At 66.6% G+C, this 67365-nt stretch overlaps 3 protein-coding genes across 4 annotated transcripts; 2 read left to right on the forward strand and 1 right to left on the reverse strand.

Annotated features, from left to right (window-relative positions):
* The first annotated feature begins 12367 nt into the window (after positions 1-12367).
* Positions 12368-16434, forward strand: ASB6 (ankyrin repeat and SOCS box containing 6). The gene is made up of 6 exons (XM_062207392.1): positions 12368-12542; positions 13514-13695; positions 14188-14294; positions 14385-14493; positions 14891-14977; positions 15063-16434. The coding sequence occupies exons 1-6, from the start codon at positions 12430-12432 to the stop codon at positions 15800-15802; spliced, it is 1338 nt and encodes a 445-aa protein (XP_062063376.1). The 5' UTR covers positions 12368-12429; the 3' UTR covers positions 15803-16434.
* Positions 16435-16722: 288 nt separating this feature from the next.
* On the reverse strand, positions 16723-22552 carry NTMT1 (N-terminal Xaa-Pro-Lys N-methyltransferase 1). Of its 2 annotated transcripts, none has more exons than XM_062207394.1 (5): positions 22436-22552; positions 19499-19632; positions 18701-18886; positions 17940-18192; positions 16723-17032 (listed from the first exon to the last, which is right to left on the reverse strand). In XM_062207394.1, the coding sequence occupies exons 3-5, from the start codon at positions 18860-18862 to the stop codon at positions 16776-16778; spliced, it is 672 nt and encodes a 223-aa protein (XP_062063378.1). In that variant the 5' UTR covers positions 18863-18886; positions 19499-19632; positions 22436-22552; the 3' UTR covers positions 16723-16775. The 2 variants fall into 2 exon arrangements, with proteins under 2 accessions (XP_062063378.1, XP_062063379.1); XM_062207395.1 differs by lacking the exon at positions 22436-22552 and adding an exon at positions 20159-20329.
* Positions 22553-25834: 3282 nt separating this feature from the next.
* On the forward strand, positions 25835-33177 carry C12H9orf50 (chromosome 12 C9orf50 homolog). Its single transcript, XM_062208456.1, has 7 exons — positions 25835-26324; positions 26450-26627; positions 26738-26845; positions 30619-30779; positions 32512-32674; positions 32764-32938; positions 33070-33177. Exons 1-7 carry the CDS (start codon positions 25835-25837, stop codon positions 33175-33177), a joined length of 1383 nt encoding a protein of 460 aa, XP_062064440.1.
* The last annotated feature ends 34188 nt before the right edge of the window (positions 33178-67365 follow it).

Here is a 67365-nt window from a genome sequence, read left to right on the forward strand (position 1 = left end):
TCTGTTTCTCCGGGAAAGAGGCAGAGCTGGGACGTCCAGATGCCACAGGTGGCTGCTGAGTGACACCCCCGCACCCCCCTCCTGTCCCTCTGTGCCCGGCTGTCACCAGGAGGCAGGAAGGCCCTTCAGCAAAAGGCCTCTGAAGCAGCCTTCCTGGGCTCGTGGCCGCGGGACAGCCTGGGCTGCATGCAAAGCCTGGACGCCCCCTGCAAGCCGGGGGTCGTGCGCAGGCCCGCCTGGGTGGGGGGTGGAGCGTTGGGAGATAACGGCCGTAGTCCTTGGAGATCTGCCCCCGAGAAGCGTCCCACGAGAAAGTCCCACGTGGAGGGGACCGGCGGAAGCCCGGCCTGGGCCTTGGGGGTCCCCAGTGCTGCTGGGGTGTGTGCGGCTGGACGCCACGCTGAGCAGGGTGGGGCTGCTCCCCGGCTCTGCACCCCGTCTGGAGGCCCCGTGCCCAGCCCCCCCCCCACTCCCCAGGGGCAGCCAGGCCACGGGTGGGGGTCTCACCCAGGCAAAGCGCGGCCCAGAGGCAGCATGGAGAGCAGGTCGTGCCGTGCCTGCTGTGCAGCCGTCCGCTCCGAGCCAGGCTCCTCCCTTGTCCTGGGCGCAGTGAGGGTTCTATTCCAGAAGCCGCTCTGGGTCTGCGACACGGGAGCTGGCAGGGGCCGCAGCGATCACCCGGGTCCCTGGGCACTCCTTGGAAAGCTGGAAGAATGGCCCAGATGGTGTGGTCCAAGCCCTCTGGTGTTACAGTGTCGCAGTGGGACTGGTGGTCACGGCGTGGGACACTTGGTGCCCGGTGAGCGCACACTAAGTGTTTACAGTATTCTCTAAATTTATTTGAGAGACAGACACAGAGAGAAAGACAGACACACAGAGCTCCCATTGGCTCATTCACTTTCCAGGTGCCGGCCAGGGTCAGGGCTGGGCTGGGCTGAAGCCAGGACCCAGGTCTCCTGTGTGGGTGGCAGGACCCAAGCACTTGAGCAGGAAGCGGGTGTCAGGGGCCGGAGCCGCGACTTGAACTGGAGTACCAGGGTATCTCAACTTGGCTGCGTCTCACCACTAAGCCAAATGGCTGCTTGCTCCCCACTAGTATTGCTTTTAAACCTCTCTTCCAGGAAGCAGGCCAGCGTGGTGAGGAGACGCCGGCCTCTGCAGCTGGGGCCGCTTGGGTTTGGATGTGTCCGCTGCCGTTTGCCGGCCGTGTGGCCTGGCTGCGTCCCTGGATCACCCGCTCTAAGGACAGTGAAGGAAGCAGTCCGCACGCTCGGGCATTTCCCGCCCTCGCTCCTGTTGCCGTGTGGTTATAACTGCTCTGCGCATGCCTGGGGGTGAGGGCCAGGCGATGGAGGAGGTCGCCATTCCAAAGCTGAGTCCCCAGCCAGCCTGGACTCCTCCCCGGGAAACTCCAGGAACCCAGGGAGCGGGGGACTCACCAACCCAAAGGGCTGGGGCTGGAAATGCGACGGTTCCCATGGTGACTCAGTCGCTCTGAGCCGCTAACCCAGGGCGGGGCCAGACGGCTGGGTTCAAGCAGTGGCTGTTGGCCTGGGCTCTGTGCTGGCCTCAGGGCGGGGAGAGACAGCAGGGACGGGCAGAGGGTCCCCGTTCCCAGGGAGGGGTCTGTGGGCAGGAGCCTGCTTCCAACAGATGCTCTCAGAGCTGCGTGCGAAAATGCGCATTTGCAGCAGGCTCAGAAGCTCCTGGCCCCCCAGAAGTTAACTTTCCTTATTACCGAAGTGACGCGCTCATCGCCGAGGCTTTAGGAAGCGTAAAGAAAGTTGGGGGGGGGGGGGGGCGGCCCCACGGCCATTCTGGGAGTGAACCAGTGGATAAAAGACTTCTCTCTCTCTCTCTCTCTCTCTCTCTCTCTCTCTCTCTCTCTGTCTCGCCCTCTCTCTGTAACTATGCCTCTTAAATAAATAAATAAAATGAAGTCTTTTAAAAAATTAGGAAAGCCGGCGCCGCGGCTCACTAGGCTAATCCTCCGCCTTGCGGCGCCGGCACACCGGGTTCTAGTCCCGGTCGGGGCGCCGGATTCTATCCCGGTTGACCCTCTTCCAGGCCAGCTCTCTGCTGTGGCCCGGGAAGGCAGTGGAGGATGGCCCAAGTGCTTGGGCCCTGCACCCCATGGGAGACCAGGAGGAGGCACCTGGCTCCTGCCATCAGATCAGTGCGGTGCGCCGGCAGCAGCGTGCCTACTGCGGCGGCCATTGGAGGGTGAACCAACGGCGAAAGGAAGACCTTTCTCTCTGTCTCTCTCACTGTCCACTGTGCCTGTCAAAAATAAAAAATAAATAAATAAATAAAATGAAGTCTTTTTAAAAATTAGGAAAATAGGGACCGGCGCCGTGGCGCAGTAGGTTAATCCTCCGCCTGTGGCGCCGGCATCCTATATGGGCACCGGTTCTAGTCCCGGCTGCTGCACTTCCAATCCAGCTCTCTGCTGTGGCCTGGGATAGCAGTAGAAGATAGCCCAAGTCCTTGGGCCCCTGCACCCATGTGGGAGACCCAGAAGAAGCTCCTGGCTCCTGGCTTCGGATCGGCGCAATGTGCCGGCCGTAGCAGCCATTTGGAGAGTGAACCAACGGAAGAAAGACCTTTCTCTGTGTCTCTCTCACCATCTGTAACTCTACCTCTCAAATAAATAAATAAAATCTTTTTAAAAATTAGGAAAATAAAGGTTCCCCATAACCTGCCCCTAAGGAGCCTTGGCACACAGTGGGCATTCAACAGATTACAAAAAAAGAGTTGGGGTATTGAAAGGGGTTGGAGATAATCGCCCTGTTTGTTCAATCTTGAAGGCCTTGAAGAAGCAATAAGACAAGAACAAGAAATGGCTAAAAGGAACGTCGGAGGCTACCTCTGCAGCTTCCAGGTGACGGCGACGTGGAGCCGCTGACCGCCGTTCCGCAGCCCGGCTCTGTGAGGTCAGCTCGGCCAGCGCCGTCTTTAACAGGAGCCGGGCGATTCCTGTTCCCTCTGCATCCACAGCGATTCCCTCGACAACCAGGAGTGGAAGGCGGCTCCCTGAGGGCGGTGGGCAGGCGTGCGGTCAACACGGATGGCAGGCAGCAGAGAGGGAGGGGCTCTGGGTCCTTCAGCTGGGCCCAGGGAGACCAGAGGCCCTTGGAGGGAGCTTGAGCGCGAGAGGCAGCGTCAGGTGACAGACCGGCCCCTGCGCCCTTGGGAGGGGGGAGAAGGCAGCTCCTGGGGGGTGTAGCTGGGAAGCAAGGGAAAGGACCCCGGCCAGAGCCACCGGAGAGACGCAGCCCAGCAGCACCTCGGCTCCGGCCGGGACTTTTGGGGAACTGTGGGATCTCAGGGGGCTGTCGTTTGAAAACACAGCCCCGGGACGAGTCGTGATGGCAACAGGTGGGAAACGCCCACACGGGGTCAAAGGTTCCGCAGAAATGCAAGACTCTGACAGCATCGCCCTGTGGCCTCCAGAAAGGTCATGGTAATCCCTCCCCCTCCTTTTTTTTTTTAATTTAATTTTATTTGAAAGTTAGAGAGAGGGAGAGACAGAGAGAGGTCTTCTATCTGCTGGCTCACTTCTCAGATGGACGAAACGGCCAGAGCTGGGCCAGGCCAAAGCCAGGAGCTTCCTCCTGGTCTCCTACGCAGGTACAGGGGCCCCAGGACTTGGGCCATCTTCCACTGCTTTCCCAGGCCACAGCTGAGAGCTGGATTGGAAATGGAGCAGCCAGGACTTGAACCTGCGCCCATATGGGATGCCAGCACTGCAGGTGGTGACTTAACTCACTGTGCCACAGCATGGCCCCAAGTCATTCATTTCTACTCCTAGAATTTTCTCTGTATCCTTGTGAGCACGCACTATGATAATAATTCATCTTAAACTTCCGAAGGGATCGCCTTTTTGTACGTGAACACAGTTTCAGGTACTGCAGAAGGTGAGTGGCTTCGACACGGAACGGTCCCTCGCACTGCTGGTCTGTAAGGTGTGTCTATCCTCGTGTCCCCGCTCTCTGCTGGAAGGGGTCTCCAGCTCCTGCCGCGCTGTCTTCAGCCAGCACAACCTTCTCGAAACACGGAGCACACCCATTTCACAGGTGGGGAGACTGAGGCCGAGGATGCCAAGCCAGGAGCACTTTCTGAAGGAGACAGTGCAGCAGGGGAGTGGTAAATGCCGCAGGCCGACGTGACCAAGCGTGACCAGGAGTGACCAGGCGTGACTGTGACAGACTCCAGTACTCTGCAGATACTGCGTTGGCCGCCATCCCAGCAGGACTCCCTGGTCGCCCCAGGCCCTGTCCACACCGTGGGAAGCAGAGCTGAGGGTCCCTGGCTTGCCCATGCCTCAGTTTCCTTGTGGAGGCTCTGCTGGCTGGGCTGCCGGGACCGAGGGAGCTCGGGCCATGTGACCGTCGGCAGAGCCGTGGGCTCCTGGTCTGCAAGTTCAAGCCGCAGCGGGCTGGAAATATTCGAAAGCAATCAGGGCATCTGCATGGAAGAGGTGCAGACTTTGTCTTGTCACAGTTCCCCGACCCCGCGGTGTGACAGCAGCCTACAGAGCTGCACACTGTGTCAGGTTCACAAGTGTCACAGGGGTCGTGGCGAGGGTCCAGGAGGCGGCGCACAGCTCGCAGCCAGGGTCGTGGGCATCCACAGCGGGTCCTGGCTCCAGCCTGGGCAGCGGTACCAAGGGGCCACCGTGTGCCTTTGGAAAACGTCTCCTGGGGCCGGTGCTGTGGCATAGTGGGTAAAGCCGCTGCCTGCAGTGCCAGCATTCCATGTGGGCACCAGTTCTAGTCCCGGCTGCTTCACTTCTGATCCAGCTCTCTGCTATGGCCTGGGAAAGCAGTAGAAGATGGCCCAAGTGCTTGGGCCCCTGCACCCGCGTGGGAGACACAGAAGAAGCACCTGGCTCCTGGTTTCGGATTGGCTCAGCTCCTGCCGTTGCAGCCATCTGTGGAGTGAACCAGCAGATGGAAGACCTCTCTCTCTCTCTCTCTCTCTCTCTCTGTAGCTCTGCCTCTCAAATAAATAAATAAAAATCTTTTAAAAATTATCCTTAAAAAATCAAAGAACCTAGGACAACCCCTAGCATTTCTGTTTGCCTTGGTCACCGGGAGCCCAGAGCTGATGCGGAGCCATAAGCAGGCCAGTCCCCTCCGTCCACGTCCATCAGCTGCGCTTCTCTGCTCTCCTCCCTCTGCCCGGCTTCCCGGCTTGGATCCGGTCACTTCTCTGGGTCCGGCTTCCTCGTCTGGAACCTACAGGCTGACGATGACCCATGCCTGCCCCACCGCCCCCGGCCGGGCCTGTTGCAGGCGTCAAATGAAATGATGTGTGCGAACCCAAAGCCGGGCCCGGGAGCAGCAGGAAGAAAGAACTCAGCACACATCGCCCGCTGACCGGGAGGAGGCTCTGCCGAGGCCGGGCTGCAGAGCCAGGGTGGGGAAGCCGGCTGCAGGCTGGCCGTGCCTGGCCGCGCTGTGTGGCCCTGGGCCTCGCGCCCCCCTGAGCTCTCGGCTTTTCTCATCTGAGACTTTGTCCATCCTGCTGCCCCCAGAGCCTTACGCAGGAGGCTCGGAGGACACCCTGCAAACCGCCAACCTGGCCTTGCCCCAGAGCCGCTGGCAAACAGCCGCCACCCTGCCTGCCCTCCCTCTCCCAGGACTCAGGGGAAGGGGGCTTTGGGCGGGGGGCACAGGCTGAGGCCTTGACAATGGCCCTGCCCTGATCCTGCCATGCATGGGGGCAGCCGGCTCTGCGCTCCGAGCAAGTGAGGGGTCTGCACCGCGCTGGGCACAGAGGGGCCGGGCCGCCGGGCCGAGGGGGTGATGGGGACCAGGCTTAATTGGGGATCTAATAGCTATTATTTATAACTCGCCCTTGGACTCTTGCCAGGAGGGTGTGTCCACAGCCCGCGCGCTCGGGCAGGCGCTAAGTAGCTAAACCGAGGGGCTAATCGGCGGGAAGCCCCCCGGGGCGCCCACTTCCTTACTTCGCTGATGGCTGATATTTCGGGGTGAAATATGACCAGGTTTACGATCAAAGAGCTCAGAGCTCCCAGGGAAAGAAACGGAAAAACGAGGGGGGGCAGGGCGGGGGCTCTTCCCGTTTTTCTTCCCTTGCCTGGGGGTCTTGGGGGGTTGGCTGGACCCGAGGATTTACGCCCCTTTCTGCGGGAACCGCCCCGCGGCCCCTGGGAAGCAGAATGGCTAATGGCTTTTTTTGAAGTCGAGGTCAAGGTTTTTTAAATAAAACAAGCCGTATACATGTGATCTCCTTTTTAGTGGACGCAAGCGGGGGCTTCCCCCCCACCCCTTTTTTTTTTTTTTTGGAAGCAGGAGGCGGGGCGGGGAAGGGCACCGTGTTGCTCCCACCAGACACCACCTCCCTAATGAGATACATTTATTTAGAAACCCGTCCATCAACACCCGGGCAGGGCCTGCACGCGGGCCCTGGGCGTCTCCCTCTTCATTGTTTCCGCGGGGACGGTTGCAGTCTGGCTGCCTGTCCTGGCCACCAGTCTTCCCCCTGTGCCCGGAGACCCCAGGACAGCCTTGGGAGCCCGCACCCCACGCGCCCACCGCTCGCTGCCCGTCCCAACACCTGCATCTCAGCACTGCTCCCTTGCCTGGGGTCCTCCACCCTCCTACCCCACCCCACCTGCCCCCCGCCCCCAGATCCCTGGAGGCCACCCGCCTTGTCCCTGGAGGAGGCCCGGCTCAGTGGCTGTGTGGGTGACTCCGCCTACACAGGCCTGAGTTCGAGTCTTGCTTGGCCATGGTGAGTATGGACTGGCTGCTGAGCTGCCCCAAAACTTCCTTTCCGAGGCCCGCTGCGCACGCCTCGCATCGGCCCGGGATTCCCCCCGACTCAGCCGTGGCCGCCCTCACCAGCCCCCCCAGGACCTGGGCCGGAGCTCCAGGGCAGCACGGCTCACGGGCAGGCCGCTCCTACACGCAGGGGCTCTTGCCCAGGGTGGGGACCAGGCCAGGACCCTGCAGAGAGAGGGGTGACGAGATGGCCCAGACCTACAGAGATGCCACGGAGCCAGCATCGCCAGAGAGGGAGGCGTCCCGGAGGGCTTCCCCGAGGAAGCGGCCTCAAGCCCACCCTTGCAGGATGAGCAGTGCTGAGCAAGTGTTAGGGCCAGGCGGGGAGCCGAGCGCGTGCCAAGGTGTCTGCAGAGCCCCCAGCCCTCCTGTTCCCAGGGGAGCAGCTTTGTAGACAATCATTGATTTGAGAGGCAGAGAGGCAAAGACACACACACACAGACAGAGAATACTTCCATCTGCTGGTTCACTCCCCAGATGCCTGCAACCGCTCGGGAGCCCAAGCTGGGAGCCAGGAGCTCCGTCCAGGCCTCCCACGTCGGTGGCAGGGACCTGCTCACTTGGGCCATCGCTGCTGGCCCCCGCCCCGGGCTCTGCGTGAGCCTGGATGCACAGATGTGGCTCGTGGCGTCTTCAGCGCCAGGCCACCGCCTGCTCCCCGGCTTGCTTTGTTTCCTGCAAGCTCCACGGTGCCTCACTTTCCGCTGTGTGCAGGGAGCCCGGGTTACCCACTTGTAAGCTGCTCCGTGTGCACCAAGGCCACGGACACCATGCCACAGATGTGCACCGACCTCCTTGGCAGTCCGCTCGGGGCTGAGCCTGGGCCACAGTGGGGACCGCGTGGAGCCGGGCCCCGCCATCGGGGAGCACAGCACAGAGAGGCAGAGCGAAGCCCCCACCCCAGAGCGGTGGAGGAGAAGGAAAGGAAGGGGCTGGTGCAGGGCTGGACTTGGGCCACTCCGGCGGGGTGTGGGTCCCGGAAGGGGCCCCCCAGGTCACCCTGGGATGAGGGGGTCTCTGCCGCAGCCCACAGCCCAAAGAACAGGTGGCAGCGGCTGGAGCAGGGCGTCGGGGCTGGTGCTGCCTGCACAGACCTAAGGCCACACATTTCCCGCAGCCCCGGCTGCCACAGGAGCTTGGTGGCCTTGTTTAGGCCTTAGGCTATGTGCCTGGGGGCACTGGTGGCCACAGAGACCGTGAGCAGGGTCGGGCCACGCAGGGAACGGCTGGGAGAGGTGGCTCCGCCTGGAGACAGGCGAGCTCACCCCTGGGCTTTCCCAGCTCCGTAAAAGTGGGTCAGAGCCATGTCTACCCCGCCAGGGGCGTCCAGAGGAGTCACCCCGGGGGAGGCGTGGATCCTAAACACTGGCTGCCCAAGGGACTCCTGCTCGGGGGCGTTGGTTTCTAGAATCTTCCGGCACTCGCTCACCCAGGCCATAACACGCAGGACCTTACCCTCCCGTCCTGGCTGAGGCCTCCACACCCACAGAGCCCAGGCTGGCCGCCCCCCGCGCCCTCTGCTGCCCGGCTCCGCCTGTCCCGGCCTCCGTTCCCGGCGTCTTGGCCGCGGTTTCGGGTCTTTGCCGGCTGGGCTCGCTCCTTCCCGGTCTGCCAGGAATTCAGTCCCAGAGGACCCACAGCTCCGGGCTCCACTCGGTGGGAAGCAGCAGAGAAGGAAAACGCTCCAGGCTCACATATTGGTTCCAGATGTGGCCCTGCAGCAGGCCTCTCCAGCAATTTAATTAAATTCCCCCAGACAGCCCGCCAGGAGGGGGCTTCACGATCAATTTCCCGGCCCCCCCCCCAGCTGCCCGCCCTGGCCCACTCCGTCTCCCTGACGGATGCCGACGGGTGCTTCCTGCCTGCGCTCTGCCAGGCGGGGCCGGGGGTGGGCTGGGGTGGGGGCTTCCTGGGGAGCGAGAGTGCCATGCCCCACCCCCAGGGCCCCTGCCTGCCCTCCTTCTCCAAGGGGCCAAGCCCTCCTGAACCTGCCCCAGGTTCAGAACCTGACCGGGCCAGGCTGCTGTGGCTGGGGGCACCTGGGGGTCCCCTCCCGAGTTCTGTCCTGGAAGCTGGCCAGCTGGGGTCCCTGGGCTGGGGGCGCCTCTCTGGGCCCTGCAGGAATGCCGGCCCACTGGGCAGCCAGAGATGGGGCAGGCGCGGGCCTCCCGGGCCCCATCCCCGACCCGCTAGGCTCAGGGAGCCGCAGCATCCCGTCCTGCTGGATGAGCAGCGCCGAGAGCGGGGGAGGTTTCCGGGGGGTTTCCCGCCGTGTGAGGTGGACCGTCCCCTGGGCTCCGAGCGGGACGGACTCCAGGTGAGGTGGGAGCCCACCCTTCTCGTCCAGATGGACAGATGACGAGGTGGAGCCTGGCCAGGCCCAAGCCAGGCCCCCGACGCTCTCCCATGTCGGGGTGCGGAGGGACCGAGGGGCTCCACGCCCTTCTCGCCCTGGTCTCCTGGATCCTGGGGGCTCTGCGGACTCGGCTCACCTGGGAGAGGCTGGGTTAGGCACGGCCTTCCGTGTGGGCACACGGGGGGCAGAGGGACAGGGCTCCCACAGCGTGCCCTCTGAGGCGCTGAGCTGCTCCCCAGGGGCGGCTCCGGGGCCTGGGCCGGCCCGTGAGCGGCTCATGCAGCCGCTGCATAAGCAGGTGCCGGGAGCCACGCCCCTGTGTTACCACGGGGGGGGGGGGGGCGCTCTGGGTGCGCGTGAATGGGGGTCCTGATCCTCCAGTACAAGTACAGGGTCAGGGTGTGGGGCAAAGGAGAAGAGGGCTGGGCCAGGAGCAGGCCAGGGAGCTGCAGGGGTGAGGCCCGAGGATGAGTGTCCTGTGCAGGGGTGAGGCCTCAGGATGTGTGTCCTGTGCAGGGGTGAGGCCTGAGGACGTGTGTCCTGTGCAGGGGTGAGGCCTCAGGATGTGTGTCCTGTGCAGGGGTGAGGCCTGAGGACGTGTGTCCTGTGCAGGGGTGAGGCCTCAGGATGTGTGTCCTGTGCAGGGGTGAGGCCTGAGGACGTGTGTCCTGTGCAGGGGTGAGGCCTCAGGACGTGTGTCCTGTGCAGGGGTGAGGTCCGAGGACGAGTGTCCTGTGCAGGGGTGAGGCCGGGGGGAGCCCTGGCGGGGAGCGGGCAGTGGGCTGCTTGCAGGGGAGCAGGTTGCTTGACAGAGCTGGGAGGAAGACGGAGGCTGTGGACGGAATGCCTCCCGCTGTTCACGGCCTGACTCAACCCCACCGGGGCTCTGCCGCCGGCTCGGGTGGGCTCAGGTGAGACGCGCCCGGCTCAGGTGGGCTCAGGTGAGACGCGCCCGGCTCGGGTGGGCTCGGGTGAGATGTGCCCGGCTCAGATGGGCTCGGGTGAGACGCGCCCGGCTTGGGTGGGCTCAGGTGAGACGCGCCGGCTCGGGTGAGATGTGCCCGGCTCGGGTGGGCTCTGGTGAGACGTGCCCAGCTCAGATGGGCTCAGGTGAGACGCGCCCGGCTCGGGTGGGCTCTGGTGAGACGCGCCCGGCTCGGGTGGGCTCAGGTGGGCTTGGGTGAGATGTGCCCGGCTCAGGTGGGCTCAGGTGGGCTCAGGTGAGACGCGCCCGGCTCGGGTGGGCTCGGGTGAGACGCGCCCGGCTCGGGTGGGCTTGGGTGGGCTCGGGTGAGATGTGCCCGGCTCGGGTGGGCTCGGGTGGGCTCGGGTGAGATGTGCCCGGCTCGGGTGGGCTCGGGTGAGACGCGCTGGCTCGGGTGGGCTCAGGTGAGACGCACTCGTGGGAGGGAGGGCAGAAAGGGCCCAGAGGCACAAAGATCAAAGCTCCCAGCCCCAGTGCCCAGGGACAGCTCTGTGTGGGGCCTCCCAAGAGGTTCCCTGGCCACGCACGCTCACACACGCACACATACGTGTGCTCACACGGTACCCACTCTGCTGTGCTGCTATGGGGCGGGGTCTCCAACACGCACCTGCTGCCAGTGGTTAAGGCACAGGCCAGACTTCCCCTCGTGTGGCTTTTCCGCGTGCCTTGGCCCGTCTTCCTGCTGGTGTTTTCTGCTTGCTTGTTGATTCCCGATGGTTCTTTATATATCGAGGTACTGTCCCGGGTGCATTGGGTAGTCACGGTGAGCCCCAAACTCCCCCGGGAGCGGCAGGCAGGCACTGACCCAGCCAGGAGCCTGTCCCCAAGGCCCCTCCCCACCTCTACGGGGCAAGTCTGGAGTTGGGTGGCAGGAAGGGGCCTGGCCGCCAGGCAGGGAGAGCGAAAGAGAGCAGTGTGAGAGCTGAGGCCAGGGCCCCGGCGATGGAGCCGTAATGGGAGGCAGATGGAGGAAGCAGGACAGCCGGCGGAGGTCAGGGGCCACGGAGCCCGCTACAGACCGGAGCCGGGCGGCCGGCGGTGGCCATGGGCTGCGACAGGCGGGGGCCGGCTCCTCCCTCCTGCCCAGAGCCCCAGGAGCTGCGAGGACCCTGGGGCCCCGGGTGCCGAGCGGAGAGACAGGGTGCCCGGCTGGGCTGTGCACCCCCGACCCAGCCTCAGTTTCCCTGCCTGTCAAGGGTGGGGCCCGGGGTCGGCCGGCCCTGCGAGCGTCCCCTCTCCCGCTGCACCCGAGGCCGCCAGAGCCGCCCGGCCCCCAGCTACAGGTGAGGAGACCAGGGCGCCGGCCCGGCCCCGCACAGCGCGGTTAATCCCACCTGGGACGCGGCCTCCTGGGAGGGAGATGAGGCCATGCAGGCTAGGGCGGGCAGGGGGCGGCCGGTGCGGGCAGAGGAGGGCGGAGCCGGGGGCTCCAGGAGCTGGCAGGGGCTGCCAAGGGCCCTGCCCCTGGGAGCACGCGTGGCTACCCGCGCACGGCTTTGTCCTGGGGAGCTCAGCACCCCCCAATTCCCCATCCTAGGGGCCCTGTGCCCTCACGTGCTCCGGGGTCCCCGGCAGACACTCGGGGCTCAGACTGGGGGGCCCCCGGCTCTGCCCTGTGTGCCGGAGCCTGGCCCTGCCCCAGGTGCCCGTGGGGGGGCGGCACCAGCCAGGGTCTTGTTGCGGGGAGGAGGCTGGACCCTCCCTCAAAGCGGGGGCAGGGCACACGTTTCCGACCCCCAACACAATGCCGGGGGCGAAGGTTTTTCCCTCCCGACGTCTGCACCGCCCGCACTAGCAGAGCGCCGGCCCCGGGGCCTCAGGAGGCTGCCCTATCCCCATTTCCCAGATGAGGAAAGTCAAGTCCGCAGCGTCCCCCGCGGCAGGAAGGAGCAGGCGGCCGCGGACGGAGGGTGAGGACTCGGCCGGACGCCCCTGACCGGTCCACTCGGAGGCCGGGCAGGGCTGGGGGTGCGCGGGGGCGGGCCCGCCTCGGGCTCGGGTCCGCGCCGGGACTCACTGGGCGGGGCCCTCCGCGGGGTGGTGCGCGCGCGCGCTTCGGTCCTCCGCCCGGCAGGGGGCGCTCCCGCCGCGCGAGCACGGGGCCCTGCGCGGCGCGGGCCGGAAGTGGGAGGCTCACTTCCGGCGCGGGGCCGCTGCTGGGGCGGCGGACGGGGCCGGAGCGAGGGCTGCAGCCGCCGGGCCCGCCGCGGGACCTGTAGCCGCCGCAGCGCGCCCGGGCTCCGTGTCGGCCTCGGCGGGGAGGCGCGGCCGCCGCCATGCCGTTCCTGCACGGCTTCCGCAGGATCATCTTCGAGTACCAGCCGCTGGTGGAGGCGATCCTCGGCGCCCTGGGCATCCAGGACCCCGAGCGGCAGGAGCCCCCGGGCGGGTAACTCGGCCCTGCGGGCTGCGTCGCGCGTGGTCGCTCGCCGCTTGGCGAGGCCGGGGCGGCCGTGTGCCGCGCTGTGCGCGCGCAGAGGCCGCCCTTTGCGGGGCGCTCCCGGTCCGCGCTGGCCGCGGCTGGGGAGGGCCGGACAGTGCGGCCCGGGCCCGGGCCCCGCCCTGCGGTCTCCCCCGGGAGCAGCCCGTGGTCGCCGAGTTTGCGACTTGTCGTGCGCGCAGGGCGGGCCCCAGCCTGCCGGTGCCGATGCCAGGGGGAGAGGCTGCGTAGGGGTCGCGGTGCGGGTGCGGGGGGTCGCCCGCGGGGCTCCGCCACGGTGGTCCTCGGGTGGACGCTGCAGCCCTGGCTGCGGGGCTCCGCAGCGCGGTGCGGGATGCCCGTGGAGGGAGAGGGCAGGGCGGGCCCAGCCGCCGTGCGCGCGCTGTTCCAGATGGGCGCTCAGGGCAGGGCGGGTGCGGGAGGATAAGCGGGAGCCCGCGGGGGAGGGGAGCAGCCCTGGAGAGGGGGCGTCGTCAGAGCCGAGCTTCGCGGGCAGTGCCGGGGCCTGCAGGCTCCGCGTGTGCTCGTGCGCCTGCCCCAGGGCGAGCCGGCGCCCAGGCCCGAGTCCCGCACTTGAGATGGACGTGGGCCTCGCGGGGAGCCGCCCTGGGCAGGTCGCTGTGGCCGGGGTGGGGCCCAGGCGCTGCCCGCTGTGTCCGCCCTCCATCCCTGGTCACTGCTCTCACGGGGGGCGCTGCCCAGCCCTGGCTCGCACCTCCCAGGCTGTGAGCCGAGGGCGTCGTTCCTGGTCCCCTCAGGTGCTTGGTGGCAACGCAGAGGGGACAGGTGCACGGGGACCCTGTGCTCGGGGCTGACGGCAGCTCTGGCCCCTAGGGTTCCCTGCAGTGCTGGGAGCCGCCCCTGCCTGGGCGCCGCCGCGGCTGCTGCCTCACAGGCCTCCCCCTCTCCGCCTGCCCCAGGCCCGGCTATGTGGCCAGCGAGGAGGGCCGGCTGCGCGTCCTCACCGAGCTGCTGGAGCGGAAGACCCACTCCCCGTTCTACCAGGAGGGCGTGAGCAACGCGCTGCTCAAGATGGCCGAGCTGGGGCTGACGCGGGCGGCCGACGTCCTCCTGCGGCACGGGGCCAACCTCAACTTCGAAGGTCAGCCGGGGCCCCCTGGGGGCGGCGGGCGGCCATTCCCTGGGGAGCTCGCTGGTGGCCCTGACCGCGGGCAGAGCGGGCCGGCTGCTGACTCGGCAGAGCGGCCGGCCCTCAGCGCCCACGCGCGTGCAGACGCGGCAGCTGGCCTTGTGCCCGGAGCCGGCAGCTCCTCCGAGCCGCGGTGCAGGGGCGGCGGGGGCAGGGCGGGCAGGCAGAGGGGTTCTGATGCCCCAGGTTTCAGCCCAGCCCGTCTCCCTCCCCCTCTGAGCCCCTGGCCCCGAGGCTTGGGGGCCAGGTAGTGCTGCCCCCAGAGGTCTCTAGGGGAGAGGCCCCACCTGGCCCTATTTTAGCAGGAGCTAAAGCCCAAGGGGGTCAGATGCTGTGTCCTGACCTCCGTGGGGACGGGCAGGGCAGCCCTGGCCCTTGGCTCCTGCCTGGAGCAGACAGGAGAGCCGGGCCTGGGTGCTGAGCTGCCCCGGGCTGTGCCTGCAGACCCGGTGACCTACTACACGGCCCTGCACATCGCCGTGCTGCGGAACCAGCCCGACATGGTGGAGCTGCTGGTGCGCCACGGGGCCAACATCAATCGCAGGGACCGGGTACGCGCCGGGACCAGCCTGCTTCCCGGGGTGAGGGGCTGGGGGCCCCGGCAGGCCTCCAGGCCAACCTGCCCCATGCTGTCGGTCCAGATCCATGAGAGCAGCCCCCTGGACCTGGCCAGCGAGGAGCCCGAGCGCCTGCCCTGCCTGCAGCGGCTCCTGGACCTTGGCGCAGACGTCAACGCAGCCGACAAGCACGGTGGGTGCCTCCCGCGTGATGGCGGGCGGCCTGGGCCCAGGACCACCAGTGGCAGGGTGCCCCGGCCCCGACCCCGACTGGTCACTGCACGGTGGGTGCGCAGGTGGACTTTGCCAACCTCTGGTAGTCGAGGGGCTTTAGACAGGCCACGTGGTCGCTGTGCCCGTGCCAGCCCCACAGGTGCCACCAGGGCGAGCCGTGGCTTCCTGTCGGGCAGACCCAGCCCAGGCCTCAGGGAGCACCTTGGGGCCAGAGGACCCCTTCCTCTCCCACTGTGGGGGCAGGAAAGCCGGGAGCCACCCCTCAGTCCCTAGTGCTCTCGGGGACCTGCACCTGTGGGGTGGCCCTGACCTGGCTCCCTGGCCGCCCGCTCCCCTCTACCCCGCACCCCTTCCAGGGAAGACGGCTCTGCTCCATGCGCTGGCCAGCAGTGACGGCGTGCAGATCCACAACACGGAGAACATCCGGCTCTTACTGGAAGGAGGTGAGGCCCCCCCCGCCCCCCCCCCCCCCCCCCGCTCCTCGTCCCCGCCTCCGGGCCACGCCCCCACCCTCTGTTGTCCGTCCAGGGGCGGACGTGACGGCCACCACCAAGGACGGGGACACGGTGTTCACTTGCATCATCTTCCTGCTGGAGGAGACCGTGTGCGGGGACGTCGAGGAGTCGCCCATGATCCGCCGCTTCTGCTTCCAAGTCACGCAGCTGCTGCTGGCCCACGGCGCCGACCCCAGCCGCTGCCCCGCCCACGAGTCCCTCACCTACGTCTGCCTCAAGAGCTTCAAGCTGCACTTCCCCCTGCTGCGCTTCCTGCTGGAGTCGGGGGCCGCCTACAACTGCTCCCTGCACGGCGCCTCCTGCTGGTCCGGCTTCCACATCGTCTTCGAGCGGCTCTGCTCGCACCCAGACTGCCCCGAGGACAAGAGCCACGCGGACCTCCTGCGCAAGGCCGAGACCGTCCTGGACCTCATGGTGACCAACTCCCGCAAGCTCCAGCTGCCCGAGAACTTCGACATCCACCCGGAGGGCAGCCTGGCGGGCAAGGTGCAGGCCCTGCACGGCTCCCTGCGGCAGCTGGAGCGCTGCCCCCCGCCCCTCAGGCACCTGTGCCGCGTGTGCATCCGGCTGCACCTGCAGCCGTGGCCCGTGGACGCCAAGGTGCAGGCCCTGCCCCTGCCGGACCGGCTGAAGTGGTACCTCCTCAGCGAGCACGGCGGCGCCGTCGAAGAGGACGTCTCGGCGTCCCCGGCTGCGGAGCGGGGCCCCGGCGGCTTCGGGCCACTTGGGACAGCCATGGGGCGGGCACTCTGACCTGGTCCTTGCCCGCGGGGAGAGGCCGTGCCTTCCCTCTCCCCCGGCAGCAGCCACAGTAGAGAAAGGGTGGAGTGTCCACACCAGGGCACGGCGGGGGCAGGGGCGCCCCCAGCACCACGGGGACACAGTGACCTGCCCTGCGGGAAGGGCTCCGCCCTGCTCTCGCAGACCCCATCTCTCAAGGCAGCGCGCTCCGTGAGCTGGGGAAAGGCGCCCTGGCCACTGTAGTCTCCGGCTGGTGCTGGGAGCTGGGCCAACCTTCGTGGCCTCATCTCTGGGCCAAGGTACCCGGCTGTGCTCCCGCAGCAGCTCCACTGGTGCCAGACCTGGTTGGGGACCACGCCCTCTGCTAAGAAGTGCCCACAGGGAGAGGCTCCCCAAGGGGGCCTAATGGAGCAGGTGGGTCCATGAGTGGACGGCCCCGTCCCGAGCCAGGCTCCTGGAGGCCGCTTCTGAATCACGTGGGCCACTGAATTGTGTGAATCCTTCGGGAGTGCTTTATTTATATCATAAGATTAAACCAAGTCTCGGCCTCGAGGGTTCCTGGGTAGCATTTCTGGCTCTCCCCATGCAAGTTCAAGGTGAAAAATCCCACAGCAGCCAGTGTGGAGCGAGGGGGTGCTGTGCGTCCCTAGAACACCGGTCTACACCAGGGCCTCCCAGTGCCGCCACGGCAGAGCCCCATCACGGCCAGGAGGGAGGCCACACGCAGGCTGCTGGGACACGTTTGCCCCCATGGCACCATCTGACGGGGCCACCCAGCCTGGCGCCCCGCCCTTGGGGTGACCTTGGCAACCAAGTGCCGGTCTTTCCCCTCTGCCCAAGGCTTTGGGAGGATCACCGACTCCACGTGGGAGCACTGGCCCACAGGCCGCGCTGCCCGACCCCCAGCGCCTGTTGAAGAAGAGCCGGCACCGTGCGGACGCACACGCGTGTATTTAGCAGCCACGAAGCCCCCGCCCCGGCGCCCTCATCTCAGGGCCAGGCTGTAGACGTGGTAGATCTCGTCGGGCAGGTTCTCCTGCCGCTCCTCGGCCAGGAGGCTGAGGCCCGCGCTGCGGATCAGCGCACGCACCACGGCCAGCGCGCGGCACACGCTGCTGTCCACGTCGTCCAGGATCACGCCCTCCTGGGCCATGTTGTCCTTGATGACGATGATGCCGTTGGGACGCAGGCCCCGCTTACAGCGCCGCAAGAACTCGGCCAGGTGCTCGTCCGTCAGGTGTCCTGTGGGGCGGGAGGGCACGGTGAGCCCGGCGCCCCGGCGCCCCCCCCGGGCCACTCGGCCCTCAGAACCACCCGGGGTTGTCCCATCCGGGCCCCCTTCGTGCAGGAGGAACCCGGCACAGAAGCCAGCTGGCCGGAAGCAGATCCTGGCCGCGGTCCCGCCAGCCGTGTCCACCAGCCCCAGGCAGCACTCCGGGTCTGAGTGTCGGATCCTCCCTCCCACACCATGTCCACGAGGCTTCCTGTGACCAGGGGCCACGGCCCCAGGGTGGCTGGCTGCTGCCACAGGTGCCTGCCGTGGGGTCGGCAGCCGGGGCACGGCCCAGCGTGCTGGGTGAGCTGCGGGGGGCGGCACAGCCAAGCGCTGGGACCGCTCAGTCACAGTCTAGCCTTTTCATCTCAGTTTCAAAAACCCTTAGAAAACTCACGTTTCCATCTCAATAGTTAAGCTACTGGGCACATTTCCCAACAACTGGCCTGGCACTGTGGCCCAGGTAAAGCCACTGCTCGCCACGCCAGCGTTCCCCATCCTGAGCACTGGTTCGAGTCCTGGCTGCTCCACTTCTGATCCAGCTCCCTGCTGATGCACCTGGCAAAGCAGCAGAGGAGGCCGGAGTGCTTGGGCCCTGCACCCGCGTGGGAGACCCGATGGAGCCCCAGGCTCTGCCCTGGCCCAGCCCCGGCTGCTGTGGCCATTTGGGCAGGGAGCCAGCAGACAGATCCTTCCCTGTCCCTCTGCCTTTCCAATCTTAAATCGTTTTCAACAAGAACTACCCCCAGTGGGCAGGGCCTCCCCTGGCGCCGGGGAGCCCCAGAGACCAGGGTGTCTCTGCCGGGCCCCTGGCCGCAGGAGCAGGACCCAGCTCCCAAGGCCAGCGGGGAGCCTGAGCGGTGGGCGGGGCCTCACCTATCACCCACTGGATCCAGATGACGTCGTAGGAGCCGGGCGCGGGGCTGAAGTCCTGCAGGCCGCAGCAGAAGTAGTTGCGCACCCTCTTGCCCTCCTCGCCCAGGTAGGTCTTGGCTTCAGCCAGGAAGCCCTCCGTCACGTCCACCATGTCCACCACTCGGAAGAGCGGCAGGAGCAGCCGCTTGGTGATCCTCCCGATGCCGGCGCCGCAGTCCAGCGCGTAGGACGTCCCCGTCTTGTTCGGGCCGTCCTACAGAGCAGGCAGCCTCATAGCAAGGGGCCTCCCTCGTGGGCTCGGCGGGGGCAGGCCACAGCTCGCCCTGCGGGGAGGTCGGGGGCTCCCTCCCACATCAGTGGGGCAACTCGGGTACACTGGTCTCCTCTCTCCTGGGACCCCAGCGAGGGGACAGACGGGCCGGGAAGGGAGAGGGGAAAGGGAGGGAAGGTGGGCAAGCAGCAGCCTCCGGTGCTCGCGGAGGGGCGGGCTCCTTCCCGAAGACCCCACACAGCCTGGCACAGAGGGAGGAGGGGCGGGCAGCACACGCCACAGCAGAGGACAGCTACCGTCCTGGCAAGCTGCGCGGCCTGACGGGCCTGCTCCACCCGGGAACCTGACAGCCAGCACCACAGGCGGCTCTCGAGGCAAAGGCCACGGTCCAGAAGCCAGACCACGGCCCGTGATGCCACCCCCGGCCTGTCGTGGTGGGAGGCACCCAGAGATGCCGGCGGCCCCGCGCGGAGCCAGCACACCTGCCTACCCTGAGAAACCTCTGCAGGAACTTCCGGGAGCTGGTGATGTCGATGCTGGAGATGTGGCCGTACCCCCCGAGCATGCCGTCCACCGTGGGCGGGATCTGCTTCCAGTACGTCTCGGCCTTGGAGTAGAACTGCTTCTCGTCTTCGATCACCTCGCTCGTCATGCTGGCCCCGTCTCAGCGCCCCTCCTGAGTGAGGGGAGGGGGGGTGAGCCGCCCTGCCCTGCGCCGGCAGCACCGGCTCCCTCCCACGTATCAGAGCGAGGCCCAGTGTCCGGCCTCTGCTGCCGTCCTCGGCGTCACCCCAGAGAGCAGACCCCGAGATCAAGGGAGAGGTGGGCTGCGGCAGGACGCTGTGGACACTCCTGCTGAGCCGGGGAGCCCTCGGCCCTCCCACCCCTGTCAGGAGTGGGAGAGGCCACGCAGAAAAGCAGCCGCACCTGGGACCCACAAGCGAGGTGCGGGAAGAGCGCCCCCTAGCGGTGGCTGGCCAGGCAGAGGGGCTGCAGCTCCCAGAGGGCAGGGCGGGCGGAGAGCACAGCCCAGCGCCAGCTGGAGTCCGGCTGCCTGGCTCCTGACCCAGCTGCCTACTACTGCACCTGGGAGACGGTGCGTGGCCCCTGGACCCACGTGGGAGACCAGGGTGGAGCTGCTGGCTCAGACCTGGTTGCTAGGGTCATTTGGGGAGTGAACTAGCAGATAGAAGCTTTCTCTAACTCTGGCTTTCAAAAAAGAAAGAAAAAAAAAAATAGACCCCCCCCCAGAGGGCCACTGTGGGTCTGGTTTAGCATTTAGATTTACCTTTAACGAACAATGAACCTGGGGCTGGCACTGTGGCGTTGCAGGTAAAGTCGCCACCTGTGGCACTAGCATCCCATATAGGCACTGGTTCGAGTCCCGGCTGCTCCTCTTCTGATCCAGCTCTCTGCTGTGGCCTGGGAAAGCAGTGGAAGATGGCCCAAGTGCTTGGGCCCCTGCACCCGCGTGGGAGACCCAGAAGAAGCTCCTGGCTCCAGCCCAGCCTTGGCCACTGCAGCCATTTGGGGAGTGATCCAGCGGATGGAAGACCTCTCTCTGTCTCTCCCTCTCTCTCTCTATAACTCTGCCTCTCCAAAAAATAATCTTTAAACAAAGAAAACAAGAGCAGTGGACTTGAGACAGATCTGTGCTTCTGCAGCCTGCAGGGGCAGACGCTGACGCGTGAGGGAGACCAGCCACGTGGCCAGGCAGGGGGCCCCTCCAGCCCCTCCCACTGGCCAGTCGGAAAACGGCGTCTTTCCCGGGACACTGGCAAGGTCAGGGCACCATTCCGGGTGCAGTGGTGGGCTCACGGGCCCCCAGAGAGCTTGCAGTCCGACTAAGGAGGAAAATCGTAACCGACTGGAACCCACGGCAGGAAGACGAGGGTTCCCGGGGTCCGAGAGCTGTGGAAGCCCCAAGGACGGAGGGGCCCTTTCTTACCGGGGGATGGGGCTGCGCCCGGAAAAACGAGGCTCGCGGGGCTGGGGGTGGGAGTGGGGGCACGGACAGTGGCAGAGGAGTGTGGCTGAGCCTACGGAGAACAAGACGGGCAAGAGGCTGGGCCCCCCCGCCCGGGTGCACAGCCGGCGGCACACGGAGACCGAGCACCTCAGCGCCTCCCCAGGCACCCGGCACCTGCGGCGGCAGAGGCAAGGGCGCCAGTGGCCACGACACCTGTCACAGGGCAGGCAGCCATGTGAGTGCTGCTGACACCGATGGCCCGCCGTGCAGCCAGCGTGACCCGAGGCAGGGGGCGCACCCACCCAGGTCCAGGGGCCTTGTACGCAGAGTGCAGCACCTGGAGTGAGTGCGAGGGGGCGTGTGTGTGAGTGTGCGTACACGCCTGTCTACCAGTCGCCGAGCGGCGCGTTCAACACAGGAGACGATGAGCTGAGCTCCGTGTGGCTCTGGCCACTCCCCGTTTCTACGAAAATCCCAAGCACCCAGGACGCGGACGCTGACGGCCCCTCCCGACTGCGAGTTTTTGCTTTACCAAAAGCCTTACACGACGGGATGCCTAAACGTCAAGGCCCCTGAATCCACTCGCACAGACGCTAGGAGTGCACCAGGGCGGCCGGTGTGGCGCTGACGTCTGCTCACACGCCTGCCCCAGGGTTCCAGGGGCGCAGGGTCTCTAACCCGCGCCCCAAGCCTGTGGGCTGGCAACGACCCCAGGTGGGGCCCCGGGACGCTGAGCCACCCGCAGAGCTGGGCTCCAGGTTTATTCCGGAATGCAGTTCAGCGTCCCCGTCCGCCTGCCTCCTGCCTGCCTCCTGCCGTGCGCGGACCCCGCGCCGAGGCCGGCGTCACGGGAACCTCTGTTCTCTCCACGGGACCCGGTTCATTCTGCCCCAGCTGCTACCACGCTCCTCCCGGCAGCCACGCACGGCTCCAGGGCTCCGCACACCTGGGCCAGCTCAGGGAGGACCAGCGACCACCAGCCCCTCGGAGGACAATGTCACCCACACGCTGGGGCCGTCTGCCTGCTGCCCCCCCAACCCCGCTCCGAGGCCTTCGGGGCAGCCCCAGCTGCTACCGCGCTCCTCCCTGGAGCCACGCGTGTCTCACTGGCAGGGCGCTGCTCCCTGGGCCTGCGTGGGCAGCACCTGCACGTGTGTCAGACGTGCAAGGGGGGTAGGAGGGAAGGCAAAATTTAAAAGGAGCCAGGGCCCCACAGGGTGGGAGACCCCGGGCATCACTCTCCCTCGGCGGCATGACTCCGGAAAGGCTGAAGTGAGCACAGGGCCGGCGCTGTGGCCTAGTCCGCCTGCAGTGCCTTCTTTAAAATCACCAGTGTTGGGGCAGAGCTGTGGCGCAGTGGGTGGAGCTGCCGCCTGCCGTGCCAGCATCCCGTATGGGCGCCGGTTCTGGTCCCGGCTGCTCCACTTCCGATCCAGCTCTCTGCTGTGGCCTGGGAAAGCAGTGGAAGATGGCCCAGGTCCTTGGGCCCCTGCACCCACGTGGGAGACCCAGAAGAAGCTCCTGGCTCCTGGCTTCAGCCTGGCCCAGCCCTGACTGTTGCATCCATCTGGGGGAGTGAACCAGCGGATGGAAGACCTCTCTCTCTCTGACTTTCAAATAAATAAATCTTTAAAAAGTGAGCACGAAGAAGCTGAAAGGGCTCCACACAGCGCCGAGGCCAAACTCGCCGCAGCTGAGACCCCTGTCCAGCGAGATTCCCCGCGCGTGACAGAAGCGCATCAAACGCCCAGCAAACCGCGAGCGCCGGGCACAGCTAAGACGGCCAGGCCGGGGCGGCCTGCGGCCCCTCGCAGGGCGGGAGCGCCAGGGCAGCCCCCGACGGGAGCCACGGGCGCCCAGGTCCCTCCGGGGCCCGGGCCGCCCCCCGGGTCACCACTCCACGCTCCCCTCCCGCGGCCACCCCGCCACGCCCCGGCGCTGCGGCCCGAGAGGAGGGATCGCGCGGCCGCTGGGCAGCGCGGCCTGGGCTCCCGGACACGGCCGCCGCCCCGAAAGCACGCTGACCTTGGCCCCAAGGGCCCCTCGCCGCGGCCGGGCCGGGGCCAAACACGACAGCGGCCGCGCTGCCCACGCCCACGCCGGGGAGCGGCCCCCGGAGCCCCACTGCCCGGAGGGGGCTCCGCCCGGGCCCTGGCCGGGTCAGCCCCGGCCTCCCGGGGACGCGCACGTGGGGCCCGCGCCGGGGTCACGTGACGAGCCGGGCCTCGCCGCTCCGCTCCGCACCGCGCTACTCACCCCGGGCGGGGGCTCCCGCGGCCCAGGAGACGAGGGCGGCGGCGGCGAAGACCCCCTCCCCGGCCGCACGGACCCGCGGCAGCTCCGCCACTCCACGAGCAGCCGCAACGGCGGGCGGCGCGCGCTGCCTTTGTCCGCCGACGTCACTTCCGGGCGCGGGGGCGGGGCCGCAGCTGGCTCCGCCCCGCGGCCGGCTCGCCCCGCCCCGCGGGCTCCGGGTCCGCTGCCGGCCGTGGGAGGTTCGCGCGGTGTGGCCGTCTCGCCGCACCCGTCTGGACTTGTGAAGACGAGCATTCTGTGGGCTCCCCTTTGAGGAGAAAGGGAGAGAAGCCATTGTCTTCAGTCCAGCCCATCCCCCCCGGCACCTTAAAGTGATATGCCGATGAGAGAGAGAGAGAGAGAGAGAGAGAGAGAGAGAGGGGAGGGGAGGAAGGGATTCCCTTGGCGGAGCTAAGGGGTTTCCAGCCCAAATAAGCATTCCCAGGGCGTGAAGTTGGCGGTACGAGGTTGGCCTTGGGGCACCCACGTTCCCCATCGGAACTCCTGGGTCTGAGCCCTTGTCCACTCCGGGGTCCCCCTCCGCGCTGATGTGCAGCCCTGGGGGGCAGCAGCTGGTGGCCCAAGTGGCTGGGCCCCTGCTGCCCCCGTGGGAGACCCGGATGGGTGGCGTTCAGGGCTCCTGGCTTCAGCCTGGCCCGGCCCTGGCTGCGGGGGAGGCGTTTGGGAATGAGCCGGCGACAGGAGGCCTGTGGGTCCGGGTCTGTCTCTGCCTTTGCGGCAGGTACCTGACATCTTTGTTTGAAGTCGCCCATCTCTGACGTTCTGGACCGGTCCTGAGGCAGCGGGCCTGCAGGGTCCTGCTCTGCCCTGAGCCGTGCTGATGCCCTCAGGGCGCAGCCTTGACATCACGCTCGGCAAAGCCTCAGCCCAGAACTCGGGAAAGGAAAGCTGTGGTCACGCCGCGTCCACCTTGGGTGGACACACACCCTGGGGTCACGGCCGCACAGCCTCCTCTGGCGAAGCACACAGGAGGTGCCTGTAGTGGGAGCCACGGCGCGCGGGGGAGCTGACCATTTGACCATCGCTGACGCACACCCGCGGGGACCTCCCCTCTGGCTGTCCTGGGGCACACGCGGGTCCCAGGATCTCAGCCTCCCTCCCGAGCGTCCTCTTCCCCGTCTCTAAGAAGAGGCGGGCGTAGACCCTGGGCAACTTCTGGGGCTGGCGCCTACATCCTCCTGGGGAGGGTTCTGCTCCCAGCCCTCCTGCGCCCAAAGGCCCAGCTGTGCCTGGTTACCTGGCGGGGGACAGGTCCCCCCCCCAGACATGCTCAGTGCAGGACGCCTCCAGTCCAGGCAGACCTCGGCTGCGGAGCCTCGCACATAGTAGATAATAAATGCAGAACGCGAGGGCTGTGGGGCTCCCTAGACAGCACCTGTGACAGCAGCATCCCACTGAGCGCCGGTTCTGGTCCCGGCTGCTCCACTTCTCATCCGTCCTGCTAACGCAAAGGGGAAAGCAGCGGGGGGGGGCCAAGTGCTTGGGCCCCCAGCACCCATATGGCTCCTGGTTTTGGCCTGGCCCAGCCTTGGCCGTCGTAGCCATTTTGGAAGTGAGCCAGCAGATGAAATCTCTCTCTCGCTCTCTCACTCTAGCTCTGCCTATCAAATAAAATAAATAAATCTTTAAAAAAAAGGAGAAGACCATCTGATTTGTCTGATTTTCCTCACCCATTTAGAAACCTCGCCCTGTAAACGCAAAGTTCCCGAGGAACGCACTGGCGGCCGGCTGGGAGGCAGTTCTAGAACACGGAGCCCATCTCCTGCGAGGGCCTCCTCCCAAAACCTGAACTACAAAGTCATTTTTTTCATTTTCAGATTATTAACTTTTTTTAAAATGTTTATTATTTGAGAGGCAGAGTTAGAGAGAGGGGGAGAGACAGAGAGTGAGAGAAGTCTTCCATTCTCTGGTTCACTCCCCAAAAGGCTGCAACACTGGAGCCGCGCCGATCCAAAGCCAGGAGCCAGGAGCTTCTTCCGGGTCTCCCACGTGAGTGCAGGGCCCAAGGACCTGGGCCATCCCCCACTGCTTTCCCAGGCCACAGCAGAGAGCTGGATCGGAAGTGGAGCAGCCGGGACTAGAACCAGCACCCACGTGGGATGTTAGCGCGCAGGTGGTGGTTTTACCCGCTACGTCACAGTGCTGGCCCCCAGGTTATGAACTTGGACAAGGCCAGTGACATACTTGTCCACCCCACCCTTACCTCTCTACCCGCCGAGTTCCCCACGGAGCCCTGGGGTGGGAGAAACCTGTACATCGTGACACAGCCGAGAAGCCGAGCAGGGACTTGCGGTTGGTTCTTGGCCTCCAGGCCCACTGGGCGCAAGTTCTACTTGCATAGCTACCCAGACAGGACCCACCGGAGCTCCCAGATCTGGCCCTGCCCCTGGCTAGATCTCAGGGGTCCCCTGTGACCAAGCCCCGCCCTCCACCCCAGGCTTGGGGGCTGTGTTCCTTGGATGGCTGTGGGTGGGGCGCGGATCATAATGACCCTGCAGAGGTGCAGCGGGCACTGGGGAGGGGCTGGCAGAGAGACCTGGCAGGGGAGATGGGCTCTCCCAGGGCTGGCCCACCTGGTAGGGGGCTCTAAACTCACGAGACCTGCCCTGACCCCAACCAGAAGCCCCGGCAAGGTGAGAGTGACCCCTTGCAGCTGACAACAATCTGGGCTTTTGGGGGTGGGGGCGGTGTGGTGGGGACAAAGCGGCCTCTGAGACCCCCCCCCCCCCGTGTCAGAGCTGGGGGAGGGGATAGGACTAGGGCACATAGTTTCAGGATTCCTAGCTCCCAGGGGAGCGCTAGCAGCCGTAACAAGCCCCGCCCCCCACCTTCCGCGTGCTGTGCGCGCTCCGATGGCACTGGACTCCCGCCAAAGGGCAGGCGCACGGGCCGGGGTCCCAGGGACAAGGCCCTGGCTGCGGGGCCAGGGCAACGAGCCCAGCGAACGCGTAGCCCCGGGCCCCAAGGCTGAGGCTGGGACCAAACTACCCCGCGGGGTTTTTAAGTAATGAGAAGGGCGCGCGTGGCCCGCGTGCCGGTCCTCCTCTGCGTGATTGATGCGTGCTCACTCACCTACACGTCACAGCAACCCCCAAAGGTGGGGGCTCCCGCCGTCACCATTTTCAGCTGAGTTGAGAGAGGCTCAGCGACTCCAGCCTGAAGCCGCTCGCTGTCGGCGGCGCCGGCGGCGGCGACCCCCCGATAGCCACACCACCCACAGCACCCGGCTCTGGGCGCGATGGCCCGGGGCTCGGCTCCGCAGCCGCTGCGCCACGCGCGGCCCCCGCCGCCCCCGCCGGAGTGAGGATGCCCTGAGCCCAGCGCAGCGCGGGCCGCAGCATGTTCCGCCGCCACCCCAACGCGGGGGCGGCGCAGGGGTGCCCCGGCGACGGCCGCGTCCGACGGAGAGACCCGCGGCTGCTGCCCACGCTGACCCCGTTCGAGCCCTGGGCGACCCGCGGCGGCGCCAGGAGCTCGCGGGTCCTGGGGGACGGCGGCGCGTGGTGGCAGGACCGGGACTCCGAGCCCGCGGTGCGCGCCCGGAGCCCTGCGCCGCGCCTGCCGGCCGTGGCCGCTGCGACCCCGCGGCCGCCGCAGAGCCGCTCGGTGCTGGAGTCGCTGCTGCTGCCGCCTCTGCGCTCTGCCCGCGCGTCCCGGGCGTCGGCCCCGCGACGTCTCGGGCCCCGAGAGGGCGAGGAACCCCGCAGGGGAGTGGCCGGGGAGGCCCCGGACTCCCTGGGCGCGCTCCTAGGGGAGCTCCTGCCCAACAGGTTCCGCGAGTTCCTGTGCCAGCTGCGGGACAAGTGTGCGGAGCAGCTGGAGCCGCCGAGTGAGGCCCGCGGGTCCCCCCGGGGTGGGGGGCGGAGTACCTCCCCTTGGCGGGGGTTGGGGTCCCGGGGTCCGGCCCTCCCGCACCGCGAACCACCCTCTGAAGGCTGGCCCACCGTCCCCAAGGCCATGTAACTAGGAAGACCCCCGCGAGGACGGTCTGTCCCCCGCGAAGGCCCCCCAGCGTCCCCTCCACCTCCTGCGGGGTCCCAGCACCCTCGACGGCGCGGCACCAAAGGGGCGCATCCGAGCACGGCCAGGGCTCTGCCCAGTGTCCCGGCTGCCCGTTCCTCCCACGCCTGCGGTGAGTGTGGCCAGCCTGGCGCCCGGGGCCCGGCTGCGCTGGGTGCGCCCAGGCTGGGGGAGCGGGTGGCGCTGACCACTCACGCTGGGTGTGGCTCGTCCGTCCCCAAGGGCCCAGCCGTCGTGCCTCCAGGACAGCCTGAAGAAGATCCTGCAGCAGCAGCTGACGGCCCTGGGGCCGCCGAGGGGCGACCACCCGCCCTTCTCCGGGGTCAGGAGGTGAGTTGGGGCGGCCTTTACTCTGTTCTGTGCCCTCTGTCACCCATGAATCCATCCATGTATCCGTCCGCGTGCCCGGCCGCTTGTCTATCCATGAATCCATCCGCTGATCACATCCTGCCTCAACCCCTTCAAGGACCGTTGGTCACCTCTCACAGGAATGCGTCTAGGAATCAGGTCTTCGGCCAGCGCGTTCAAAGCTCAGCCGGGAATCTGTACACGTGTTCATTCTCCCACTCACCCATCCGCCCCTACATGGACATCACCATGAACCAGGTCATCTACACCCTGGTCCTGAATTTCTCCACCATCCCCCACTCATCCACCCACCCATCCCTCCCTCCCTCCCTCCCTCCATCCACCCATCCATCCACTCACCCACCCACCCACCTATCCATCCACCCACCCACTCACCCATCCGTCCTTACATGGACATCACCATAAACCAGGTCTTCTACACCCTGGTCCTGAATTTCTCCACCATCCCCCACTCATCCACCCACCCATCCCTCCACTCACCCATCCCTCCCTCCCTCCATCCACCCACCCATCCCTCCACTCACCCATCCACCCACCTATCCATCCACCCACCCACTCACCCATCCGTCCCTACAGGACATCACCATAAACCAGGTCTTCTACACCCTGGTCCTGAATTTCTCCACCCATCCCCCACTCATCCACCCATCCCTCCCTCCATCCACCCACCCACTCACCTGCCCCTCCACCCATCCCCCACTCATCCACCCACCCATCCCTCCATCCACCCATCCCTCCCTCCACCCACCCACTCACCTGCCCCTCCACCCATCCCCCATCCACCCACCCATCCCTCCCTCCCTCCCTCCCTCCATCTATCCATCCACCCACCCACTCACCCATCCGTCCCTACAGGACATCATCCATGAACCAGGTCTTCTACACCCTGGTCCTGAATTTCTCCACCCATCCCTCCACTCATCCACCCACCCCTCCCTCCCTCCATCCACCCACCCACTCACCCATCCGTCCCTACATGGACATCACCATAAACCAGGTCTTCTAGACCCTGGTCCTGAATTTCTCCACCCATCCCCCACTCATCCACCCATCCCTCCCTCCATCCACCCACCCACTCACCTGCCCCTCCACCCATCCCCCACTCATCCATTCACTCATCCATCCCTCTACCCATCCCCCATCCACCCACCCATCCCTCCATCCACCCATCCCTCCCTCCCTCCCTCCCTCCATCTATCCATCCACCCACCCACTCACCCATCCGTCCCTACATGGACATCACCATAAACCAGGTCTTCTACACCCTGGTCCTGAATTTCTCCACCATCCCCCACTCATCCACCCACCCATCCCTCCCTCCCTCCCTCCATCCATCTACCCATCCATCCACTCACCCACCCACCCACCTATCCATCCACCCATCCCTCCATCCACCCATCCCTCCCTCCACCCACCCACTCACCTGCCCCTCCACCCATCCCCCACTCATCCATTCACTCATCCATCCCTCTACCCATCCCCCATCCACCCACCCATCCCTCCACCCACCCATCCCTCCCTCCCTCCCTCCATCCATCCACCCATCCATCCACTCACCCACCCACCTATCCATCCACCCACCCACTCACCCATCCGTCCCTACAGGACATCACCATAAACCAGGTCTTCTATACCCTGGTCCTGAATTTCTTCACCCATCCCTCCACTCATCCACCCATCCATCCATCCATCCACCCACTCACCTGCCCCTCCACTCATCCCCCACTCATCCTTTCACCCATTCATCCCTCTACCCACCCCCCATCCACCCACCCATCCCTCCCTCCCTCCCTCCATCCATCCACCCATCCATCCACTCACCCACCCACCCACCTATCCATCCACCCACCCACTCACCCATCCATCCCTACATGGACATTATCCATGAACCAGGTCTTCTACACCCTACTTATGAATTTCTCCACCCATCCCCCACTCATCCACCCACCCATCCCTCTACCCATCCCCCATCCGCCCATTCACCCGCCCCTCCGCCCATCCTCCACTCACCCATCCACCCATCCACCCTCCCACCTGTCCACCCACCCATCTAATCATCTATCATGAATCGAGGACTCCATCCATCCACCACCCATGTAACCATCATTCAATTATTTGCAAATTTCTGCCACTCTGTCCATCCATTAGTGAACACAGTGATTCACCATCTATGAATCCTTCCAGGACAGCATTCATTCCTATCTAAGCATGAGACAACCCACAAATCTGTACACCCATCTGGACCTTAGCCAGCCACCCAGCCACTCACGCCCACTCCTGCTGTCCAGACTCCATGTACTCACCCATCAGTCCTCCATCTGTCAGCCCACCCTCCCAGTCTGCCATCCTCGTACCCCTCCCACCGTCATTCACTCATTTCTTCTCCCTTCTGTTGGGTTTCACTATATGTCAAATATTGAAGCAACTAAAATAGGGTAGAGGTAAAAGAAAGGCCTGGGCTTTGTCCAGAGCTCTAGTGGAGTGGGGAAAGAAAGCAGAACAAAATTTCTGAATTTTAAACAGGCTCACGCAGGGGTGAAGGGTGAGAGAGCTAAGAGCACACTGCCGGTGAGTCTAAAGACCAGGGAGAACAAACACACAGCCTACAGACCCTTCCTTCTCAGCCTGTGCCCATGGCAGACAGTACTAATGGATCACAGATGCCTCCCCACTGAGCTCTGACACAGTTCCTCAGGCAGACATCACTGATGGATCAGAGCTAGAAATGAAACATTTTCCAATCCAGGTGCTTTCCACCCGTGAGGCCCCCCAGTCACAGATTTCTCCCAGGACACAGTAAATGCCAAGTGTGGGTCTCATTTTCACGTGGGAACAAGAGTGGGGACAGACGCAGCCACAGGCTCTCGCGTCAAGGGTGCACGCTGCGGTCCACCGAGGGGCGTGAGACCTCCTGGTAGGTCCTCTGAGAGACACGGGGGTGCTCTGAGCAGCACCCCACAGTGAAGAAGCACCCCAACATCTCAGCCAGCAGGCGGGGCTGGGGCTAGCAGAGAGCAGACAAGCGGCGAAGGCCCGGTTCCCCCCGCCTGCAGCCAGGCGCTGGCCGGACCACCTCCCAGCTGCCTGCTTCCTTGGGGAGGCATCCACACGGACGGAAAGGTGTGTTCGGATCAGAACAGGGCGCTTGTGCATCGCACAGCCGTGGTGGGGTGGGGGCCCTGGGAGGCTGACAATCAGGGCAACACTGTAGCAGGGCTGTAGCAGGTGCCTGGTAAGTTACTCCTGGGAGGAGGGCTTCCCGGAGCCCATGCAGCTGCAGGCAGTTCTAAGGAGAACACCTCGGCCAAGGTCAGGGTCACACAGCTCCCAGCTGGAGATGTCCACTCCGGGCCACGCGGCCCCTGGGCTGGACGCTGCTGCCGCCCACCTCGTGTCTTCCCGGCTCCATTTTACAGCTGAGCGAACAGAGGCTCGGAGTGGGGACTGCTCAGCTCCTGAGCTCGCGTCTTCCCTCTGCTAACTGACTTGGCAACCTGGTGGCAAGCCTGGGCCCCGCCCTCCAGCGGCCGGGTGACCCTGCACGGGCTTGTGAAGCCCCTGCCCTCAGTGTTCTCATCTGGGGAATGGGGACGATGGCAGCTTCGCTGGGATCCCTCACCTGGCGGGGCCAGAAGTGGCCAGGACGGGGTGGGAGGCCTTGTCTGGGGATGCGTGGGGCAGGGGCTTTGGGCTCAGGCCCCGGCCTCCCCTGGCCCTCTGGCCTCTCTCAGCAGGCACCACAGTCCACAGCCCCCCAAGCTCAAGGCCGCGCTCGCCCACAGCTCCCAGAGGGACAGCTCAGGGCCGCGCAGGCGCTGCTGCCCGTTCCGCGTGCGATTTGCTGACGAGACACTGCGGGAGTCTGCCCTGCGCTACTGGGAGCGCACCTGCTCAGGTGAGCAGGCCGGACGGGGCACCCCGGCTCTAGAACATTCTAGCCCGCAGCGGGCAGGCAGAGGCTGCGGCTCCTGGCCCCCACAGTGAAGCCCGAGGGAGGGACATGGACTGACCCCGCCGGCCTGGGGGACAGGTGACCTTCGGGTCCCATGGGTGGCACCAGGGGGCGGCCGCAGCTGGGGCCTAGGAGATGGTGCTGCCCGGGCCTGGCCACCACTGCGGGACTCTGGCAACCCATCCTCCGCCCCCCGCCATGCTGCGTCTGCACCCACAGCGCCCCCACTGTGGCTCCTTGCCCCATGGCCTTCCCGGGGCTGGAGAAGGCACAGAAACCCCCGGAAGCCCCCCGAAGCTCCTCCTGTCACATCCAGAGTGTGGAGGCCAAGCAGGTGCCCAGACAGAGTCAGGAGACAGAACCGTCTCCCCGGCCACCGGCACCCGGCCTGGACACAGGCCTGGGGTCCCGGGCGGAAGCTGGGTCTCTCTGGTCTCTCTGGACAGGGATGGCCTGGGGTGGCTTTGGGCAGAGTGGGAGAGGCTCCCCGGCCCTGCCCTGGTGTTGCCCTTCCTGCACCCCTCCCCCAACCACAGGCCCCGCCCCTTCTCAGGACCCAGCAGCCCTCAGGGCTCCAACACATAGTGCCCTGCAGCCATGCATGTATTAATTTTTAGGAAAGATTTATTCATTTACTTGAAAGGCAGTTGAGACAGAGACTCAGAGAGCATCGTCTTCCAGCCACGGGTTCACTCTCCAGATGGCCCCAACAGCCAGGGCTAGAGCAAGCCGAAGCCAGGAGCCTGGAACTCCCCCCGGTTCTCTCACATGGGTGCAGGGGCCCAAGCACTTGGGCCACCCTCTGGTGCTTCCCAGGCACATTAGCAGGGAGCGGGATCGGGAGTGGAGCAGCCGGGACTCGAACCGGCGCCCATGTGGGATGCCCGCTGTGTGACAAAATGCCGGCTCTATGTATTAATTTTTTTAAAAATACTTACGACAGAGGGCGACACACACACACACACACGCACACAGATCTTCCAGCTGCTGGTTCACTCCCCAAACGGCTGCAACAGCCAGAGCTGAAGTCAGGTGCCAGCCGGGAGCTGGGAGCTCCATCCTGGTCTTGCACGTGGTTGGCAGGGGCACGAGCTGCCTCCCCGGCGCATTGGCAGGGAGCTGGGCTGGAAGTGGAGCTCCGGGCGTGGCAGCACAGCGCTGGCCCCTGCACTGCGTCCTGAGCTCGGACCCTGCTGTGGGCGAAGCCCTGTGCCCGGGGCCTTGGCTGCCGTGGGAGGAACCAGAAGGTGTGCTGCAGTGTCGGGTTAATGGAGAAACCAAGGCCCCGAGAGCAGAGGGGAAGCCAGCGTGCCCTGCTCCGGAGCCCGAGGATGGCCCGAGCCCAGGAGAGGCGGCCAGCGAGCGGCAAAGGCTCCCATGGGAGACAGCGGCGCCAGGGCCCACTGGGGACGCACAGCTCAGAGCCTGCCCCTGAGGCAGTCCTGGGGAGGCCCCACTCCCCCCGTCCCCCCAGGTTCCCGGGGAAAGGGTCCCATTCCAGGCTGCAGCAGAAGCAGGGGCACAGCTTGGGCCAGAACAGCACAAACAGTTGGTGCAAGAGTTAGCAACACCCAGCCTGGGGTTGCCATGGAGACGGGCCGGGGGTGGGGCCGGAGGCACCTGTCCCCCCCCAGCACACGCACATGGAGCTCACCTGTGCCTCGTCTTCTGCCAGTCCAGCAGAGCTTCGTGGACAGCAGGACGCCCACCTTGCCGGACCTGTCGGAGCAGGTGTCCCAGAGCATCGAGTCATGGCTGGACCACCTGCCCAGAAGCCTGAGCTGCCTGGCCAGGGAGCAGGCCAGGGCCAGCCTCTCCCGCTGGGACTGCCCTGACCCGTGAGGCTTCGGGGGAGGGCAGGGATGGAGGAGCAGGCCGGGCGGGCCCCCTCCTTGCCCCTGCAGGCTCACCAGCTCTGCTCCCCCAGGCCCGCCCAGGAGCTGCAGGACCATCTCTCGGAGGACGCCCCCATGAGCCGCAGGCTGCCTTTCCTCACCAGGGCCAGCACCCCGAGGCAGCGAAGGGCCCCCCAGGCCTCCCTGGACACCCACAACACCCAGGGGCAGGTGGACAAAGCGCCCAGCTCCTGCAGTCAGAAGCTGGTGAGGGCGCCCCCTCCCGGGCTGTGTGCCCGCCGGCTCTCCCTCGGGGCGGCCCCTCGCTGGCCTGTCCACGGGGGAGGGGGTGTTGTGTGGGCCGCCGCGGGGCCCACCTGGCGGTCTCTCTCCCCCAGGAGTCCTTTCTGCCCGGCCTGGTCCTGCAGTCCGTCTTGAGACGGGGCCGCCCCAAGGGCTACCAGCTCCTCCTGCCGTCTGCAGCAGCCCAGCGGGCTCAGAGGTGAACCGGCCACGAGGAGCGCCCCTCCCTCCCCCCTCCAATAAACGCCACCAGGTCTCAGTGCCGCCTCCCCCGGAGCCTGATTGTCCGCCCGCCAGGGGCCGCAGTCTCGGGGTTCAGGGCCTGTTCCAAGTGGCGGGGGCCCCAGCCGCTCAGCTCAGTCATGGGGACCAAGCGGCCTGGGGCGGGCACCTGCCCTGACCCCCGCCGGACACTGGAAGACTGCCCTGCTCCCACCGGCTCTGCTGACCTGGCAGTGGGGGTGTGGGCCCTGCACGTGCCCACAAGTCCCGGGAGTGAGGGTGGCCGCTCCGCGGCGCGGCCTCCCAGCGTGGGCACCGCCTGGAGTTACCAGAACCCCCCCCCCCCCCACGGCCGCCCGCCGCTGCCCAGGAGCCAGGTCTGCATCGCCCCCTCCTGGCCAGCGCGGGAACAGCAGGGAGTCCTGCTGGGTGGGTGGTCCGGGGTGGGCATGGGGCCGCACGGGGGGGTCGGCGGGCTCAGGGCGGGCTGTGCATGGGGGAGGCTTTTTCTGAAGAAGCGCCGAGGCTCCAGACGACAGGCGAGGACACAGCTGGGCGCAGCGGGGGGCAGCCCCGCGGTGCGGGGCGGGGGGCGGGCAGGGCCCACCCACGGCGTCCCTGGGGTGTCCTCTCCTCCCTGCACGCCCCGCAGCCCCCGGCCCGGGGGTCCCCCAACCCACACTATTTCTCGGTGAGCTGCGGGCTGGACGCGGGGCCCGCTCCCCGCGCGGGGCCGCAGTGCCGCGCCGCGCCCACGCGGGGGCAGTGTTGGCCTGGCTTTGGCGCCGCCCGGCGCGGCCGAAACTTCTCCGCCTGGCGCCCCCGGCCCGGAAACTTTTCCCTCCGCGCGGCGCTCGCGTCCCCGCCCCGTCCCCGCAGCCCGCCCGGCCCCGAGGGCGCGCCCGCTCCTCTCGTTCTCGCCGCGATGCCTCCTTCACCCCCGAGCCGCGGGGCTCACCCCGCCCGGTCAGCAGCCCGCAGGGATCGCCGCCTCGGCGCGGGGGCGCGCACGGCACGCGCACGACGGACAGACGCGCAGGCACACGCGCCCCCCGCCCCGCCCCGCCCCCCGGCACACACACCCGCCCCGGTGGGGTCTCCCAGGGACGCCAGTCCCCACCCGCGGTCACAGATGCCTCCCCCTCTGGGCCTGCCCCCAGACTTGAACTTGGGGAGACCGAGGAGGGGGCCCTGCGGTCAGCCGACGGCTGCCCCAGCTCTGTCTCCACCCCTCCCCCTAACAGGGCAGGCCAGGCTCCTGCGCCCCAACCCCGGCCCCACTCGAGGTGCTGGGCGAGGCAGGTGGCCCCCCACGCCACACCCCTCCGCGAGCCAGGTCTCAATCCCAGCAAGCCCCGCCCCCCCAGCCGGGCAGAGCCTGTGCCACACCGGTGCGGGGGGGGGGGGGGGGGCTGCGTGGAGGGGTGGAGACAGGAAAGTCACCGCCCCCCCCCCCCCCCAGGGCCTCTGCACCCCGCTAGGCTGCTCCGGTCCTGCTAGGCAGATAAGGAAGAGAGCCAGGCCTCCCCCCCCCCCCCCCCCCCCGCCCCAGGCCGCAGGGAGCTGGGACCAAGGCTGCGTGTCCGCGTGTCCTTGGCCAGCAGAGCCCTCAGGTGCGCCACGCGCACGTGCACAGGGCTCCCTCCAAGCCGCTCATCGCGTAGCCATCTGTGGCTGGGCAGCCCAAGGCCGGGGTGGCGAGGGTCTGGTTCAAGGTCACGGGGTGGGCACAGGGGTCGCACACAGCCGGGGGATTCCAGGAAGGGGTCCACTCCTGAGCTGGAGGCCGCGTGGGAGCTCCCCCCTCCCGCGGCCGGGAGAGTCAGGGCAGGGCTGGAGGGGGCAGGAATCTGGGGAAGGAACTGGGGGGCGGAAGCCCAGGTGCTGGGCGGTGGCAGCCGGGGGTGCACGGGGAGTGCGTTAGTGGGGGGCCCTCGGGGAGGCCAGGCCCAGGCGCGGCTCCCGTGGGCTCTGTGGGTCACCCAGCACTGCTGGGCCCTGAGTTCTCGTGAGGGAGCCCTAACCCTGGTGTGGCAGCGTTTGGAGGCGGGGCCTCTGCAGGCGAGCGCCCCTCCCCCCACAGAGCCCCCTCCTCCGGAAGGGGTTCCCTATAGAAGAGGCCTTGTGACCCCAAGGAGCCCTCCCCGGGGCCCGCGCCCACCCGGGACAGGGAGGCACACACTAGGACTAGGACAAGGCCTACTGGGTGCCGGCCACGGGCTGGGCCCTGAGCTCACAGCAGGCTGGGCCCGGCGCTCCAACGGGAGGTTACAGACGCAGCGCTGGGGGCCCTGATGGAGGCCAGGGGCCAGGAGCACAGAGCAGCCTCTCCCCCAACACACACACACACACACACACTGCAAGGTGTGGGGCGGGCCCTGGACCTGTGGGGGCAGCAGGTGGGGGCGTGGCCTGGGGCCAGAGGCTGCGGCTGGTGTTGGATTCTGAGCCTGGGCTGTGGGGGCAAGGGGCACAGGGACGAAAGATGGGGTGAAAGGCTAGTGTTCCCCTGGCCAAGACACACACAGACAGACAGACACACAGAGACACAGACACCCCCGCCCTCGCTTCTGCCTCTCTGGGCCCTGCTGTTACCCTCGCCCACCCATACCCCTAAGCGACACCTGGCCTGCACCTTCCACGGAGACGTGGATGCCGTCACCTCCAGGCAGCCCACAAGCCTCCAGGTTCCCCTGTCAACGGCTCCAGGAAAGGGAAGGCCAGGCACACGCACTCGACCGTGGGGGCCGTGGGAGCCAGCTTTGGGGGCTGGGCACGTGCAAGCCACAGCAGAGCTAAGAGCCCCCAGCTGGGCCCGGTGTCTCCAGGGTGCCGGAGCTCTCGGGAACAGTTAAATTGGGCCTCAGGGGCAGCTCATCTACTGAGCCAGGCACCAGGGACCGCCTGGCTTATTGCGCGCACCTGGCTGCCGTGGGGGCTTCGGCCATGTCCCCCAACTCCCAGGAGCCGGCCGACTTCTGTGGCTGCAGAGCCGAGCGAACCCCAGGGGAGTGCCCCTCCAGGGGCTGTGCCCCCAGCACGCGCTGCTCCGGGGAAGGCAGCTCCCAGGCTGGCTCTCGAGCGCCCGCACACACGGCGATGCCGGGCGGAGCAACCAGGAATCGGTGCGGGTGACAGGGACCCGTGCTTGTCCAGCGGGATCCCCGGGGCGTCCCTGGCCGGGCTCCCGCAGCCGCCACCACCCCGGCCAGGGCGGAGATGTGGGGTACCTCGGCCAGGGCTATGCAGCTGGGCTCCCTGTGAGCTGGGGTGGGGGTGGGGCTGGGCAGCTGTGTGCCCTGGGCTCTGTGCTAGGGAGACAGGCAGGTGCCTTGGCGGGGGGGGGGGGCAGTGGGGGGCAGCTGCATGGGGCCTCCCCATTCAGAAGGCTCTGCGCTGGTCCTGGCCCCGCCAATCTGTCAGGAGCCAGGAGCCCTGGGCCCTGCGAATGGGGGTGCCTGGGCCCAGACGCTGGGCAGCGTAGATGCCGGCCGGAGGACTTGGAGAGACGGGGTAGGGGGAGCACAGCGGAGAACGGGCCTGGTCTTGACCGGCCCCAGAAGCCTGTCGCGGGTCCCCAGGTCCCCCAGGGCATCGGGCACTGGCCGAGCTCCCAAAGGCCTTGCAAAACACCCCTAGGTCCAGCGGTGGGCCGGACGACGTGGGCACATGGCGCGGCGTGCCTGAGCCGTGAACAAGAGCCCCCAGGCGGCCCCCCGGCGCTGGGCCTCCCCCAGCTAACCAGGAAGGGTGTGCGCACGTGGGTTTGACACTTCCGGATGGGTTTTCCATGAGTTCTGCATTGTGCACTCTCGGCGGCTCGGCTCCGCACCTCACAATGGAGCCGGCTCCTCACAGCGTCGTTCAAGGTCAGGGATTGTGCGAACGGAGAAGCCGCAGCCCGAGTGTCACCCGGCAAGTGTGGCTGTTCCGGGAGCCCAGGCGTGGAGCTTGGCCTTGGCACGGCGCGGGCGGGCGGCCCCTCCCCCACAGCCTCCCCTGGCCTGGTTGCCGGGGCTGCCGGGGGAGAATGAGGAGCGGCCACGATGGTCCCCACGCACACAGAGGCGCAGAGGGGCACAGCCACTGACCTGTGGGCACACAGCCGAGCCAAGACCGGAGCCCCTGCAGGTTCAGGCCCCCTGGGCCGGCCCTGCCTCTCCCCCCACCCAGTGCTCAGCAGCCCCCAGCCCGCCAGAGCCCCCGGGATGGGGCCGGAGTCCCAGCCAGGCCCAGGGGTGTGGGTGCGGAAGAAGTGTGCGGCTGGGACCCCCACATCCCGGGGTACGGGAGACCCAGCCTTGGTGGGGGAGGGGCCTGAGACCCCCCCACGTGAAAGCTGAGGCCCTCCTCTGTCCAGAGACATCCCTGCCCACAGCGCCTTGCTGTCGATCCCAGGAGCTTCTAGAAGCTTCTGAGCCCCATCCACAGGCTTCCCCCTTTCCCAAAGGAACCCACCGTCCGCCTTCTGGGACTAATGATCACAGCGCTAAAACGAAGCCCACGGTTTCAGGCGCTGTGCTGTGAGATTTCCCTGGGCGAACTCATTCACTGCTCGCCTCTGAGGCACAGAGAGGTTGTGTCACTCAGCCAAGGTCACACAGTGGGGAAGCAGCTGAGCCACGATCCAAGCTCAGGTAGGCACTGCTAGCCTCACACACACATGTGACATGCCCGTGAACACACACAGGCACATGCATGGCGCCGGGCCCCTGGGTGAAGCTGTGGGTTAGGCCCACGGACAGCCCCAGCCTAAGTGGCCAGGCCTGGGGATTGGCCTGAGCGGGCGGCAGCCCTCACCCCTGCAAGGAACAGGTGAGGCCCACCTGGGCACCCCTTGGCACAGAGCACGCGGGAGGGAGGGGATGGGGGACACCCTGCCCTGGGCCCCTCCTCTCCAGCCCCTCCCTCTCTGCCTCCCCTCCCCCGCCCCCTCCCTCCCTCCCCCCCACTCCTTCCTCTTCCTCCCCTTCTCTGCCTTTGCTCCCCCTTCTGACTCCCTCCCTCCCCTCCTCTTCCTCTCTCCCCCCTCCATCCCCCCACCCCCAGAAGCCACCGGCCTTCCTGTGGGGAAGCTGCCCAGTCACGCACACAGCTCACGTCTGAGCCCTGCCCACCCGTGTCGGGGGCGCCAGTCCTACCCGGGAAGCCCTGGCTACCCACGGAGGAGAGGGGCTTTTGGCTGAGACCCCAGACTGGGCCACGGCCCCACATAGCCCACAGACTGGGCCACGCCCCCACATAGCCCACAGACTGGGCCACACCCCCACGTAGCCCACAGACTGAGCCACGCCCCCACATAGCTCACATGCTGAGCCACACCCCCACGTAGCCCACAGGCTGAGCCACGCCCCCACGTAGCCCACAGACTGGGCCACGCCCCCACATAGCCCACAGACTGAGCCACGCCCCCACGTAGCCCACAGGCTGGGCCACGCCCCCACGTAGCCCACAGGCTGGGCCACGCCCCCATGTAGCCCACAGGCTGGGACACACCCCCACATAGCCCACAGGCTGAGCCACGCCCCCACATAGCCACAGACTGAGCCACACCCCCACATAGCCCACAGGCTGGGACACACCCCCACATAGCCCACAGGCTGGGACACACCCCCACATAGCCCACAGGCTGAGCCACGCCCCCACGTAGCCCACTGGCTGGGCCACGCCCCCACGTAGCCCACAGGCTGGGACACACCCCCACGTAGCCCACAGGCTGGGACACACCCCCACATAGCCCACAGGCTGAGCCACGCCCCCACATAGCCCACAGACTGAGCCACGCCCCCACGTAGCCCACAGACTGAGCCACACCCCCACGTAGCCCACAGACTGGGCCACACCCCCACGTAGCCCACAGGCTGAGCCACGCCCCCACGTAGCCCACAGGCTGGGACACGCCCCCACGTGGCCAACAGGCTGAGCCACGCCCCCACATAGCCCACAGGCTGAGCCACGCCCCCACGTAGCCCACAGGCTGGGACACACCCCCACGTGGCCAACAGGCTGAGCCACGCCCCCACATAGCCCACAGGCTGGGCCACGCCCCCACATAGCCCACAGAATGGGCCACGCCCCCACGTAGCCCACAGACTGAGCCACGCCCCCACATAGCCCACAGGCTGGGCCACGCCCCCACATAGCCCACAGGCTGGGCCACGCCCCCACGTAGCCACAGGCTGAGCCACACCCCCACGTAGCCCACTGGCTGGGCCACGGCCCCACAGAGCCCACAGGCTGAGCCACGCCCCCACGTAGCCCACTGGCTGGGCCACACCCCCACGTAGCCACAGGCTGAGCCACACCTCCACGTAGCCCACAGACTGGGCCACGCCCCCACATAGCCACAGGCTGAGCCACGCCCCCACGTAGCCCACTGGCTGGGCCACACCCCCTCATAGCCCACAGGCTGGGCCACACCCCCACGTAGCCCACAGGCTGGGCCACGCCTCCACGTAGCCCACAGGCTGAGCCACGCCCCCACATAGCTCACATGCTGAGCCACGCCCCCACGTAGCCCACAGGCTGGGACACACCCCCACGTAGCAAACAGGCTGGGCCACACCCCCTCGTAGCCCACAGAATGGGCCACACCCCCACATAGCCCACAGGCTGGGCCACGCCCCCACGTAGCCCACAGGCTGGGACACACCCCCACGTAGCCCACAGGCTGGGACACACCCCCACGTAGCCCACAGGCTGGGACACACCCCCACGTAGCCCACAGGCTGAGCCACGCCCCCACATAGCCCACAGACTGAGCCACACCCCCACATAGCCACAGGCTGAGCCACGCCCCCACGTAGCCCACTGGCTGGGCCACACCCCCTCATAGCCCACAGGCTGAGCCACACCTCCACGTAGCCCACAGACTGGGCCACGCCCCCACATAGCCACAGGCTGAGCCACGCCCCCACGTAGCCCACTGGCTGGGCCACACCCCCTCATAGCCCACAGGCTGGGCCACACCCCCACGTAGCCCACAGGCTGGGCCACGCCTCCACGTAGCCCACAGGCTGAGCCACGCCCCCACATAGCTCACATGCTGAGCCACGCCCCCACGTAGCCCACAGGCTGGGCCACGCCCCCACGTAGCAAACAGGCTGGGCCACGCCCCCTCGTAGCCCACAGAATGGGCCACACCCCCACATAGCCCACAGGCTGGGCCACGCCCCCACGTAGCCCACAGGCTGGGACACACCCCCACGTAGCCCACAGGCTGGGACACACCCCCACGTAGCCCACAGGCTGGGACACACCCCCACGTAGCCCACAGGCTGAGCCACGCCCCCACATAGCCCACAGACTGAGCCACACCCCCACATAGCCACAGGCTGAGCCACGCCCCCACGTAGCCCACTGGCTGGGCCACACCCCCTCATAGCCCACAGGCTGAGCCACACCCCCACGTAGCCCACAGGCTGGGACACACCCCCACATAGCCCACAGGCTGAGCCACGCCCCCACATAGCCCACAGACTGAGCCACACCCCCACATAGCCCACAGACTGAGCCACATCCCCACATAGCCCACAGACTGGGCCACACCCCCACGTAGCCCACAGGCTGGGCCACACCCCCACGTAGCCCACAGGCTGGGACACACCCCCACGTAGCCCACAGAATGGGCCACACCCCCACGTAGCCCACAGGCTGGGCCACTCCCCCACATAGCCCACAGGCTGGGCCACGCCCTCACGTAGCCCACAGGCTGAGCCACGCCCCCACGTAGCCCACAGGCTGGGCCACGCCCCCACGTAGCCCACAGGCTGGGCCACGCCCCCATGTAGCCCACAGGCTGAGCCACACCCCCACGTAGCCACAGACTGAGCCACGCCCCCACATAGCCCACAGGCTGGGCCACGCCCCCACGTAGCCGCAGGCTGGGCCACGCCCCCACATAGCCCACAGGCTGAGCCACGCCCCCACGTAGCCCACTGGCTGGGCCACACCCCTACGTAGCCCACAGACTGGGCCACGCCCCCACGTAGCCACAGACTGAGCCACGCCCCCACATAGCCCACTGGCTGGGCCACACCCCTACGTGGCCCACAGACTGGGCCACGCCCCCACGTAGCCACAGACTGAGCCACGCCCCCACATAGCCCACTGGCTGGGCCACACCCCCACGTGAGGCCGCTTTTCCGCTCCCCCACTCTGAGCCTGGAGCACAGGGAGCCCCACCGCCCGCCCCATCTGCCCTGGAGTAGGACCCTAGCGTCTTCCCGCCAGCCGAGCAGAGCCCAGGGACTCGCCCCTGCACTTTCCCCTTCTGCTCTCCCCTCTTCTCTGTCTCGGCTCAGCACAGCAGGGTGTACTGCTCCCGGCTCCCTCCTGAGCCCGGTCACTGCCGGCACAGCCCGTGGGCTCCTCCAGCCACCTGCCACCTCAGGGCCACGCCCTCTGCCTCCTCCCTCCTCCACTCTCCGGAGCCAAACCCCTCCAGGCCCCGGGGCCTTTGCACATGCCTCCTTCCCGCGGCCCAGCTAACACCAGGCCTCCCTGCGCTGCACTTGATACAGCCAGGACTGGGCGCCAGTGGCGTCGCTCGGGCACAGCTGCACTGCGGCTGCCACACGGGGGCCCTGGCGAATGCCGCACCGCGGCCTCGGCCTCGCTCCCGCTGGACGCGGGGGTGGGTGCCATGCCCGCGCTTCCCACCCCCGTTTCTCCCAGGCTCCCTCTGGGTTCCTGGCAGGGACCACACTCATTTCACGGTGTTTGGCTTCCCTGATTATCTGATTTTCCAGGGAGGAATTTTAAATCTCCGGGCTGGGGTGGCGTCTGCTGGGTACCTGGGCACCGGTCCCATCCCACCAGCCTGGGTGCACCTGCTGCCCCTCGGGGGAGGCTGGGAGCACTGCCCCCTGGTGGCAGATCAGGGGCAGCACAAAGCGGCCCTGCGGGAGGGAGCTCTGCCGGGCTTTGTTCAGCCGAGGGGGTGGGGAGCACAGCGCTCTTGGTCCCAGCGTGGGGCGGGGGAGTCAGGAGCCCGACAGGCTGGGGTCCAGGTGCAGATTCTGACCGGGGAGGCGTGGTGTTGGGCACAGCAGGTTAAAGCCGCCCCCATATCCGAGCGCCAGTCTGAGTTCTGGCTACTCCAGCTCCCACCCAGCTCCCTGCTAAGGTGCCCGCAGACACAGGGGAAGATGGCCCAGAATCCTGCCCCCCGCCCCAAGCTCCTGGGGGAGACCCGGCTGGAGGTGCGGGCTCCTGGCTTCCGCCTGGCCCATCCCTGGCTGTTGCAGGCATTTGGGGAGTGCACAGGCAAACAGATCTTATTTTAAAGGAAACATCCTGACTCAGCCCTTCCCGGGAAACCTGGGCCCTGCCCTCGGGCCCTGTGCCTGGGTCTCCTGGTGTGGAGCTGGGTCCCGGCCTGGCGCCCAGGGAGCGCCCTGGGGGGAGGGGCCCTGCTCCACCTCCATCTGCAGGCAGCCGCCCAGGGCCTCAGTGCCCCCATCTGTAAATGGGGGTTGTCAGCATGGTGGCCGTGCCCAGCTGTCCTGGCACTGCTGGAGACCCCCGGCCTGGCGCTGGGAGGCAGACCCCCTGCATCTGCTCCCCGGGCCCAGGGCCAGGGCCTCTCTCACTGTGGTCCAGGACCCCCGGCAGGATGCCCCTTGAGAAGGTGGACTCTGGGGTGCCGGGCACCTTGGTGTGTGTGCGCGCGAGGCTGTGGGATCCTCCCAGGACACAGGCCTGCCTGAGGGGCTACTCCACAGGAGTGCAGGGCCCTCCCCGGGCCCTGGGTGCACCTCAGAGGCCCAGAGGTGCCCCGGGGGGGGGCAGGCAGTCGGGGAAGCTGTGGTCTCACAGCCCCTTGGGGACAGCTCCCCACAGTGGGCCGGGCCCTCCCCGCTCCGCGACATGAAAGGGGTGCCCGGGTTGCACCTACCCCCCTGCGCCTTGCCCGCCCCTTCCGCAATGGATCTGGGGCGGCGGGCTGGGGGCAGCGGACGCCGGCTTTGAAGTCCGAGCTGAGCCTTAGCCCGGCCCCGCGGCCCACAGCTCCTGCTCCGGAGACTCCGGGAGGCGAGGAGACTTGAAAGTGCGAGCTGGGGCCGGTCCAGCCTGCCTAGGCTGGGCCGGGGGGGGGGGGGGGGGTGGGTGGGTAGGTGGGGGGGGTGGGGGAGTAGGGGGAGGGGGAGAGGGGAAGGAGGGTAGGGGAGAGGGAAGAAAGGAGGTGGGGGGAGAGGGGAAGGAGAGAGGGAGGGGCTCCAGGGGAGAAGGGAGGGGCAGGGGGAGGAGGGGGGAGGGAGTGGGAAGGTAGAGGGGGAAGGGGAGGAGGCAGGGGGAGGGAAGGGGGGCAGGAGGAGGGTGTCCCCATCCCCAGGCACCCAAGGGCCCCCCTGCCCTGGGCGCCCTGGCCCCCACCTCGTCCCACTTCTCCTGGGGGCCTGGGGGGTGTCTTCCCTGGGAGGCCTCCCTGAGGCCAGCCCCACACTTCCCCTGCCCAGCCTGGACAGCGGCCTTCAGCAGTGGGGTCCACGGGCTCAGAGGCCTCGGGGACTAGCCAGGCAGAAGGCAGCAGCCCAGGAGGATGGAAGACCCCAGCGCCTGACCCCCTGGCTCTGCAGCCTCCTCCTGGGACTCCCGCACCTGCCCGGTGCCCCTCCCCCACCCCGGGGCCTCTCCCCCATCCCTGGAGCCCCTCCCCCATCCCCATCCCCGGTGCCCCTCCCCCACCCCAGGGCCTCTCCCCCATCCCTGGAGCCCCTCCCCCATCCCCATCCCCGGTGCTCCTCCCCCACCCCGGGGCCTCTCCCCCATCCCTGAGTCTCTCCCTCCCCCATCCCCGGGGCCTCTCCCCCATCCCTGGAGCCCCTCCCCCATCCCTGGGTCTCTCCCTCCCCCCTCCCCATCCCCGGTGCTCCTCCCCCATCCCCAGGCCTTTCCTGCACCGGCTACAGCCTGGCTGCAGCAGTAGTTCTGGCTGAACTGAGGCCACGGAGAAGCCCAGGGCCCAGCGTGGTGCGGCTGAGGAGGCCTTGGGCCCTGGGTTCCTGCCTGGGTTCCCCCACCCTGGGCTGAGGGCCCGATGCCCATGCGTGCAGCCTGGTGTCCAGTCTGGCTTCCTGGTTGTGCGCAGGAGCTTCGGTGCCGCCTCCCACGTCCCCTCCCCAGCTCTGGCCGGACACCTGGCCGCCCACCTGCCAGGCGCTGCCCTGCCCAGGTCCCTGCAGGTTTCCGGCTGTGCCCTGGGAAGCCTCGTGGCCAAGGTCCCCGCACTCTGCTCGGCAGGGGGATGGCGGCTGTGACATCCGGGGACACCTTCCTATGCGGTCTCCTTTGGACCAGAACCGAGACCCTGCCACCACCCTGGGGCACCAGCAGACATCGGCCACCCCTGCTGGGGGCGGAGCCAGAGGGTCATGAGAATGGAGATGGAGTTGGTCCCCTGCCTGGATTAGGGACAGGGGCCCTGCTGCAGTAGCTGGGGTGCAGGGAGCTTGGGAGGGGAAGGAGGGGGCGTGCTCCCCGTTCTCGTACCCGAGGAGGGGCCACCCCGTAAGGAAAAGACCCGCGGTCCTGGAAGTGCAAGCAGGGTTCTGAGCAGCGCGGAGCCGGGAGCGCGTGCACCTGTGTCTGTCTGGCTCCTCCCCCACCCCTGTTCTGTCCCATCAGGGGCCTGGACCCTGGCGACCTCATCTAGCCCCAGTCACCTCCCAGGGCTCCGCCTCTTTAGCTTCACGGTGCGAGCTAAGATTTCAATGGGACAGGCAGCATTGGCACAGCAGGTTAAGCCACCGCCTGCCACACCAGCCTTCCAGGTTGTTCGAAAGACCGAGTTAGAGAGAGGCAGAGGCAGAGAGAGAGGTCTTCCATCCACTGGTTCCCTCCCCAGATGGCTGCAACAGCCGGAACTGCGCTGATCTGAAGCCAGGAGCCAGGAGCTTCCTCCGGGTCTCCCAGGTGTGTGCAGGGGCCCAAGGACTTGGGCCATCTTCCACTGCTTTCCCAGGCCACAGCAGAGAGCTGGATCATAAGTGGAGCAGCCGGGACTAGAACTGGCGCCTGTATGGGATGCCGGCCCTGCAGGCGGCGGCCCCACCCGCTCCGCCAGCCCTTCTGCTCCACCTCTGACCCAGCTCCCCAACAGCGCGCTGGAAGGCAGTGGAGGCCAAGCCCAAATGCTTGGGCCCGGCACCCGCATGGGAGCCAGGGTGGAATTTCTGGCTCCTGGCCGCAACCTGCAGAGCCAGCTGTTTGCTGCATTTGGGCAATGAACCAGCAGATGGGAGGTCTCTGTGTAACTGCTTTTCAGATGAAGAAACCTCTTACATTTTTTTTTCTACAGGAGGCCTTGAGGGAGGTTGGGGGAGGAGCCAGTGGCTAAGTGGGAGGAGCCCTAGATGGGACACTACTGCTGAAGGATCCACTGCCCGCTGGCCAGGGCCCGCTGAGCCGCGGGCGCGGCTGCTGGCCTCCGTGTCACCTTCTCTCCAGGACCCAGGTGGGCTCTGACTCTGTCCGTGAGAGAGGCGGCCCCAGGTCTGCCATTGCACAGGCTGGGCCCCACGTCCCCGCCCACTCCTAAGCCGCAGGACCACGTGACTAGGCGGAGGGCTGGGGTCATCCTGGCCCTCCCCATGGGAAGTGCGCTGCCAGCCCCCAGGAGTCCGCGGCCCCGGGGGATCACAGAGGCCCTGGACACACGGAGTCGCCGCCATGCTGGCTTCGCACAGGCCCACAAGCCAGGGGACGCGGTGGCCTCAAGAGCTGCAACAGACAGGGCGATTGCCCACGTGCCCCCACGGCCACTGGGGCTGCCGACCCCTTGGCCTTGGCTCCCCCGGCCTCAGCGGGTGGGGAGACAGCACTCAGGGGACACAAAGTCCACACTGTGCAGGCCACAGCGGGGCGGCGCCAGCCCTGCCCCCATTCGAGCCAGCTCCGGTGTCCCACCGGGAAGAGAGGGGCCCCTGCTTTGGGGGGAGGGCAGAGGAGTCCTCGGTGGCATCTGCCTGTGCCCCCCTCCCCCCACCCCCGGGGAAACTGGACCTCAAAGCAATGAAGGGAGTCTTGAAAAAGCACAGCTCCTCCAGGGTCTCCGGGCCCAGCGGGGGCCCACTGTCAGCTCGGCCCGGTCACCCAGGGGGTCACCCGGTCACCCGGTCATCCTGTGTGGCTTTGGGCAGGTTCCTCTCCCTCTCCCAGCCTCAGCTCCCTCCTCCTGCACTGCGGAGGTTAGGACTCCCCTGCAGGGCTGGAGCAGCTACCGCGTTTGGGGGAGCTCAGGGCAGGGCCAGGAACCCGGGTGCGGCGCTGCGGCCCCGGCTGTGCAGGTCCATACAGGCGCCGGCATGCAGGTAGGCAGGGCCGGGGACCCTGTGTGTGCACGCAGGCGTGTGCGCCAAACAGCACCCTGAAACTCACCTTTGACCTGTCCCCGCCCCACCCCCCTGCCCTAGGGGAAGCTGGAATCTTCCGCACACTTCCGCACCCTGCCCAGCCTCAGCCTACTGCTGCCCCCGCCCCCTTGTGCCCACGGGGCGACCCTTCTGTCCTCAGATCTCTTCCTGGAGTGGCGGTCACCCTCTGTGGGCGTCCAGGCCCTCGTCCGTTCTGTGCCTCTGTCTGGGGACACTTTTCCCATCTCACTGATGAGCTCTGCTCGGTCTTCCGGTCTGGGAAAGCTGTGGCTTCTTCCAGGCAGCCTTCCCTGACTGCTACCCCCTACTGGGGTTGCCTTTCCCCTTTAAAATTTTTAACAATGTGTTTGAGAGGAGAGAGAGAGAGAGAGAGAGAGAGAGAGAGATCTCCTACCCACTGGTTCACTCCCCATAAGGCTGCAATGGCCAGGAAGCAGGAACCCACTCCTCCCTTGTGGGCGGCAGGGATGGATCACCTCCTCCATCATGGCGGCCCCGCCCCCCGGGCCGCAGTAACAGGAGCCGGAGCCTGGGCTCAAAGCCAGGCACTCAGAACAGACCTGAGCATCCCACAGGCGGCCAAGCGCCGGCTCCCGCCCCCGCCCCCGCCCCCGCCCCAGTCTGTGGTCACCGCTGGAGAGCTGGGACCCGGCCCCTCCTGCCCTGTGCCCACTGCCCAGCGTGGGGCCCGGCCCAGAGCAGGGCTCTGGACACTTCTGTTGGATGAAGGAGCGTGGACGCGCGTGCCCAGACGTGTGAGAGAGTGCAGGGTGGGCGTGAGGCACAAGTGACCGACAGGGCTGGACTCCCTCCGGCAGCTCCCGCCCCGGGCAGTGTACTGGGGGTCCCGTGTGCTGGCAGGGCAGCGAGGCTGGGGGCTGACAGGGAAGACGACGCGGGCAGCAGCAGCCGTGACCTCCCCGGGACCCCCATCTGCCCAGCCTAGACCACGCCCCTGAGGGGGCGGGGCCAAGACCCCAGGGTCACCAGAGGCCACTGTGTGCACTTAGCCTGGGCCCTGCTGCCCCGCCTCCCCCACCCTTATCCCAGCTCCTGTCTGGGCCCAGGGTCAGCCCAGGAGGGGGCAGAGCAAACTGGGGTAGGGGTAGGGGACGAGGCAGGGCCTGCCACGTCTCGCACCCTGGTCTCACCCGTGCAGGGGCACACGGGCGCCTGCCACCTGCCAGGCTCGGCACCAAGGCTCGGTAATCTGGTTTGCCATCATCGTCCCCTCCGTCCCTGTCTCCCATAATGGCCCCTGTAGCCAGGACCACCTGCTGCGTCCCCAGTGCATCCCCAACAGGAGCACGGGTGTCCCCGACCCTCTCTGCACCCCCATCCCCCCACACACAGTGCCTGGCCCCTCTCTGCCCCCCACGGTTCCTGGCCCCTCTCTGCCCCCCCCCACAGTGCCTGGCCCCTCTCTGCCCCCCCCCCACAGTGCTTGTCCCCTCTCTGACCCCCATCCCCCCACACACAGTGCCTGGCCCCTCTCTGCCCCCCCCCACAGTGCTTGTCCCCTCTCTGCCCCCCATCCCCCCACACACAGTGCCTGGCTCCTCTCTGCCCCCCATCCCCCCACACACAGTGCCTGGCCCCTCTCTGCCCCCCCCCACAGTGCTTGTCCCCTCTCTGCTCCCCATCCCCCCCCAACAGTGCCTGGCCCCTCTCTGCCCCCCCACAGTGCCTGGCCCCTCTCAGCACCCCCATCCCCCCCACAGTGCCTGGCCCCTCTCTGCCCCCCACAGTGCCTGTCCCCTCTCTGCCCCCCACCCCCCCACACACAGTGCCTGGCCCCTCTCTGCCCCCCCACAGTGCCTGGCCCCTCTCTGCCCCCCCCACAGTGCCTGGCCCCTCTCTGCCCCCCCCATCCCCCCACACACAGTGCCTGGCCCCTCTCTGCCCCCCCACAGTGCCAGGCCCCTCTCTGCCCCCCCACAGTGCCAGGCTCCTCTCTGCACCCCCCCAGTGCCTGGCCCCTCTCTGCCCCCCCACAGTGCCAGGCCCCTCTCTGCCCCCCCACAGTGCCTGGCCCCTCTCTGCCCCCCCACAGTGCCAGGCCCCTCTCTGCCCCCTCACAGTGCCTGGCCCCTCTCTACCCCCCCCCACAGTGCCTGGCCCCTCTCTGCCCCCCCACAGTGCCTGGCCCCCAGCAGGTGCTCTGTGAGTGCCGAGTGAATGAACCAGCAGAGCACCAGGGCCAGCGCTTCTTCCCGGGCCTCTGTCTGCAGCCCCAGCTCCCCCAGCTCGCTGTGACTGTGACTGGCCCCGCTCGCTGCAGACCTGGGCCTTGACCATTTCCTGAGGGGTCATGCCAGCGATGCAGCCCCAGGCCTGCTGCCCGGGCACGGCACCCACCTCTCATTCCACTGTTGCTGCACTTGGCCTGTTTTCCACCAGGCAGCAGCTGGTGCAGGACTCTGCAAGGCACAGATCTGTGCAGATAAAGGCACGTTGTTTATAAGCGGCCGGCGCGGTGGCGCAGCGGATGGAGCTGCCACCTGCCACCTGCAGTCCCGGCAGCCCCTGTGGGCGCAGGTTTGAGTCCTGGCTGTTCCAGTTCTGATCCAGCCCCCTGCTAATGGCCTGGGAAAGCAGCAGAGGATGGCCTGAGTGCTTGGGTCCCTGCACCCACGTGGGAGACCCGGAGGAAGCTCCTGGCTGCAGCCTGGCCCAGCCCCAGCTGTTGTGGCCATTTTGGGGTGAACCAGCAGATGGAAGATTTTCTGTCTCTGTCTCCATTCTCTTTCTGTAATTCTGACTTTCAAATATATATTTGCTTATTATTTGTTTATCTGAAAGGCAGAGAAACACACAGAGCTCCCAACCCCTGGGTCACTCCCCAGTGCCTGCAGTGGTCAGGGCTGGGCTGGGCCAGAGCCAGTGGCTGGAAAGTGAACCCCGGTCCCCATCACTGCAGCCCCCAGCCCCCCTGGTGCACATGACCAGGAGGTGGGGGTCGGACCAGGGTCTCTGATGTGGCACATGGGGATCTTTTTTTTTTTTTAAAGATTTATTTATTTATTTGAAAGGCAGAGTTACAGAGAGGCAGAGAGAGAGAGAGAGAGAGAGAGAGAGTCTCCCATCTGCTGGTTCAGTGTTCAAATGGCCACAACAGCCAGAACTGTGCCGATCCGAATCCAGGAGCCAGGAGTTTCTTCCCGGTTTCCCATGCGGGTGCAGGGGCCCAAAGACTTGGGGCATCCTCTGCTGCTTTCCCAGGCCACAGCAGGGAGCTGGATTGGAAGTGGAGCCGCTGGGACTTGAACCGGCACCCATTGGGATGCCGGCACTGCAGGTGGTGGCTTTGCCCACTGTGCCACAGCGCTGGCCCCCGGGGATCTTAGCCACTGAGCTAAACACCGGCTCACAGGCAGGAGTCTTGGGAAGGGCCACAGGACCCTGCACAGCCCAGTCCTTGGGAGCCTCGGCCCCCGGCTCACTGGGACCTCTCCCTGCCCCTCCCGCCCCCCATGCCCCTTCCTGGACAGGACCTTTGCCGTGGGGTCCCTCACCTCTTCCCCAGGTAGCTGCCACTCCTCCAGAGCCAGGCTCTAGGGCTCCCCTGTCCCCACCCCCAGGAGGGTTTCCCCAGCCTCTCTCCACCCCCGCTGGGTGGCCGCAGCCCTACCACCCTCTCCCAGCCTCTGTCGCCATCAGAAGGTTCCGCGTGTGAGAGGAATACTTGCCTGTGGCTAACAGCTCAGGTGCATTCCACGAACTGCGTCGGAGTGCACCTGCCGCCCAAGATGGCCACCGTGTCACTGGGCGACACCGTCTACGGGGGGGCCTCCTTGTCAGGCGGCGTGTCACTGACACTGCACGCGCTTGCTGCCCCAGGCCCTGCGCTCTGGCCGGTCTGGCTCCATGCTCCATTGCTGCTGCCCAAGGAGGAGCCTGGGACGGACCCAGTGCCGCCCCCTCCCTGTGGGGCGGGAGCCTGGAAGGGGCCCTGCAGAGCACCCACCCCCCCGGCCCCGCCTCTAGTCCTGGGCATCAGGGCCGCTCAGGAGTGAATGTGGAGCCAGCGGAGGTTCACGCCTGCTCCCCGGCAGGCCAAACCCACAGGGAGAAGACCAGGGCGTGGTGGGGGCGGGGCAGCCCTGCTGCAGGAGCCCAGTGCCTGCCCTCTGGGAAGGGCTAGGACACTGTCCAGGAGGGAGGCTGGCGCTGAGCCAGGCGGAACCCCAGCTGCCCCACTCTGCTGTGTGGGCGCGCAGAGCCCCTCCCCTCTCTGGGCTGTGGTTCCTGGGTGTGAAATGGAGCCGAGTCCCCACCACGTGCAGCTCAGACGCACCTGCTGCAGGTGGTGGCAGGTGGGGTGTGGACTCCAAGAGCAGAGTTGATGGGGAGGAGAGAGCCTGCAGCGGCTGAGCCAGGGTGCGTGTGCGCCGGGTGTGCCCACGCGGGTGTGCGCTGTGTGTGTAGCTGGCGGGAGCGGAGCCTTCAGAGGAGGCGGGGGAGGGGAGGGATGAGCGGGAGACACGCAGTGCTGCAGCGGCGAGAGCGGAGGCCCAGAGGCCGGAAGTGGAGGCGCCTCAGACAAGGCTGGATGCAGGAGGGGGGAGGTGCTCCCCAATCCCCGCGGGGAGCCCCTGGGAGAACCAGGAGCAGAGGGTCTGGAGCCCCCTCGTGGCTCCCTGCACAGGTGGGGCGAGAGCTTGCACTGGGGGGCCGGTGCTGTGGTGTAGCGGGTAAAGCCGCCGCCTGCAGTGCCAGCATCCCTCATGGGCGCTGGTTCAAGTCCCGGATGCTCCAGTTCTGATCCAGCTCCCTGCTATGGGAAAGCAGTGGAGGACGGCCCAAGTGCGTGGACCCCTGCACCCGTGTGGGAGACCCAGAAGAAGCTCCTGGCTCCTGGGTTCAGATTGGCGCAGCTCCGGCCATTGCTGCTATTCGGGGAATGAACCAGCAGATGGAAGACCTCTCTCTCTCTCTCTCCCTCTCTCTCTCTGCCTCTCTCTATGTAACTCTGCCTTTCAAATAAATAAATAAATCTTTAAAAATAAATACATGAAAAGAGCTTGCCCTGTGCTGCCCGAGGCTGCCTTTGGTTGTCACACACTGGCCGTGGGGCCCGGGAGACGCCTGGGTTTCCTGGCAAACGGGATTAGAGGAGCACATTCCCTTGGCGCGAGTTCTGGGGGGCCTTGGGCCGCTGGCCCCAACGACCGGCCTTTATGGGCTCACGGTTCTGAAGCGAGCTGAGGGCAGCAGCGCTGGCGTCTCTCGGAGGCTGGGGTCTCAAGTCCATGTCCCACCCCTCTTCTTATCAGGACAGGGGCCAGAATGGACCAGCGGCCACCCCAGCAACCTCTAATCACACCGTAAAGTCCTGTCTTGGGGCTCTCAGGCCATGAGAACAAAACAAATAGGGGGCCGGCGCCGTGGCTCACTAGGCTAATCCTCCGCCTGCAGTGCCGGCACCCCGGGGTTCTAGTCCTGGTCGGGGCGCTGGATTCTGTCCTGGTTGCTCCTCTTCCAGGCCAGCTCTCTGCTGTGGCCCGGGGTGGGGGGCAGTGGAGGATGGCCCAAGTGCTTGGGCCCTGCACCCCATGGGAGACCAGGAGAAGCACCTGGCTCCTGGCTTCGGATCAGCGAGATGCGCTGGCCGCAGCGGCCACTGGGGGTGAACCAACGGCAAAGGAAGACCTTTCTGTCTCTCTCTCTCACTGTCCACTCTGCCTGACAAAAAAACAAACAGAGGCTGGCACTGTGCACAGTAGTTTAAGACTGCCTGCGGTGCCAGCATCCCATACGGGCGCCGGTTCGAGTCCCAGCTGCTCCACTTCTGATCCAGCTCTCTGCTATGGCCTGGGAAAGCAGTAGAAGGTGGCCCAAGTGCTTGGGCCCCTGCACCCACGTGGGAGACCTGGAAGAAGCTCCTGGCTCCTGGCTTTGGATCAGCTCAGCTCTGGCCATTGCAGCCAATTGGGGAGTGAACCAGCGGATGGAGGACCTCTCTCTGTCTCTCTTTCTCTCTATGTGTGTGTAAATAAATCTTTAAAAAAGTAAAAATAAACAGCAGAAGTTAATTGTTTATAGTCCTGGAAGCAGGGCAGAACCCCCAGAGTCTGGTTCACACACAGCGCCCTCACCTGGTGGAAGTGGCTCCCTGGTTTCTTAGGTAAGGGCCCAGATCCCACTCCCAAGGGCAAGCCCCACCCTGAGCCCCGCCCCTATGTCCCCCCCCCCCCAAGGCCCCTCTGTGGGGCTTGGGGTCCAGGCAGGGACGTGGGGGAGGCACACCAGGCGGAACACAGCAGCCTGTACCCCCACACAGCCAGGCTTTGAGGTCCTGGGGGGTGGCACTTCCACAGGTGACTTTGGGGGGCACGCTTGTGTTCCTAACCCTTGTTTTGGTCTGGTTCTGCCGAGGGCAGGCTGGATATGAAAGTGGAGGTGCCTGTGGCTATGGACTCCCAGGGGCACGAGTGACAGAGCAGGTGTCACCAAGTTCACTGCTCTGTGAGGCTTTTCCCCTGCCCCCCTCGCCCTGGGGACCATCGGAGCACGTCGGCTGGGGGACAGGCCTCGGAGAAGGTGGGCTTCTGGGTATTAACACCGCCCTCCCCACGCTAGCAGCTGAGCCCGTGTGCCTGCATTGCCCACTGTGGCAGCCTTGAGCCCCAGAGCAGGAAGCAAGGGCCTGGGGTGCGCCCAGCCTGTCCGGGCCTGCACTGGACCTGGATCAACAGGTGTAGCCGGGAGGGAGGTGGGAAGTGGGCCCCTCTCCGCCCGCCCAGCGCTCCCTGCCTGCCCCTTCCAGGCCTCCTGCAGCTGGCCAAGCCTTCCCACAGAGGGGGCACTGAGGCCTGCTGGGGTGAGTGACCCACTCTCCTCTTTGTCCCCTGGCCCAGGGTCCTGGCGCGAAGCCCCCCGCCGCCATGTGATCCAATGAGGTCACAGCTTGGAGGTCAGTGGGGTGGAACGTGCCCTGTGCCTGCCTGCCAGAGCCCCCTTCCCCCGGCAACAGAACCTCTCGCCTGACAAACCCAAGTTGCAGAGACTCCAGGCACAGCTGGAGCCCCGGGGACCATGGGAAGGGGCCCCCCTATTTCCATAGTTCGTCCCCGCACCGCGGCACCAGAGGCTGGCCGCTGGCTCTGGGCTCCGGGTTTTGCACTGAGCAGACCACACCAGTGCCCGCTGTGTGCAGCCCGGCTGTAAAATGTGCCCTGTGCCCGAGGCCAGGGGGCCAGGACCCCACGTCCCCAGGCTGGGGACATTCTGGGTGTTGTGGTGCTGCGCTCTGTTGGGTGGCACAGAGGGAAGTCTAGACGGACAGGAAGGTACGAGTGATGGTGCAGCCGCCCGTGTGAGACCGGGAGGGCTCGGCGGTCCGGCTGGGTGTGCCTGTATGCCCATTCTACAGGTAGGGAAGCTGAGGCACAGAGCTGGTGGGTTGGGAATCCAGGCTGGTCAGGCTTAGCCAAGGGCGTGGGGCACGGCGGCCAGCTGGCCTGAGCGCATCCCACGTCCTGCCTGCTGCCCCGGGGCTCGGGGTGAGCGTTGGTCTTCATCTCACTTCATTGGGAACTGAGGGACTTGGGAGACCCCCCGGGGAAGACCCTTGGCCCTGAGGACCACCCTGTCTCAGGCCACAGCCGTCACTGGTCAGCCAAGGCCGAAGATGGCCAAGGGCAGTCCTGACTCCCTACTGCAGGGGGGAAGAAAAGTGAAGAAATGGGGGGGGGGGGGCTGCGGTGAGGGTGGGGGATGGGGAGGAGGGGGCCCAGGCCATGCCCCTCTCACACAGTGGGCACTGGGTGTTTACTGAATGTTTGCCGCACACACCAAGCGGCTGCACCATCCCAGCCCAACCCTGGGGCGGGGGCCCTTCTGCCGAGTGGGGCTGGGCGCAGGCAGCCTGGGGAGGGGGGTGGGTGGGGGAGGGAGACAGGGCTGAGCCCTCAGGCTTGCTCAGTGCTGGAGCACCCCCCTCCCCAGCAGCCCCTGGGGGAGCTCCCGGCCCTGCCTCTCCCACGCACCCCTCCAATGGGCGCCCTGGGCCTCCTGGGCCAGAGTTTTGTACCCGGAGATGGAGTGGGCGCTGGTGGGCAGACTGGATGCCCCAAGCCCCGCCCCAGCCCTACCCCCAGCCCCGGCTCTCAGAGGCATATGCCCCCCCCCAGCCCCTTCCCCTCCCATCTCAGGCCCTGGGCCCTTCCGCCCGGGGACTCTGCCCCTACAAGTGCCTCCGTGAGCCCCCCGCCCGCTGGGGTAGGCGGCCGCCCGAGTGCCCCCACCTGTCCCCGCGGGACCCCGGGGCCATCCCCCTGGCTCTGCCTGACTGCACCCCCTTCTCCCAGGTGCCCTCAGCCCCTACCCCTGCCGCTGGCCCTCCCACCGACTCCCACCCCCACGCCCCGCCCCTGCTGGCTTCTCCCTCCTCCCCTGTCAATGCCAAGTCGGCAGGTTTCCAGCGACCTTGAACAGCCTGCGGCTCCCAGCTCTGCAGGCAGGGCCTCGGGCGGGGCCTCCTGGGCCTGGGGGCTGCCCTGCCGCGGCGCCCCCCCCCCACCTCCTCTGTCCCGTTTGCAGCGGTCCAGGCCCGGTCGCCGCAGGGCCTACACGGGCACCTAGTATGTGCTCAGGGCCGGGCTGCGCCCAGGGCAGTGCCATCGACGGGGCACCGCCCCCGGCCGCGCCAGGCCCCTTTGGGAAGGCGGGGAAACTGAGGCACGCGGCGGCGGGCGCTGGTGGAGAGCCCACGGGCCCCGGAGCCTGCGCGTTTTACCGCCACGGGGACAGGGGCCCGGCCCGTCCAGCCCCCTGCCCCAAGGCGTCGAAGGCCCGGGCCACGCCCCTGCCCGAGGAGGGGCGCAGCGAAGACCCGGGAGTTTCCCGCCTCCCCGGCCCGAGGCGGAGCTCCCCCGCGCCCGCCGGGAGCCGCAGTGCCCGAGAAAAATGAGTTTTCCTGCCGCCCGGTGGCGGCGTCCATTGATCGCGCGCGGGCGGGGCGGCGCGCCGGGCTGGGGGCCGCGCTCGCGGCTGCCGGCGCGCAATTATCGGGAAAAAACTGGGGCGGCTGCGGCGGCGAAATTAGTTATCGATCCCTCGGCGGGGCCGCGGGGCCGCGCTCGGCGCTGACGGCCGCAGCCCGGGCCGGGCCCCGCTGCGCTGGGGGCGGGGGCGGGGGGCGGGGGGCGGCGGGCCTCCCCATCCTGCGCCCCTCGCCCGTCCAGCCGCCGCATCGACCCGCGGGTCCGGGCGCCCCCTGCCGCTGCCCGGCTGCCTGCGCGCGACCTCCCCTCGGCGAGAGCGCAGGGGCGCGGCGGTTTCGGGGGGGGGGGGACCCTGTGGGCCTCCATTTAGGCCCCTGTGAGCCGGGGAGGCTGCCGCTAGGAGGGTTCCCGAAAAACACCTGCGCTCGCTAAGGGTCCCCCCCCCCCCGCCTCCCGGCCCACGAGCGGTTGAGAGTTTATTTTGTATTTGTGCCACTGGAGGAGGTGTTGCGTGCCCATTTTACAGATTGGTCGAGACCAAGCACAGAGAGGGAGGCGCCTTGTCCAGGGCGCGCCAGCCACAGGACTCGGGAGCCCGGCTCTGAGCGCGGGGTGAGGGTGATGGGAGGCAGGACAGGCCAGAGGTGGGCGCTGGGCACCGCAGGGGCGGTGGGAGTGACAACCCAGAGCCTGGGCGCTCTGCTGTCCCTCTCTGCAGGGGAAGAGGAGGGGTGGGCAGGGTGGGAGGGTCTTTGCCCAGAGCAGGGCCCCTCTGAGCCAGCGCTGGGCTGCAGGTCAGGGACCTTACTTCTGATCCTGACCCCCCACTCACCAGTGTGGACCTTGAGTCTGTCCCTCCCCAGGCCTTCTACAAAGAGGGGGTCAGACCTTACGTCCCCCAGGGCACCTTTGGGGCCCCCGGCCTGCCCGCCAGCCGCAGCCTTGTGGCTCTCAGCCTCAACACATCTCCACGGAGCACCTGCTGTGTGCCAGAGCTGTGGGCCCAGCTGAGGACAGGCTGTGCCCCCGCCCGGCCCCTGCTTCCTGGGGGACACGGTGGCTGCCAGGTGCTCGACCCTGGGAGGCAGCGTGATGGGTTCCTATCGCCCTCATGGGAGACCCGGCTTGAGTTCAGGCTCCCGGATGCAGTCACAGCCCAGCTAGAGCCGGTTCAGGCATTTGGGGAGTGAGACAGGGTGGAGCTCTCTGTCTTTGCCTCTTAAGCATAAAAAAAAAAAAAAAAAAAAAAAAAAAAAAAAAAAAAAAAAAAAAACACGGGCCGGTGTAGCGGGGAAAGCCCTGGCCTGCAGTGTGGGCATCCCATATGGGCACCGGTTCCAGTCCCAGCTGTTCCACTTCCGATCCAGCTCTCTGCTGTGGCCTGGGAAAGCAATGGAAGATGGCCCAAGTGCTTGGGCCCCTGCACCAGCGTGGGAGACCGAAGAAGATCTGGCTCCTGGCTTTGGATCGGCACAGCTCTGGCCATTGCAGCCGTTTGGGGAGTGAACCAGCAGATGGAAGACCTCTCTCTCTCTCTCTCTCTCTCTCTCCTCACCCCCCCCCCGCCTCTCCTCTCTGTAACTCTGCCTTTCAAATAAATAAATAACAATCTTAAAAAAAAAAAGATTAATTTTGAAAGTCAGAGTCACAGAGAGAGAGAGATCTTCCATCCGCTGGTTCACTCCAAGTGGCTGCAATGGCTGGGGCTGTGCCAGGCTGAAGCCAGGAGCCAAGAGCTTCCTCCGGAGAGTGGCAGGGGCCCTGGCACTTGCACCATCCTCTGCTGTTTTTCCCAGGCCATAGCAGGGAGCTGGATCAGAAGAGGAGCAGCCAGGATGCGAAGCGGCGCCGGTGCCCGAAGGGATGACGGCACTGCAGGTGGCGGCTTTACCCACACGCCCAATGCCGGCCTTGTGGGGGATGTTTTGGCCCTGGATTCAGAAGCTGGGTGTGAGCGGGGAAGGGGCTCCCATGCCCTCCTCTGAGTTCCCAGATGACAGCCTGGGGGGCAGGTGCCCACCTGCCACTGCACAAGAGACAGCAGTGAGGCTTCAGGGGAACCACGCCCACCCAGGGGGTCCAGGCTGGTGACCCCTCCCTGGCCTGTTCCTGGCCCCACCCCGCACCTAAGCGCCGGAACCCCCTGGTTGCCCACTGGTCGGGAGAGAAAAGCAAGCGGCAGACAACCTCAACGACGCGGCCTCGGCTCCCAGGACTGAGGGCCAGGATTGGAGCCAGACTGGCCCCAAGACCAGGCAGGCTCCGAGCGGACCCTCTCCTTCCTGCTCCTCGGCTGGCCCCTGCGGCCCACCTGCCGTGGATGCACCGGGCGGCCCCTGGGTGGAGGTGGGGAGGGAAATGAACTCTAAGGAGCTCCCTGCCCATCAACCCTCCCCCGCACCGGCCGGCAGCTCCAGCCCGGCCTTGTTCCAGGCTTGCTCTTCTCCCTCCGCACTACCGGCCCATGGGGCTCTCGGCAGCCCCCACCCTCACGGCACGCCGTGGCAATCCTCTCTCTGAGCCCGGGCATCCCACCAGCACACTTCTGCGCCCCGCATCGGCATGGACCAGGAGCACGCACATGTGTGACTGTGCCTGTGTGTGGCAGCATGGTGGGGGGCTGCCTCCGCTGGGCTTTTATGAGCTTCTGGGCACGTATGAGGACGCGTGTGCGTTTGCACATGTGTGTTTGTGTGTACAGAAGTCCGTGTCCACCATGGACCTGGGCCTGACTGTGCCTGGGTGGCTGAGTCTCTGTGTATACGCATGAATGTGTGGGTAGCTCTAGATCACATGACTGTGCACACATGTATACATGCGTGTGCGCATGCTCCCACACGTGTCCTGCACGTGCCTGTGTATATGTTGTCAGTGCATACTGGTGTGGAGATGAGTATTTCCCGAATGTTTATAAACCTGGGGATGGGCGTCTCCGGGGAGGCACCCGCACGGCTGACAGGTGCTCCAGCACGTGGTGCACCGTCTCCTGCACACCTGTGCACCTGTGTGACTCCTCGGCCCCGTGTGTGTTGGGTGCAGCGCCCCGCAGGCGCACACACACGTTTCTGCGGGTGCTGTGTCTGCCTGTGCCTCCAGGCACATTATTTTTTCAATTCATTAAGTTAAATTGAGGCCGGTGCTGTGGCGTAGTGGGTAAAGCTGCTGCCTGCAGCGCCGGCATCCCATATGGGCGCCGGTTCTAGTCCCGGCTGCTCCACTTCTGATCTACTCTCTGCTGTGGCCTGGGAAAGCAGTGGGAGATGGCCCAAGTGCCTGGGCCCCTGCACCCGCGTGGGAGACCCAGAGGAAGCTCCTGGCTCCTGGCTTCAGATCGGCTCAGCTTTGGCTGAGAGTGAACCAGCGGATGGAAGACCTCGCTCTCTCTCTCCCTGCCTCTCTGTAAATCTGCCTTTCAAATAAACAAAATAAATCATTAAAAATAATTTAATCAAATTATTTCATTAAAATTTATTTTTATTTATTTGAAAGGCAGAGACGGAGACAGAGATTTCTCATTGGCTGGTTCACTCCCCAAATGCCTGCAACAGCCAGGGCCGGGCCAGGCTGAAGCCAGGAGCCCAGAACTCCATCCAGGTCTCCCATGTGGGTGTCGGGGACCCACCTGCCCAAGGGCCAGCCCAGGTCTCAGCTCAGATACAGAGGACACAGAAACCGGGCGAGGTCTGGCAGGGGACGCTGAGTGGCCGCTGGACCCCCAGCTGCCACCCACCCCAAGCTGAGGTTCAAGGAGGTGCCCCCTCCCCGTTCCCCTAGGCCTCCATGCGGGGGGCCGGGGGGGGGGGGCAGGAGACAGCAGGTGGCCTCCAGAGCGGGCGGAGGTGTGCCCTGGCCCCTGGCCAAGGGAGGCGCTCGGGGCCTCTGAGCTCACGGGCCGCTGTGCGCGCCTCCCACCTGCGCCCCACCTTGCCCAACTTTCTCTCCTCTCCAGGGCCCTGGCTCCAAGGCCTGGGCTGGGCCCGGGCCAGGGCCCCCTGGGTGGCTGGAGCTGTGGGGAAAGGCGGGGTACGGGGAAGGCAGCCGCCTCCAGCTGCACCCCGGGGGCAGTGATGAAGCCTGGGGGGTGGAGAGCCCTCTCTCTCTCTCCCCCCCACCCCACCGCCTGCTTTTTCTTGCTCTCCCCCCCACCACTCCTGGCATGCGCTCACACACAATGCAGCCTGTGAAGCCGCCCCTGCCCGTCTATCCCTGGCCCCTAGTTCCGTCCCCTCTGTTCTCCTGTCAGCCCCGTGTCTGGGCCCCCTCCTGACACCGGCTGCATCTCCTGGAGTGTCCCCCTCTTCCTGCTCTGAGGGTCCCTCGGGCCCACCACACCAGCCTCTGCAGCATGCCTGGCCCCGCCCCCTGCCCTGTGCTCCGCCCAGAACCCCCCTGCGAGGGTCAAGTCCAGTCCTTCCCGCGTCTACCCTGTCTGCTGCCCACCCATCCCCGTGCCCCTGGGAGGGACCGTGAGCTCTCCCCTCCTCCAGACCTCTCTGTCCCCGTAGCTCCTGCCCTCCCCAGGGATCCTCCTGTCTGCCCCCCCCCCCCAGTCCCCATATCCTGTGACAGTCCCACCGACGGCCAGCCTCGCAGGACTGTGCCCCAGGCAGGGGCATTGCCAGTTTATACCCAGTCCCACCCCGGCCTCTCTGCCTGGACGCTCTGACCCCGGGGAGTCCTCGCAGCTCAGGCCACCCAGGTGGCTCTCTCGCTCTGCCTCTTGTGGGGTTTTGTTTGTTTAGTGTTTTTGATTTTCAATTTGAGAGAGAGAGAGAGAGAGAGAGAGAGAGAGAGAGAGAGAGAGAGAGAGAGAGAAACTTTCATTTGATGGCTTGTTACCCCAAATGCCCACAGGAGCCAGAGCTGGCGCCAGGAGCTCCATCCGGGTCTCCCGTGTGGGCGGCAGGGGTGTAGGGACTTGAGCGCCACCTGCTGCCCCCAGGATGCGTTAGCAGGAAGCTAGGTCAGAAGCTGAGCAGCTGGAACCCAGCTGGGCCTCCGACGTGGGATGCACGGGTCTCACGTGCCACAGGGCAACGCCCAGCCCACTCCACTTCCTGTGTAACCCACAGGCGTCCTTGGCCGGCCCCCCGCCCCGCCCCTGCTCTCCCAGGCCCTGCCCACCATGCCCGTCTCCTCCTGGGCTTCTGCGCCCACCTCTGTTGCCTTCCGGCTGCCAGACCCACCTCGCCTGCTGTCCCGGGTCCCCCAGCCCACACAGGCGCTGGCCACCCCAGTCTCTCGTCCCGTGCCCCTGGTCCGCTCTCGGGGAAGGGCAGCCCAGCCATGGTCCTCAGCCAGGCACCAGGACGCCTCATTGCGGCCGCGTCCTCCTCCCTCGCCCTCCCAAGCAGTCGCTCACCCAGGGTTTGTGCTCGGGGTTTGCTGAACTTCTCCGGCGCAGTCACCAAGTTTGGAAAATCGCAGCCGTTTTCTCTTCCGGGATCACTTCTGTCCCCTGTGGGTCCCAGCTGCACAGGCTCGGGCCGCCTGGAGCCACCTGCCACTCTCGTCGGCTGTCTGCCCGCGAGTCCTCTGTCATGGGGCGGTTTTCACTTCCAGATCTCTCGGCCTCGTCCATTAACCCCGGCGCTTTCTGCTCCAGACACTGAATTGGGGTCTTTGGCAGCTCGGCCGGCCCTGTTCAGCTTTTCGGAGTAGCGGGGCACAGTCATGGCAGTGGCTGCCCCAACACCCGTGTCTACTGCGATCCGTGTCAGTGGCCCGTCATCTGCTGCCTCCGTGTCCTCCCCCCACCCCCGCGTGCCTGGTCACTTCCCATTGGAGGTCCAGCGTTGTGAGCTGTGAATGTGTTTGTGTCCATAAATCTTGGGCCATGTTCGGAAGCATTTAGGTGACTTAGGAACCAATTAACCCTTTAGTGTGGGGGGGGGTCCTTGCTTTGCGTTTTCTCTGAAGGGTCCAGAGGCCGGGGTTGTGGCACAGTGGGTGAAGCAACCGCCTGGGACACCAGCATCCCATATGAGCAGTGGTTCAAGTCCCGGCTGCTCCACTTCCGATCCAGCTCCCTGCTATGCTCCTGGGAAAGCAGTGGACGATGGCCCAAGTGCTTGGGCCCCTCACTCACGTAGGAGGCCCTGATGGAGTTCCAAGCTCCGGGTTTCGGCCAGAGCCGGCTGTTGTGGCCATTTGAGGGGTGAACCGGCATATGGAAGAGCTCTCTCTGTCTCTCCCCCTCTCTGCAACTCTGCCTTTCAAATAAATAAACAAATATTTGGTGGGTCCAGAGCCATCCCCAGGGTAGGCTAATTACTATTTGTTTTAAAGCCTTATCTGAGAGACAGAAATGCAGACAGAGAGCTCCCGCCCACGGTTCTGCTCCCTAAGCGACATGACGGCCAGGGCTGGGCCAGGGCTCAGGAGCTGGGGGCAGGGATCCGGCCCCTGAGCCGTCCGCATGGGCAGGAAGCCGGATTGGGGAGTGGAGGCACTCGGAGGCCAGAGGGCGGCGTCCCGGCTTAATCACTGCCCACTGGGAGACAGACCCCCGTGCACTCCCCCCAGGCCTCACCCGTGTCGAGCTCTGGGGTCCGGCGGAGCCCCGGGTGAGCGCCAGGCGCTGTTTCCTTGCACCCTGTCGGCGCTTCCTTCTCCGGTTCCCATGTGTTTTCCTGACTGCTTCAGGTGGGGACAGGAGCCCCGGGCCCACGCGACTCCGGCGCGGCCGGAAGTGGAAAGCCATAGGATCGGCCAGTTTTCCCCAGCCCCTGGCCACCGCTGCCAGGTCCCTGCTGAGCGCCAGCCTTGGTCCCTGGAGCGGCAGCAGTGGCCGGCAGGCTCCGGCCTTTTGCTCCCCGTCGTCTGAGGGCCGGCTGCCTGCCGCAGCTCCTTGGGCGCCATCCAGCCGAGCCAACGGAACTGCAGGCCGTGCTCCTGCCAGGCCCTGCGCACGCTCTTCCAGCCGCCTCTCTGCCACTTTTCTGCTCAGCTAGGCTGGGGGGGGGGGGCAGCGGCTGCTCCAGGCAGGGGCACGCCCCTCCCCTGTGTGCACCTGCCCCCAGCGTGCACCCCCAGGATGTGGCAGCCCGGGAGCCTTGTGCCACCCAGACGGGGCCTGGGTCCTCCTGACCCTGGAGAGGCCCTGGCCCACCCCACCGTGTGCTTTCCGGCTGTCACTGCTCTGAAGCCCTGCCGTGCGCGTGACAAGGTGACCTCCGGGGTCCCAGTGAGTGGTCACACACGTACCTGTGTCCATGGCCCGAGTCACAGTCGGGCAGAACCCATCCTCCCTGTGTGGCTGGCGGGGCGTCCTAGGCCCAGGGCGGGGGGAGCCGGATCCGGTCTCTCTTTGGTGGCAGCGGCCAGCAGGCAAGTTCCAGCTCTGCTCTCTGGGCTTTGGCAAGGAGAACCGTGGGGGAGGGGCAGGAGCCCTGGGGGGTGGGGGCAGGAGCCCTGGGCACTGCGGGTGGGCACAGGACTTCCCCAGGATCCAGAAGCCACTAATAATGGAAGAGGGGCTCAAGGTCAGCCCGAGGTCAGACTCTGACCTTAATTATTCACGAAGCAGGCAGGTCCAGGCATGGAGATAACGACCAGTACAAGGTTGGACGGCGTCTCCCGGGGGTGGCCCCGAGCCGCAGCTGCAGGGTTGCCCGTGCTGTCTGTGTGTGGCCCCCGGCAGCCCCTCACACGCTCACTCCCTCCTTCACTTGTCACCCACGCCCTGGGGACCAGGACACGAGGACAGTCCAGGGTCTCAGTGCCCCAGGAAGACCCCGGGCCAGTGTGGGTGAAGTCTGCGAAGCTACGTGGAGAGGGGGAGGCCTCTGAGGGGACCCCAGCCCAGGTCAGCTCGGGGAACTTCCTGGCCGACCTGTCCTGGCACCTGGAGGGGGCGGCCTGGCCTTGGGGTGGCCTTGTGTCTGGGGCAGGGGTGCAGATGGGAGCTGGGGGGTGGGGTGTGGGGGCGTCAGGGAGGACAGATGCCAGCCAGCAAGGGCAGGACCACCACAGCAGGGGGGAGGGGGTGGGGACCGCAGTCTCCTGGGACAGTGGTGGCAGCAGCCTGGGGCTGGGGCTGTCCAGGGGACGCTGCAGGGGCTCAGCTGTTAGGGTGCGCGTGTGCGTCGCCATGTGGGGTGATCGTGTGTGAGCGTGTGTCGCCGTGTGTCACTGCTGTGTGTGGGGCCGCACTGCAGCCCTGATCCCCCTGTGTGAGGTCTCCTGCCCCCCTGAAACCTGAAGGCAGAAAGCTGCGTCCCCCCTGGCCCCCTCTCCCCGGCTCCCCTGCTCTGAGATCTTGGCAGCCCCCCCACCCCGCCCGCGGGGGTGATCTGCTCTCAAGAAGTGGGGGTGTTGTGAAGTCAAAACACAAGCCACAGGGCTGGCACAGCAGGTAAAGCCGCCATCTGCAGTGCCGGCATCCTGTATGTACGCTGGTTCGAGTCCCGGCCTCTCCACTTACGATCCAGCTCTCTGCTGTGGCCTGGGAAAGCAATAGAAGATGGCCCAAGTGCTTGGGCCCCTGCACCTGCATAGGAGACCTGGAAGAGGCTCCTGGCTTCAGATCGGCTCAGCTCCGGCTGTTGTGGCCATGTGGGGAGTGAACCAGCAGCCGGAAGACCTCTCTCTCTCTGCCTCTGCCTCTCTGTAACTCAGCCAGTGGGGGCTGGTCCCTGGATGGTGCCAGCGGGCCGGGGTGGGGTTGGCAGGGGGAGCGAGTGGGAGGCAGCCATCCAGGAGCAGACTCAGGCCAGGGGAGACTTCTGCTGCCCCTCAACAGCGGGTCCCTAAGCTGTGGGAAGCTGGGAGGGCAGCCTGGGTCGGCCTGTGGCTGAGCCCGCGGCAGGGGTACAGGAAGCAGGATTTCAAAGCCCTGTCACCCCCCACCCCCTGCACTGGCTCCAGGCCACATTCCAGAGCCGGAGGGGGGTCCTGCCCTGGAGAAACCCGCCTGGCGGGGCTCGGGTTACACAGCCCAGCTGCTGGGCCAGCCCCACTCCGGGGCCACCCCCACTCCGGGGCCACCCCGTCCCTGCCCTGGGCCCTGCCAGGCTCTGGGGACTCAGGAAGAAGCCGGCAGGCAGAGATGGAAGGTGCTGCCCCGTGGGTGCCGGGCAGCGGCTGGAGTTCTGTGTTCTGGAAGGGGGTGGGGCTGTTTGCTGCCCCGCGTCTGACCCGGCGGGGCTGGCGGGGATTCCGGGGTTGGTCTGCAGTGAGGGGAGCCGTCCCTGGGCATTTATGCTGGTTGGAGACCTCCCTGAGGGCCACCCGCGTCCCCAGGAGCAGGACACGGGCTGTTCCCTCCAGAACCTTCCCCGTGCCCTTCCTGGTCACTACCCACCCAGATGAACCCTGGTCCTGACCGCCCAGCCACAGGCCATCCTGCCCCTTTACCCAGACTGAGAGCAGGCACAGCTTTGGGAGATGGGGCGGGGGGAGCCTCTCTGCCTCCTGTTTATAGACACAGGGGTAGCAGGAAAGGGAGAAGCCATGGAGGGTTCCAGGAGGGGAGTGACAAGGAGGTGGGAGTGGCTGGGCTGGGAGCCCCTGGCTGCCCCTGGTCCTTTGCCATCAGCCTCCTGGGAAGCGGAAGCCGTGGGCTCTCTGCAAGGTCGCTTTGCGCCTAGGAGCAGAGTGGGGAGGCCGGCAAGCCCACGGAGCTGGGCGGTGCTGAGTGACAGCTGGCTGGGGCGACGCAGCGGGGGGCAGCGGGGCCTGCTTGGAACTGGGGGTACAGGCCTCTCAGGCAAACATCCGGGCTTGGAACTGGGGGTACAGGCCTCTCAGGCAAACATCTGGGCTTGGAACTGGGGTACAGGCCTCAGGCAAACATCTGAGCTTGGAACTGGGGGTACAGGCCTCTCAGGCAAACATCTGGGCTTGGAACTGGGGTACAGGCCTCTCAGGCAAACATCTGGGCTTGGAACTGGGGGTACAGGCCTCTCAGGCAAACATTTGGACATCGTGCCTTCCACCCAGGGCACCGGGGGGTCAGGAACCCGGCTCCTGCGCTCCCAGGGGCCACTGCCCTTGAGCCACGGAGGGCGCCTGTGGCCGCACCGCTGGCTGGAGGCGGAGACAAGCTGAGAAGCCGGAGTCCCGCACACTGCTGTCGCCAAACACCCCTCTCGTCTGGCCCCAAGCCAGGCTGCTGGGGTCTCTTAGCCCACTGGCGTCCCAGCCAGGCAGGGCACCCTGGATTTCGGGGGGATGGTCTCTGACTGAATTCCTGTGGGCACGTGGGGGGAGGGGGCCCCTTGGCCCATTCCAGTGCTGAGTGAGCTTCCCACGTGTCAGGTGCCCCGTGTCCAGGCACGATGTCCAGCGCTGAGGACAGAGGCTCACACCTCCGGGGAAGCGACGATGGCCATGTGGGGGTGTGGGGGACACTGGAGGCAGAGGGGGGTCTCAGGGCCCCAGGACAGACGCGCCAAGGGGCCGGGAGGACACTGGAGGCAGAGAGGGTCTCAGCCCCCCCCCCCCCCCCGCGCCACGGACAGACTCAGGAGCACAGCTGAGTTCCACATGGCTGGGCCCTCAGGGCCCCAAAGAGGCTGCCACGGACCGAAATCACCCCACTGGCCTATCTCCCCCATGCGCCAAGCCAGAGCTCCCCACACATCAGAGGACGGTGGGGGAGACATGGTTTACCATGCGGAGGCTTGGGCCGGCGTTATGGTGTAATGGCTTAAGCCATGGCCTACAATGCCAGCGTCCCATATGGGCACCGGTTCAAGCCCCAGCTGCTCCACTTCCGGTCCAGCTCCGTGCTAATGAGCCCAAGTGCTTGGGCCCCTGCACTCCTGGCTCCTGGCGTTGGATCAGCCCAGCTCCGGCCACTGCAGCTACATGGGGAGTGAACCAGTGGATGGAAGGTCTCTCTCTGTAACTGCCTTTCAAATAAATAAATAAACCTTTTAAAAAATAGCACAACGCAAGCCCAAGGGCTCGGTGTGACGTCTGGGTGGGCCCCGGCGGTCTGCGCGCTGTCCCTGGTTCAGTCCCTACAGCGGCTGTGCCAGACTTGCTGGCCTAGAGCGATGGAAACCCAGGCTTGGATGCCGCCCAGGGCTGCGGCGCCGAGGGCAAGGGCAGACCCCGCCCGCCGCTCCCTCTCCCACTCAGCCCCCATCTGCCTCCCCTTTTTGCTGCTTTATTTAAAAGGCAACAGAGAGCAGGGGGCACGAAGAGAGGCCTCCCGTCTGGCTCAGCCCGCAGCCAGGGACCCCTCCGGTCTCCCGCGGGCGGCAGGGGCCTGGCACCTGCGCCCTCGCCCGCATCTTCCCAGGCGCGGGGCCGGACCCGGGCTCCGATGGGGGGCAGCCCGAGCCCGACCCCAGCCCCCGCTTTTCTCTCCCGGGCTTGGCGAGGGCACCGGGACCCCCGGGAGGCCCAGGACCCTCCCCCACCTAAGAGCCCCCCACGTGACTCCACGGGCCTGGGCTTGCTTGCTCGACTGCTGGCTCAGTGGGGCACTGCCCAGCATCCCGTGAACAAGTTTCACAGATGACGCCCTGCACGCGAGCGGACACGCAGAGGGGGCGCCCAGCCGCTCCCACTCTGCGCCCGGCAGAGGGAGAGCTCGGGTTCCGGCCCCGACCCCAAAGCTGTCAATCAAGAACAAGTCCCCTCCCTCTTGATGCGTGTGGTGCCTCCAGACATCCATCTCCATCCCGGCCCCACCCCCGCGAGTGTAGCAGGCACCGGATTGGGCGAAATCCAGCTCCAGGGGGCGGGCCTTGTGGCTAAGCCTAGTCCTCAAAGGCTGGTTGGCTCACGAGCCCTGGTCTAAGCCAATCAGCGCACAGCATCTCGTGATGCCGGCGTGGCCCCTCCGGGCTGGCGCGGTCGCTCCCTCGCTCTCCCGCGGGGCTCCAGCAGG

This window comes from Lepus europaeus, chromosome 12 (assembly GCF_033115175.1).
Source record: "Lepus europaeus isolate LE1 chromosome 12, mLepTim1.pri, whole genome shotgun sequence".
Taxonomy (NCBI): Eukaryota; Metazoa; Chordata; class Mammalia; order Lagomorpha; family Leporidae; genus Lepus; species Lepus europaeus.

Coding starts and splice junctions, on each gene's coding strand:
- ASB6 (XM_062207392.1), top strand. CDS start 12,430: ATGCCGTTCCTGCACGGCTTCCGCAGGATCATCTTCGAGTACCAGCCG. Junction 14,295..14,384: donor ACATCAATCGCAGGGACCGG/GTACGCGCCGGG, acceptor CTGTCGGTCCAG/ATCCATGAGAGCAGCCCCCT. Junction 14,494..14,890: donor CAACGCAGCCGACAAGCACG/GTGGGTGCCTCC, acceptor CACCCCTTCCAG/GGAAGACGGCTCTGCTCCAT.
- NTMT1 (XM_062207394.1), bottom strand. CDS start 18,862: ATGACGAGCGAGGTGATCGAAGACGAGAAGCAGTTCTACTCCAAGGCC. Junction 18,193..18,700: donor TCCTGCAGAGGTTTCTCAGG/GTAGGCAGGTGT, acceptor CCTGCTCTGTAG/GACGGCCCGAACAAGACGGG. Junction 17,033..17,939: donor CTGGATCCAGTGGGTGATAG/GTGAGGCCCCGC, acceptor CCCGCCCCACAG/GACACCTGACGGACGAGCAC.
- C12H9orf50 (XM_062208456.1), top strand. CDS start 25,835: ATGTTCCGCCGCCACCCCAACGCGGGGGCGGCGCAGGGGTGCCCCGGC. Junction 26,846..30,618: donor CCCTTCTCCGGGGTCAGGAG/GTGAGTTGGGGC, acceptor CTCTCTCAGCAG/GCACCACAGTCCACAGCCCC. Junction 32,939..33,069: donor GCTCCTGCAGTCAGAAGCTG/GTGAGGGCGCCC, acceptor TCTCTCCCCCAG/GAGTCCTTTCTGCCCGGCCT.